The sequence below is a fragment of the Panthera uncia genome (genome assembly GCF_023721935.1).
Source record: "Panthera uncia isolate 11264 chromosome B3 unlocalized genomic scaffold, Puncia_PCG_1.0 HiC_scaffold_1, whole genome shotgun sequence".
NCBI classification, from domain to species: domain Eukaryota; kingdom Metazoa; phylum Chordata; class Mammalia; order Carnivora; family Felidae; genus Panthera; species Panthera uncia.
In genome coordinates, this window is record NW_026057582.1 from 9,704,232 (window position 1) to 9,775,830 (window position 71,599).

The 71,599-nt window shown below is 50.6% G+C and overlaps 1 protein-coding gene across 2 annotated transcripts; it reads left to right on the forward strand.

Moving 5' to 3' along the window:
• Positions 1-24,159: 24,159 nt before the first annotated feature.
• Positions 24,160-33,361, forward strand: SERPINA1 (serpin family A member 1). 2 transcript variants are annotated; one of them, XM_049612240.1, is made up of 5 exons: positions 24,160-24,262; positions 28,691-29,349; positions 30,731-31,001; positions 32,294-32,441; positions 33,085-33,295. In XM_049612240.1, exons 2-5 carry the CDS (start codon positions 28,695-28,697, stop codon positions 33,127-33,129), a joined length of 1,119 nt encoding a protein of 372 aa, XP_049468197.1. In that variant the 5' UTR covers positions 24,160-24,262; positions 28,691-28,694; the 3' UTR covers positions 33,130-33,295. The 2 variants fall into 2 exon arrangements, with proteins under 2 accessions (XP_049468197.1, XP_049468196.1); XM_049612239.1 differs by having other exon boundaries at positions 24,175-24,262; positions 33,108-33,361.
• The last annotated feature ends 38,238 nt before the right edge of the window (positions 33,362-71,599 follow it).

Here is a 71,599-nt window from a genome sequence, read left to right on the forward strand (position 1 = left end):
CAATTTAAAATAAAGAATAAATCAATTCAATCAAAGTTCATCAAAATTAAGAACTTTCTCTCTTTGAAAGGCACTGTTAATAGAATGAAAAGACAGGACAATGTGTGGAAGAAAATATTTGCAAATCACATATCTGTGAAAGGGCTTTCCTGAATATATAACAACGCTCAACACCGAATAATGAGAAAACCAAAAAAAAAAAAAAAAAATAATATCCCAATTTAAAAAAAAATAAGCGAAAAATATTTCAAGTCATGTCACCAAAGTAGATACACAGGTGCCAAGTGAAAGGAACCAGAGCAAAAAAGAGTAGATTACATAAAATGCCATTTGTAAAAGTCCTAGAAGGTACAAAGTGATCCATAGTGACAAAGAGCCCATCAGTTGTCACCGGACATGTGGCAGGCGGGGCTGAGAGGGAATTTCACTGGAACACTTAGGGGAGAGTGTTATGTATATATCCATTACACTGATTATTGTGATGATTTCAGAGGTGTATACATACGTCAAAACTTACCAAATTTTATGCTTTAAAACGTACAGTTACTGTATGTCAATTATACTTCCACAAAGTTGTTTAAAAAGAAACAATATGACCAGAAGCCCCCAACCACCCCACTGTGCTCCATTTAAATCACTAATGCTCCCTCAAAGGTTACCAGGATCCTGACTCTAAGAGCATAGATCATATAGGCTAGTTTTGAGCTTTACATAAACAGAATAACACAATACGTAACCTTTTGTGTCCAGCTTCTTTTATTCCCGGTTATGTGTCTGAGGTTCATCTACGTTGTTATAAATCTGATCAAGGTAGTTGCTTGCTAAAACAAACCCACCAGCACTTCTCAGAGAAATACACCAAAATCCAAACTCTTCATGCCGTAATATTCACAATGTCCGGAACACAATCCAAAGTCACTCACAACACAGAGAGCCAATGACTCTAAAACAGTGAACCTAATAATGCTCAACAAGGAAAATGATAATTTACCTACGATGAATGAAAAACAGGAAGTTTCTGGAAAAAGAGAATGCAAAAAATAACCGCATGGAAATTTTAATATTGAAAAAAATATTGCTAAAATAAAAATAGGGACACCTGGGTGGCTCAGTTGGTGAAGCATCTGACTCTTGATTTCAGCTCAGGTCATGATCTCACAGTCCATGAGTTCGAGTCCCGCGTCGGGCTCTGTGCTGACAGCTCGGAGCCCGGAGCCTGCTTTGGATTCTGCGTCTCCCTCTCTCTCTGCCCCCCCCCCACTCGCGCTCTGTTTCTCTCTCTCTCAAAAATAAATAAACATTAAAAAACTGTAATAAAAAATAAAAATTAATTAATTAATTAAAATTAAATTAAATTAAAATTAAAATTCAAGAAATGACCCTGTAGCAGAATGGAAATGATAGAGGAACAAGCCAGTGAACTTGAACATACATCAATAGAAAGTATCCAGTCTGATGACGAGAAAGAAAAGAATAGGTGGAAAAATGATCGGAATTCAGGTTTGCATAAGAGCAAAAGATTTAAGAGGTCAGCAATCGGAGTACCAAAGGTAGGGAAGAGTGGGAGAGAGAAGGAGCAAGAGAGAGCAAACACGAACAGAGCAAAAAATATGTAACGGTCAAAACTTCGTCAAAGACGTGAATGTATCGATTCAGGAAGTTCAGTAAACTTTAAATGGGATAAGTAAGAATAAAAAAGAAGTCCTTGTAGACACATGACAGTCCCACTGCTGAAAACCAAAACTCAGAGACAGCCTTGAAAATGGCCTGAGACAACACGATACACCACAGTTCCCACAGACATCTCATCGGAAGCACGAAGGCCAGAAGACTGCGGAATGGTATCTTTAAACTGCTGTCGGAAAATTTTCCACCCAGAATTGGAGTCAAAGAAAATCCCCTTCAAGAGTACAGAGGTCTTCACAGGGGGAAAAGGGAGGCATGGATGTAGTGACATTCGGAAGAATAAGGGTGGGGAGATGAGATCCATCCTGTCCCATCTATGCAAATCTGTCATGGAGGTAGCAGGCGACCCTGACTGCTAAGACCAAGCACACTGGATGAGGACAGCCTCAGGAGGGCACAGAGAGCTTGAACGAGCTGCTTCAGAGCACAGGAAAGGAAGGTCGGCTGGAAGGACTGAATGGCAGCTCGGAGGCTGGGGACTGAATGTTTGTCCTGTGAATATACAGCAGTTTTACCAGCATTTTAATGGAGGACAGGGTTTCACAGTCAATTTCTTTTTTGGGAAAAACTGCAAACCCGGCAGTTTGGGAAGACGGTCCCTATTCCTCTCTATCCCATTAATTGTCTGCGGAAGTAACCAAGGATTCTCTGGAAAAAGAAAGGGAACTGGAGACGGGGCATGGATTGCACGCTGACAAAAAAATCAGTGTGCTTGGTTTATGGCCCACAGTGTGTACCAAGTCCTAAACCATCTTTGAGATAACCAGAGCCTCAGTTTACTCAATAGCAATTGATTAAAAACATTGTTTTCATGTCAAAAGAAACATGACTTATTATAGATAAAAAGGTAAAATTTGCCAAATTTTCTTTTTTTTTTTAATTTTTTTTTAACGTTTATTTATTTTTGAGACAGAGAGAGACAGAGCATGAACGGGGGAGGGTCAGAGAGAGGGAGACACAGAATCTGAAACAGGCTCCAGGCTCCGAGCTGTCAGCACAGAACCCGATGCGGGGCTCGAACTCACGGACCGTGAGATCGTGACCTGAGCCGAAGTCGGCCGCTCAACCAACTGAGCCACCCAGGCGCCCCCAAAATTTGCCAAATTTTCAAAGGAACTCATGCTTTTGGAGCCCTCCCCCCAATCCCAGATCCCAGGGAAATATACCCACTTTCCCCTGCGGCTTGGGGGGATTTGATGACAAAGTCTAAAAAGGGCTGACCCAGGTGGCTCTGAGCAATGTCCAGCCAAGCAAACTTGGAAGAAGAGATTCTCCTGGCAGACCTAAACTGTTCCCGGCACAGCATCCATGGTTAATCTGCTGGATGAGGCAGGTGTCAGGTCAACATTTCTGTTCCTCTTTTTTAGATCTAGAGCAATCCATGGCAACCTGATGCCATTAATACTTGGTGGACCCTCATTGATGTGTTCTTCCCAGAGACCTCACTACCTCAAAGCATTAAGCGATAGACACCAAATCTGACCAGCTAGGCAGGTGGCACGATTTCCGGCCATTCTTAGCGAGGTATTAAAGACCTTTTAAACATTTATTTGAAACTTGCTACCCAAGGGAAGTCATCACCAGAGCCAAGATGATCAATATGGTGGAGACACATTAGCTCACAGACTCTTGAGTGTTTCCTCTGGACCCTTGGCTGACCATTGGGCTGCAACACCCCCCTTGGACTCACTCCACACACTGTAATCCTGTGTGACCAACTGTCTTGCACACCCCCTTCCAGTTTCTGGCACAGATTCTATTCTTTTCTCCAGAACGTTTCAATCTTCTGCTCCCAGTTATAAATCTATTCTCCCATACAACCTAGATGAGAAGAAACGGGCAGGGAACGCGTAAGCGAGCGCACTCTTAACAGAATGGGCAGAACAGATGGCCTCCAAAGGGAAGGGCTTATAATCTTGCAGAGCTGCTCCGAAGGAGACCACAGTTTCCAACGACACACAAACGAAGCCGACAGCTGCCGTGGGACGGGGTGTGGCGTGGGCTCAATACCCAACCTCCCTTTCAGCCAAACCACTAACTGAGAGACCATACGGAGGGGACCTGGGTGCCCTCCTTGAGAAAGTGGGATGATTTCCTGACTGCTTCTAGCTGCTTCACAGTGAAGCCATGAACAAACACTACCAGAAACGGGCGTCTCGGGGTTCTCTTTATAACAAAGGGACACAGCAAGAACAGAACAGCTGGATTGGTACATAATAGTTTAAATTCGGCCGACGGTGTCTTCTTTGCTCCCCGATATGCATCTTTCTCTGCGTTGCGTCCAGCTTATGAGCAGGTCGGTAAGAGTCCAAATAGACTCTTTGGAAATCTTTTAGCCTCGGCCGGGTCTTGAGCCCAGAAGGTATGAATGACGCCCAGTGTGCAGAAGCGGGGGGATGAAGCCCAACAAGGAAACTAGGCTGGTGTGAATCACCTTCGGCGGTGTCCACACCGCCCGGGGAAGCTGTGTCTCCGATAACAGAGAAGCAATAGGGCGACACCCATCTCTGTCCAGCGGGCGGGGGTCACGCTGTGCAGAATGGAGGACATCTGGGGTGAGAGCAAGCCTGCTGTGCCTGTGTGCAGGCCTGACCTTCCTGGTGCGCGACCAGCTCCTACAGCTGCCATCTGTGACCCAGGAGGGTCTTGCGAGAGGCCGGGGTGCCATGGAACATTCTTTCAGCTCAGAGGCTTGCCACCCCGCAGCAGGAAAAGGATCCACGGCCAGGTGGAGGGAGTGGGACGTTTGAGGCGCCCCACAAACTCTACCAGCAATTATTCTAGTCTCCCTACTCTCCCACATCCTAGCCCCTCGGCCACGAGGGAGATGCCCCAGGGAGAGGGTCGCCTCACTGCTGGGGATCAGATGAGGTGGTTGATGCGAGCCTGCTTCAGATCTATGAAGGGCTGGGTTTATAAACCGTGAAGGGCTGCCTGAGACGGTTGCCAAAAAGCAGACGTTCTGAAATCAAATGTCTACGGGGCTCTGGAAAGAAATGCAAAAGAATAAAAGAGTCCGGTGGGGTGCAATCGTCCAAAAGGGCCAGGGAGGCCGTACCCAGCGGTGGCAGGGAACACGGGACCCCAGCTCATCCACATCACAGCTGGGTGACTTCGAGCACTCTCCCTCATCGCGAAGTGCCTCAGCTTCCCCTTCTGTAAAAAGAGATGACCCTAGTAATCACCTAAAGACTTCTAATGAGGTGAAATGCATTAATGCATGTAAATCTCTTAGGAGAGAACTCGGCACCTAATAAGTGCTCAGTAAATGTTTGCCATAGTTATAGTTATTATCATTATTAATTTGGCTCAGACGATCGTTGTCAGATACGATACACTCGTGTTGCCCGTTCTTCTCATTTTCTTTTTCTTTTTTTTTTAACGTTTTTTATTTATTTTTGAGATGGGGGGAGGGACAGAGAGCCAGGGGAACAGAGGATCTGAAGCGGGCTCCACACGGACAGCAGAGAGCCCAAGGCGGGGCTCGAACTCATGAACCGTGAGATCACGACCCGAGCTAAAGTCAAACACTTGACCGACTGAGCTACCCAGGCGCCCCTCTTCTAATTTTCTAAACAAAAATGAAAAATCTCACGTGTTGTAAATATCGATGATTAGTTTCTTTAAAAAAACCTGTGGAAGTTGGAATAAAGTCCAGGATTTAGTTAATAGCGATACAATAATTCTGGTTGTTCAGTTTGACAAAGATACCAGGCTCATGTGAGAATTTAACCATAGAGAAGGGGGCGGGGAATATAGGAATTCAGCCTCTGTAGCTTTTTTGGTAAGTCTAAAACTATTCAAAAATTAAAAGGTTATTTAAAAATCTGCATGGAGTGAATTTATGGGCCAGGCTTTGCTTTAGGACCGGCCGGGAGCGAGCTTTGGTATAAAGCTTTTTGCTGGGTACACGGATGGGACTAAGAGATACAACAGGAGTGAGGCACCTGCTTCCACGCAGCTGGTGACTAAGGGGAAACACAAGCATTCACTGGTGAAAAGGCAACAGATAAAATAAATATCCGTTGCCAGGTGCTGGTCAGCTTGTTTATGTGAATCAACCCTGCCGTTAACGACAGCTAGGAAGCCTGGTTTTAAACGACATTCTTAAAAGTATCAAATAGGTGATAATTCTTAAAAGTATCAAATAGATGATAAATTAATTGCCAGGACAAAAGGGTAAGAAACCAAAAACCCAGAGGAATCAGCAAACCCAAAAGCTTCTTTGACTCTGAAGATGTGAGCCAACCTCCCAAAATTCAAACCTTGCTTTTGACGGCTGTCCCCAGCTCCCGAGGGACAGAAACATGCCAGCTGGCGTCTGGATCTCTCACGGGAGCTCACGCACACGTCTTTCTCTGGACAGAGGGCCAGATGTTATTGTCCATTAGATTTTCTTTAGGGTCCTCGACCACGCTGTCCACCCCATACACAAACGGTTAAGTGAAGTGAATGCAAAGGAACCAGTCAACCATTTGGGGGTGTGGGGGGGGATTAAGAAGATTTGGTCTGCGAAGACACCTACTGCTCAAAACCTTCCTCCTGTCTTGTCACTAAGGCCTGACATCCCACCACCAGGGAAGTGGGACCCAGCTCTTCGGATTTTGCAGCCTTTCCTACTGTAGGCACCGTGGTCAGATCTTCTCCAGCCAACAGCCCGTGACATGAGAAGGCAAAGAATCTCGAAGGTGTGGAGGGGGCCCAGGGGTGAGGGATGACACTGGAAAAGAAGAGCTTCCTGGTAAAGGACAGAATTCAGGAAACGGCGACCAGGGGTGGGTGCAGGCACTTTTTTTTTTTTTTTTGTCGTATTAGAATCCAGGTACCGTGGTCCTTACCCAGCCGGTTTCCTGCGATGTTTACCTTCTGCTTCCCTCATCCCTCCAGCAGGGGACGCTGTTCCATGCAAACAGACTTGGACGTAACCACTAAAGCCGCACCCAGTTCTACCTTGACGTCGGGTGTGGGGAAGCATCCCGCTTACGATTACCCGCAGAACTACCGTCAGAGCTGAACCGGGACCCTCGCCTTGTGACTCCAGGCCCGGTCCCTCACCTGCCCGGCCTGTGCAAAAGTCACGTCGATGTTGGACGATGACTCTGGACTATCGGAAACATAATCGCGCAGGTGCACAACACTGATGACATTATGCACACTGGATCCGAGGAGCAGGAAACGGCAGGTGAGATATTTCAACTTTCCTGCATGCTGGCTTATTAATTTATTTTTCCCCTCCAAAATCTCAAGTATATCGGACTTGAGGTCACTAGGTGGCTTCTGGAAAAGTCACAGAGGATCTATTTAGCAACTCTCCAGCTGAGGCCGGTTGCCATGCACCCGAACCAGCAGCAAATGTTTAGGAATCACTAATGTCGGCAGGGTGAGTGGCCAAAGTTAAGAGGGGGCTGGCTTAAATGCCGTGTTATTGATTCCTGATTTGCACTGCAGTCTGTTGACCTTACCTCTCCCTCCCTGACAACTGCTTTTCCCTATTTCTGTGAACGATGCCAGTGGGTATTCACCGGCTCGCCCCCTACACGGTTCTTACGTGCGCGTCGTAGGACGTTAATCGTGAGCCAAGTTGATTAAGTAACCCCGTAAGATGTATAGTTGATATTTCCCTATCAGTTTGCTCAATTATTTTACAAGTAACAGTTCAGGGGCTACAAGCCAACATCCCCAACTGGCCATCTGCTTAGAAGCTGGCCCTCCAGCAGTGCTAGCCTTTGGCCAAATCTGTCTTCAGGTACCAGCCACCCAGTTGCAGTCTGAACCATGGGGGCAAAGTATCTCCATTCTTAGACGTGCACAGAAAACGCATCACGCCCGGAACCGAGTTGCCCTCATCAAAAAATAACCAAGACAGGTTTCTCAACACCCATCAGCAAAATCTACGTCTCAAACACAAGCGAGGCCCAAGGAGTGTTGCAGTGATCAGATCCCAGCGTGCGGGGACCCTAAACAATGACTCTGGATAGTAAATGGAAGTAAAGGTATGAGGCCTTTGACTCCAAGCCCCGCCTTGAGGAGAGGGGATCACGCCAGTCCCTGAAATCCCAGAGCATCTCACTCCATGCTGTTTATGTGTAACCTCAGTTCAGGGACAGGATGGGTTATGGACCCCGGGGCGCCTGGGTGGCTCAGTCAGTTAAGTGTCCGACTCTTGATTTCAGCTCAGGTCACGATCTCATGGTTCATGGGTTCGAGCCTTGCATCAGGCTCTGCACTGACAGTAAGGAGGCTGCTTTGGATTCTCTCTCTCCTCTCTTCCCCTCACTCTCTGCCCCTCCCCTGCATGGTCTCTCTCTCATAAAAAAAAAAAAAAATGGGATACCAACCCACTGGCATATTACCAACAGCAGGCACTGCCCCCCCGCCCCAGGTGTCTCTGATCTTTGCCATGTCTGCCCTCAGGGTCCCTGGGTGACCACGTCTCTCCCCAATATTGGTTCCCTGGTTAGCTGAGCAGGCCCCTTGCCTTATGAGAGGCTTCCAGTTACTGAGGGAACCACAGTCAGGAGATGCCAGAGGGATTGAAATTGCTCACATTTTCAGCCATGTCATCTGTAACTAGCACGCAGGAAAGTTGAAATATCTCACCTTCAGATATAAGAACGTTGAGTCTTATCTAAAAAGGTAAAAGCTGACTTCATATGTCCACAAACGGACCGATGAGGCTTACAATCTCATCTTACATCAAACATACGGGATTCTCGTACCCACTTTTGGTTTGCTGCAAACCAAAGTAATAACCCCACTCACTTCTGGGCGAAGAAGAGATTTACTATTTTAATGTGGCCCTTTCTATAACAGGAATTCTCTGGCCACAAGAAAAACCAGACTGTAGCATGAAGTGGCTCAGCAAAGTATCTATGTCTTACTGTATGAGTCAGGACAGATTAAGTTATGCTTCAGCAACAAACAACCTCTACAACTGTAGTGGCTTACGGACCACATTTCTCTCGGTGTAAGGAACTCTCCAGAGCGTCTGTCCTTCACGAAGTGATCCAGCCATCCAGGCTGCCGTGGCTTCCCATCTCAGCGTGAGGCCCCCACGTTGACCACTGTGAGGAGAAAACAGACTCCAGAATCACTCAGAGGCTTTGCCCTCCCCCAGTCCAGAAGGGATGCTCAGCATTTCTTCTACATTTCTTGGGCCAGAACACGGACCCACTGAACTTCAAGTTGACTGAAAAGTGTTGCCTCCCAGAAGAAAAGGAGACCAGACGTCAGAACCTCTAGTAGGGTCTCCACGCTCAACTTAGTCCTCCCTCTTCTGGAAGCTTCTATTCAGTCATCTGTGGACTGCCATTGGGATTCTGGAGCACCCCAAGGAAAAGGCGCTGGTCCTCTGTGAATAATCAATTAGCTTCTTTGTTAGGGTCGGTTTATAGTCTCTGCAGGACATAAGACTCACTGAAATGGCCTAGTCTTTCTTAAAATGTACTTTTCCAGCTTTACTGATGTGTAATTGGCGAACAAAAATGGCGTGTGTTTAAGGTGTACCACAGGACGCTGGGATGGACCCATACATTGTGAAATGATCACCACAGCCGTCACCTCACAGAGTTACAGTTATCTTTTTGTTGGGGGGTCGGAGGACGGTGAGCACGTTTGAGATCTGCTCTCTCAGCAAATTCTAAGTGCCCAATACAGTGTCATTAATTCTAGTCACCATGTGGTGCACCGCAGCCCCGAACTTACTCATCTTATAACTGGAAGTGTGTGCTCTGTGACATCTCCCCATTTCCCGCACCCCCCAGACCCTCGTAACTACAACCCTACTCTCCAGATCTAGGAGTTCGCCTTTTTAGGATTCTACGCATAAGTGACATCGTACGGTATTTGTCTTTCCCCGTCTGGATTATTTCACTTAACGTAATGCGACTGCTAATGTTCTTGACATGAAACCCAGAGGTAGGGAATTTGGGAGAACAATAAGTCACTTCTCTTCTTCTTCCATCATACCCTTCCCCACTGTCCCTACTGGGAAGCAGGCCCGTTTTCCCTGGTTACAAAGGCAGAGTGGCTGTGAATTCCGAGGCCCTCAGAATGTCAGGTGCCAACCCCACGTGCGTGTTCGTGCGGATATATGTGCGAACTCACACGCTGAGTACGTGAAACCTTCCTGAATGTCTCACATCCCATGAAAGGGTGGGATAACCCACAGAGATAAGGGTGAGCGAATATTTCAAATTGTCACGTACGCACCACAGATATAACAAAACCCATCAGTACACTTCAAAAGGGTAAAATAATTTTTGAAAAGTTTGTGCCAATCACAGGGTCAAGGGGGTGCTCCTGGCATCCGAGGGGGAAAGCCATCTGGAAAGATATGCTGAGACGCTTTCTGCACATTTCTAGACAAATGATCAAGAATATAAACTGGCTTCCTTCAGGGGCTCTTACTAACCCCAGTTTTAAGCGAAAGAAGAAAGAAATTGGGGCAAGACATAGAAAATCTTAAGTTGTAGATGGAAGGCATTTTATTCAGCACCTTCCTCAGATCAAGACCACCTAATCCCGGGGCTCCGGGAAGCCCAATCTGGTAGAGTCCTAGGGGCTCACAGACAGGTAGTTCCTTCCCAACGCGATGTTTTTTAATACCCTGTGCTTGAAGTTGCAGGGGAAAAAAAAGAAAAGCCTTTTTTTGGTGATTCATTTCCATGTTCAGACATGCAGAGGCTTATGCTTTAGTCTGGAATCATGACTTACAAAATCATGCCTGGACACTGGTTTCCAAACTGCTCTGAGCTCAGGAGAATTGAAAATGCTCAAGAATCAGGGTACCTGGGTGGCTCAGTCAATTAAGTGTCCGGCTCTTGACTTCGGCTCAGGTCATGATGTCATGGTCCGTGAGACGGAGCCTGGCAGTGGGTTCCGCACTGATAGGGCGGAGCCTGCTTGGGACTCTCTCTCTCCCTCTCTCTCTGCCCCCATCCCCACTTAGGCATGCATAGGCATGTGCACTCTCTCTCTCTCTCAAAATAAATAAGCCTTTTAAAAAAGCCATTACACAAAAGGGAAATCCTCAAGGATCACCAAACCTGTATGTTTATTGCAGCATTATTTACAATAGCCGAGACACGGAAGCAACCTGAGTGTCCATCACTAGACGGTTGGGTAAGAAAGATGTGCTATATATACGCGCTGGAATGTGATGCAGCCACAAAAAGGAGGAGATCTTGCCATTGGTGAAAACATGGATGGACCTAGAAGGTATTAGGCTAAGCGACCTAAGTCAGACTGAGAAAGATGAATTCCCTATGATTCCACTTGTAAGTGCCATCTGGAAAGATGAAGACACACACACAAAGCAGAAACAGACCTATAAACACAGAGAACAAATTGATGGTTGCCGGAGGGAAGGCGACGGAGGGATGGGCAAAATGGGTGAAGGGGAGTGGGCGGCACAGGCTTCCGGTTCTGGAACGAACAAGTCACGGGAAGGAAAGGCACAGCGCGCAGTATGTAGTCAATGGCGTCCTAGTAGCAATGTGGTGGCCACTCTCGTGGTGAACACACCATATAATGTACAAACTTGTCCAATCACCAGGTTGTACACCTGAAACTAATGTAACATTATGTGTCAACTATACTCAGAGGAAGAATAACCTGGGGCGCCCGGGCGGCTCAGTAGGTTGAGCCTCCTACTTCAGCTCAGGTCATGATCTCACAGTTTGTGAGCTCAAGCCCCGCTCTGGGTTCCTCTCTCTCTCTCTCTCTCTCTCTCTCTCTCTCTCCCTCTCTTTCTGCATCTTGTGGGATTCTCTCTCTCTCTGCCCCTTGCGCACTCGCGCTCTCTCTCAAAAATAAAAATTAATTAAGTAATTAAAAAGTTTTAAAAAAGAAAAGGATAAACTACAATTCAAAAAAGGAATTACCAAACTATTTGGTAGAAAATAAGTCATCATTTCAGAAGGGTTTAGGCATGAAATGTATGAAATTTAGAGATTTTAAATGCGCTCATCAAATATCTATTCAGTGGCTGTTATATATGTGTGTGTGCCAAGCACTGTGCCAGAAGCTGGGTGTGGCTTGGACAGTAAGCACTCACGAGTACCTACCTGCTTCCCTTCACCTCCCAGCCTCCCTTGCAGTTAGGTGAGGGTCATGTCCAGGATGGGGGCCAATGGACAGGGAGCAAGGTGAAGTGTGTGGCTTCCAGGCCAATGCTGTTAAGAACCAGTGTGTCCTCTCCAATTCTTTCTTTCCCTGCCCCCTTGGAAGCCACGTGTTCCAGAAGCTGTAGCTAAGAGATGGAGAAAGACCCCCCAGTCCTCTTGTAATACGCCCCTGGGATTTGGAGGTGGTCACAACAGCTAGTGATTTTGGCTGGAGACTCGGCATAGAACAGTCAGATGTGGCTGGGACCTCATCAAAATAAAAGGCTTCTGCACAGCAAAGGAAATAATCAGCAAAACTAAAAGGCAACCGACAGAATGGGAGGAGATATTTGCAAATGACGTCTCAGATAAAGGGTTAGTATCCAAAATCTATAAAGAACTTCTCAAACTCAACACCCAAAAAACAAATAATTCAGTGAAGAAATGGGCAAAAGACATGAATAGACACTTCTCCAAAGAAGACATCCAGATGGCCAACCGACACGTGAAAAAATGCTCAACATCACTCATCATCAGGGAAATACAAATCAAAACCACCATGAGATACAACCTCACACCTGTCAGAATGGCTTACATTAACAACTCGGGCAACAACAGATGTTGGCGAGGATGCGGAGAAGGAGGATCTCTTTTGCATTGTTGGTGGGAATGCAAGCTGGTGCAGCTGCTCTGGAAAACAGCATAGAGGTTCCTCAAAAAAGTAAAAATAGAACTACCCTACGACCCAGCAATTGCACTACGAGGCATTTATCCACGGGATACAGGTGTGCTGTTTCGAAGGGACACACGCACCCCCATGTGTATAGCAGCACTATCAACAATAGCCAAAGTATGGAAAGAGCCCACATGTCCATCGATGGATGAATGGATAAAGAAGAAGTGATATATATATATATATATATATATATATATATATATAATGGAGTATTACTCGGCAATCAAAAAGAAGGAAATCTTGCCATTTGCAACTACGTGGATGGAACTGGAGGGTATTATGCTAAGTGAAATTAGAGAAAGACAAAAACCATATGACTTCACTCATATGAGGACTTTAAGAGACAAAACAGATGAACATAAGGGAAGGGAAACAAAAATAATATAAAAACAGGGAGGGGGACAAAACAGAAGAGACTCATAAAAATGGAGAACAAACCAAGGGTTACGGGAGGGGTTGTGGGAGGGGGGATGGGCTAGATGGGGAAGGGGAATTAGGGAATCTACTCCTGAAATCATCGTCTCACTAGATGCTAACTAATTTGGATGTAACTTTTAAGAAATAAAAAATAAAATTTAAAAAAAAAGAACAATCAGACATGGTTCTTGCTCTCAGGGGGGCTACACTCTGGCAAGAAAGATGTTCTAAGTGTTTGCAACTGTCTTTAGAGTTCAGACCTCAGATTTCACCCAAATTATTAAACTCAGTTTTAAGGGGGAAACATGGTACTGAAAACAAATTATGCCTGACTTCATTCCACTCAGACAGTCATGCAAGGAGTATTTTTTGAGCTCCTACTGTATACCAGTTATTGTTCCAGGACCTGGGGATACAGCAATGGGCAAAATAATGTTCATGCCCACATAGTCTAGTGGGAGAGACAGATATAAACAAATTAGCAAGTGGACGAATAGTACAATTAACAAATAGTAATATACAATGTAACTATAGATATATAACATCATGTCGGGTAGTGATAAGTGTCATGAGGAAGAAAGCAGATCGAGGACATTGTGTCACAGTGTAGGAGGGCAGATCCATGAGATTTCCCCGGGGGGGGGGGGGGGGGGGGGGAGAATGTTCCAGGCAAAGGGGCCAACACAGGTGAGTACCAGAGCTGTCCTGATAGGCTGGGCTCTGTGCCCAAACTCTGAGAAATGGCTAGATCCTCCAACAACAAGGGAAGCTTGTGGTCAGGCTGAGGTGGGCCCTGACAAGCTCACATTTCTGGAAAATAATTTAGGCTCTCAAATCTGTTACCATTGATTTGACCAATTTTACACCCCGGATTTAAGCTGTGTCCCTGCATTTCTGAGCAAATAGAGCTTAGTAAAGTCACCTTTTGTATCTTTCATGTTAACGTCAATGTGGATTTCCAGGGAATTTCCTATACTCTGTGATGCCTTGGACATCTACAGCCTTGCACGACTTTCCCTGCCTAATCCAGGGGTGCCCGGATGGATCCAATGGGTTTATTGGCATACAGGAGAAAATAGTGTAAAATTTATTAGTATTTTTCTCTCCTTTTTAAAATGTCTATTTTTATTTGTTTTATCGAGGCCAATAATGCATCAGGACAGTTGCACATGTGTATAACTTATAAATAACTATTTATACGTTGGAAGTACTATTTTTTTAATTTTCCTAACAGGATGCATCAGCCCATTAGGGTAATTAAAGCCTTTATTACCCATGTCATTGTGAGTTATGGCTGCCCTCGATTCAAGAGAACAGCTCCAACCTGCCCTAGTTGACCAGATGGCCGACACACAATTAAGAATTTTGAGAAAAGATCTGAACGAGGGTTTTGGTGGGTGATGGCTTTGCATCTGGAAAATGTTCTTTAGATGCCAAAATAGTGGATTTTCCAGGGTCTTTCCTGGTTAATGAGGCTAACAGGAAAATCTTGAAAGCCAGCCATGGAGATGCCTATCCCCGGGGGGCCTCCAATCTCCAGTTAGAGGGTGCTCGCATAGTACAAACTGAACGAGGACACGTATGTGACAAACACAGACCTCAAAACATGTCCAGGCACCAGAGTCAAAGCCAAAATAGGACATGGCGGTAAGGTACATCACGTTCTCGTTGTCGTATCCAGGGGAGAAGGAGCACTGCTGGTTTTCCAGGGCAAACCTAGACAAGTCGCTTAAATTCTCAGAGTTTCGGTTGCTCATCTGCAGACGAGATGATAGCAGGCAGTGACTATTGCACAGGCTTGCTGTGGGATCGCCAGGGGCCATATCCATGAGGACTGTGACCTAACACATGGCACAGGAGGAAAGCTGCCATCCTCTGCCTTGAGAAGCTTCTGTGTGCTCGGACCTACACAGCCATCTCATCCAGACCTCCCCAAAGCGCGGTAAGGTAGATACGATCTCTATTTTATTGCTGGGCTCGCAGAGACATTAAGTCATCTTCACAAGGTCCCACAGCTAGTAAACAACTGACCAAGATCTGAGCCCCGTGCTGTCTGACTTCACCGCGGAAGCTTTTCCACTCTGTCAGGCTGACATCCGGAGGCAAGGGCATTGGGAGGAAAGCCAAAGAGGGAAAAGAGAAATTCTGGGGAAGTCACATGAAAAAAAAAAAAAAAAAGACTCTGCCAGAAACTGTCACGTATATAAAGATAGCATCTTTCTGTGTGGCTGTTAAGTCAAAAGGCATTTTTAACTGTTTCATGAATGCAAACCATTCTCGCGAAAACATGAATACAGAAGAATATACAGAAGGAAGCAAAAGTCACGCCAGCTGGGAAGTGTGTGATCCCAAATAATCATTGGTTTCCCTCCTTCCAGAACCTTCTATGCATATACTTTAGTTTCTACATATGTAATCTCTTACTCTATCCGGTACACTCTGAATGACTTTGTTCTCTTACTTCTTTGTGATCAAAACAAACCAAAGACCAAGACAGAAGAGGGAAAGACGAAGACAGGAGGAATCTCTTTTTACTGAGTGTTCACTATTTGCCTATCTTTTCCAATTATTCACTTATTTGACCCTAACAACCACCCTGAGACCCTGGAGTCCCAATCTCCATTTACAGATAAGGTCAGCGAAGCCTCGAGGGGTTGAGGAACTTGTTTGCGGTGAGTGGAGCCTGGCTCCAACTGTCCCCAAATCCCATGGGCCTTTCCTACCAAAGTCCACACTGTCCCAGACTCTGTCGGGGCCATCCTCTTTTCCAAGGGCCTGCATACTAGAAAGGGGAGCCCCAGCGTCTCCTGGGGTGGTGGTAATGTGTGTGTGTGCGTGCGTGTGCAAAAACATGAGCCTAGGCTCCAGCCACGACAGGAGGGCGCTGGTCCCTTAATCCCATCTCCCCGCCTTCCAGCACCTGAGCCAAGTGGCTTAGCAGACCCTTCCCCACCTGCTTCCCCCTTTAGCCCAGTGAAGGCCACAGGTGGAGGGAAGAGGGCAGAGCAAGGCTGAAAATACATGTCCTCATTGTTTGCTCTGCACAGACCTTCTTCACGGAAGGCAGTGTTGACCTAGCTTTGTTTATCTTAATTGCCCAACGCTCTGCAAAGTGGAAAGTTGAATACAGGGCCCTGAGAACCCGGGTAAGTGGGATGGCAGTCATTGACTTCTCACTGCGTTTCTGGAGCCGGTTTGTAGAGAATGAATTTAAAATTTTGTATGTCTTGCCTATTGTTCGATGTGAGCACCGTTAAATTTTTCTGGACTTAGTTTGCTATACCCTAAGATTACGGAAATACTTACTAACCAGCATTTTCTCGCTTCTGTAATCTTGCTTGCTTAACACATTCTTCCCCTTCTCCCTTCCCCCTTTCTCTCCCGCCACAAGTAACGGACAAAGCCTTCCCGCCAAAGGACAGACAAAGGATGCCCAATCAGAGAACAACAAATGTCTTTACTTTAAAATCAACCAATCAGGCCCCTCATAACCTGAAACCTCCCCGATGCTAATTGTCTCTGTCTATAAAAACGCTGTACCAACCCTGATCGGGGCCTCTTAGCGTCACTGGCAACGAGTGCACGGAGGTCCAGGTTCGAACCTGCAATAAACGACCCTTGCCGCTTGGCTTTGACTTACGACTCTGGTGGTCTCTTGTGGGGGGGTTTTGCAACCTCGGGCATTACAGGTTTGTTTTTTGTTCCCAGCCGTCTCATTGAATTATTTCATTTCTCTTTGCCTGCCATTAAAACAAGCATTGCATTGCCAGGAGCGGGAAAGGAAAGGGAAATAATATTTACGGAGCCTGGGCTTCCATGGCCCATGTCTCCCGTAACCTTCCCTGGAACCGGGGGAGGTCCAGATTATCATCCCCAGTCCACACAGTGGGCGAAGTGACTGGCCTCAGGTTCTCAGCGCTGGAGGCAGATCTGGGATCTGAGCCCCGGCCCCACTGCAGGCCTGGAAACCCTCATGGACATCGGGAGGGAGAAGGGAGACAGGAGGGAGCCGTTCCTTATAGAGTCGAGCATGCACTACCCTATAACTAGCTTGTCCGCCCAAGAGAAATGAAAACAGGTATCTGAGTGCTCACTGACGCTTTATTCATAATTGTCAAAGCTGGAGACACCCAGACATCTGTCAACAAAACCTAATTGTGGTACACCCATACAGTGGAACTCTACTCAGCCAGAGACATGATGAATTTCAAAAACATGATGTGGAACGAAAGAAGCCAGACGCGAAAAAAGGACACAGTGTGTCCTCCCAGTCTCTCCGCATCCTAGAAGCCAAACGGACCCGTAGAAACAGAAGTCGGAGGAGAAGTGACATTCGGTGGGAGACCAGAAGGCTGATGGAGGGAGCTTCCGGGGCTGATGGACCTGTTCTCTTATCTCCGTCAGAGCGGCAGTTACCCAGATATACACAAATGGAAACACACGTTGAGCTGTCCGCTGAGGGTTTATGGTTTTACTGCATGTAAATAACACCTCAGCAAAAGCAAACACATACAATGTAAGACAGAGAGGCAGCGACCACGCAGGTCAGGCGGTAGCAGTGGAGAGGGGGAGGGAAGGGAGGGTTCAGGAGAGGTTTCGTGGAATCATCCTATTTATCCTCTCTGAGCCTCGCCTGCAAAGTGGATATAACGAAACGATCTTTGCAGAGCTGTCGGGAAGAGCACGGTTTGTGCACACGGTACCGGGCACCCGGCAGCCAGGGAAAGAATGAGCTGCTTTTACTGGGATTAAACTGTGAGCAGCTGGGGATGGGGGTGTGGCAGGGTCAGCTCCCGGGCAGTGGGACCGAGGAGAGAGGCCCCTGCACCTGCCAGGCCGAGTCATGGGGGGAGGCAGAGCAGACGTGATACAATCCCCGTCCCTCGGTGGCTCAGTCCCCGAGCTGCCGTCTTCCCATGAGCCCTTCCCCTTTTCTCGTGGGGCAGACAGGGGTGGCAGATGGGGGCCGCCGCTTTTGGCGGGGGGCAGGACAGCCTCGCTCCAGGTCCTGGCTGTGAGCCCACGGCCCCTCTCCTGGGGCTGGGCCAGGGGCCCAGGGGAGGCTTCCCCACAGGATGATTTCCAGCTCAATAGACGAGCAAGTGGTTTTCAATCTAGGAAGCCGCATGCCCCCCACGCACATCTATAGCATTTTATGGGCTTTCACCCTCTCACCCTGGCAAGACCCCTCGGCCATCTGATGAAAGACATACTCAGTTTCTGCTTCTTCCTTCTCTCCACCTCGGTTCCCCAAGCAGACTTCGAGCTCCTGTTGTGGCTCAGCACAGAGCCAGAGTCAGAAAACAGGCGGTCCTGCCCTCAGGTGACTGCAGTCCGGCGTCAGGGCTGAGCTCTGGGTTCTGTGCCCTTGCCCCGCAGGCACACGGCCTGGTTCCATCTATCCCCCTTCGCCACTCGCCAGCTCTGTGACCTAGGGCTAGCTGGCTTTTCTATGAGCCTCAGTTTCCTCATCTATAAAATGGGAGTAACAAAAGCACCCACGTCCTAGGCCTATGGGTGGGTGAGCTAGTTCTGGGGCAGCACACGCTCAGCTATAAGGAACGGCTCCCTCCCGTCGTGAGGATGAGAGAATTCATCTCCCTGAAATGCTTTAGAATGGCTCCTGGCATGCACGAGATGCTTATTAATTATCAGCTCTCACCATAAATACTCCAAAGCTTGCTGTGGAAGCAGCAAGGAGGGAGACGTCCCCGGGCACGGCCACGTTGTGGGGGTGGGAGGTCAGGAAGGCTCCTCGGTGACTTCATCCGGGCCCCGGACGTGATGACTCAGGGTGTCCCTCCCGGGACAGAGCGGCCTGTCCCAAAGCCTGTCCCAAGGCGGCCTGTCCCAAAGAGGCACTGCTGAGAGGGACCAGGGGAGGCGGTGTGGTCTTTGGTCACGGGCACGGATCAGCAAACTTGTTCTGGAAAAACCAGGTAGTACAGAAGCCTAATTTTAGGCACGGCAGGCCCCACGGTTTCTGTCACAACCATTCTATTCTGTCACCGCAGCATGACAGCAGCCGGGAACGGTAAATGAACGGTGTGACTGTGTTCCCATGAAGCGTTCTACGTGGACGCTGATTTTCGTGTTACAAACCCCTTCCTCACACCACTTTGACCTCTGCTTCTGTTGCCACACCCCCCTCCCTGGCTGTGACCCTGCTGTCCCTCTTTTATGAGGACCCCATATGATGATCAGGGACAGAGGAAGAAAGGGAAGGATGGGGGAGGGAGAAGGAGGCAGACTGGCCACACTGTCAGCATCAGGGTAACGCTCTGTGCCTCAGTTTCCTCATCTGTACTAAGGGGATATATGCCACCCACCGTCCAGGATTAAAACAGAGCCCAGCAGGGGCACTTGGGTGGCTCAGTCAGGTAAGCATCCCACCCTTGGTTTCTGCTCAAGTCGTGATCTCACGGTTCGTGAGCTTGAGCCCCGAATCGAGCTCTGCTCTCCCCTCTATTTCTCTCTCTGCCCCTCCCCCCACTCTTGCTCAAAATGAATAAACTTTAAAATATAGATAAGTAAAGAAAACAGAGCCCAGCAGACAGTAAGGGCTTGAGAAGTATCAGCCACACCACACGTGGTGACAAGCCCACTGGAGTCAGTCTGGGTCTCTGTCTCCCAAAACGAGAGCAGCGAAAGACTCCTTAAAACCAAGCAAACAGAAACTCTTAATGTCAACAGGAATGAAGACAACAAGGTAAATCGTACCATTTCCACCCAAGGTCAGAGCTGGGTAAGTTCAAAGATCCCTAATTGCCCTCTTTATCTGAGCCACCCACGCAGGGCTCGAATTTCTGGAAAACAAGTCCCAAAGTCCTTCAGGGTCTCCCTTGGCCCCCGTGCAGGAGCGGGTCCTGCACGTCCGGGGCTCACCAGGGTCCCTAGGAAGACCCTTGCCACACCTGCTCCCTTCCTCCCCCAGAGAGGGCTGCTGGCACCGTGTCTAGGGACAAGAGAAGAGAATGGGCCTGGATCACCGCGTCGTTGCTGGAATACAAGTGCATGCTTTCCGAAGGTGGGCTAGCATTGCTAAGAGGAGAAAAGAGGAGCCCGTTGGCCAACGTGTGGCAATTGACCGTCCTAAAGGAAATAGCGCCATAGTTGAACGGGATAAGTTGAGCCTCCCAAAAGCTGAGAGGCCATGATGGCCATAATGGCCCATAAATTCAAGAGAGTAAAGTTAAAGTGCAGGAAGGGTTAGTTATACCAAAAACGCTAGCTCTCTTAACTTCAACACGTAGGGGTTAAAGCTACAGATGTGTGCTCTATGCCTTCTACCGACTCTGTTAATAGAACGCACTTACAACGCATGCGTTGGCCTCCTTTTTCTCTGAGTAAGGACGAGCCGAGAAGGCTCTGGATAAGCCAGACATTTCCAGAAAAAGCAAGAACCGAACCACACACAGGAAGCAGGCCCAGAGGTGCCGTCCAGGAGGGAAGAGGGCCCAGTAGGGGGTTGCAAGTTGGATGATTTGCAAGGTGCCAACCGGCCGCAAATTCACGGCGCAAACTGAACTCGGGTCCTGGGAGAGAAAGCCAGGAGCATCTGACCAACCCTACTAAAGTGAACGGGCTGGGAGAAGGCAGACACACACGGGTGTCCGTGACATTCAAGAGCAGGCCTGGTGTCAAACACCCCACGAGCATCAGTTCCCTTGAGCCTCTCTGAGAAAAAGACCCATTATCCCCATTTCGCATTGATTCCTCACAATCCTGGGACAAGTGATACCTCTTCGGGGCACCTGGGTGGTTCAGTCGGTTAAGCAACTGACTTCGGCTCGGGTCACGATCTCAGGGCTCGAGGGTTCGAGCCCCGCGTCGGGCTCTGTGCTGACAGCTCAGAGCCTGGAGCCTGCTTCCGATTCTGTGTCTCCCTCTCCCTCTCTTCCTCCCTTGCTCGTTCTCTGTCTCTCTCTGTCTCTCAAAAATAAATAAACGTTAAAAAAATTTAAAAAGCAACGAGGGATACCTCTTATCGCGTGTATTACGGATGAGGGAACCGAGGCAAGCGGTGAAGCTTTCGCAAAGGACAGCCGGTGGTGTAGTTCAGGCTTGGACTCAGGTGTTTAGCTCCTGAGCCCGTGCCCTAACCACCACCCCACGCTGCCCCCTGAGGAAGAGAGCCGGTGCCGGGGGACCAGAGAGCACGTGAGAGCTCCAGCGTTGCAAGGGGCCGTCGGCACAGTCCAGGGAGCTCTCCCAATGGCCCCGAAATGCCCCTGAAGTACACCCCACTCTCCTGACCCGCCTGGTCACCCTCCCCCTCATGCCTTTTCCACTGCAGACACAACAGCTCACCGCTCAGGCTTCTCCCACCTCTAGGCAGGGCCTGGGGACGGGAAGGGGGACCCCAGAAGCTTCATATTTAAACCAACCCACGGGCTCTTCCGAGGATGCGTTCACTCCCAGCGCATCAGCTCAGAGGCTGCAATCAACAATTCCAGCAGTAACCAAGCGGACCAGACCTGCCTCACCACGGTTTTTGGTTCGTGGAACGCTGTCCTCGAGAAAGGTCACTGGGTGCCCCCTCCCAACCAGGATTCTATCCCAGCTCAGTTTCCCCAGATCATCCCACCCCTTCTTCCTGGATCAGGAGCCCTCTGCCACCAGCCTGCCCGCCCGCGCTGAGGCTGCAGAAAATCCTAAGACAGTGGGGATGGGGGAGTAGGAGGGCGGGGAGGTAAGGAAGAGTTGAGCGTGGAGTCCTGATTCGAACGGGACAGGGTCCCTGAGCCCCTCACGTGGCCCAGCCCCTGCGGGGACGTCTGGCATCCCTTCTGCACCCAGCCAGAGTCCGGGACATACACCTCTGCCATACACGCAGACCCTTCTCAGCTTCTGTGGGGGTCTCATTGGGCATTTGTCAGGTGGCTCAGTCCTCCCCTCCACGGCTGGCCCTGGAAACCCGCCGAGATGCTGGCGCCAGGCCGTGGGCTAGGAGGGGGACTGACACCTGTTGTCTCCTTTAACCCTCTGAGCCCAGGGCCACCCTCCCTCTGACAGAGGCTTATGGACACAGCCAGAAGAGCAGGTGACAAGCAGGACTGCCTGGGCCAGGAAGGGCTGACTGGCACCCGCCCGGCTACCCACAGCTTTGTGCTGGGCGGCTTCCTGTCCCAGTTCCCCGCCCCTCCCAGACCTGCTGCCTCGGACACCCAGAGTCTCCTTCCTCCGAGGCTGGTAGAGACCGTGCACTCCTCCGGGCGCACACAGAGTCTCAGAGGAGGCAGAGGAGGCCAGACTGTCACAGGAGGTGTGGAGGCCAGCACAGCACAAGGATCACAGGTAGAGGGGGCATGGGGCGGTCCCTCCCACCAGCCCCGAGGCCACCGGGCCGGGGGAGCCAAGCTTGGCAAGAGCATGGACGGGGGGGCACTTGGTGTTGTCCATCCACTCTCTGCAGAGGTGGGGGGCGGGCAGCTGGGGTTGGAAGTAGGCCATTGTACAGATGGAGAAACTGAGGCACGGGGAGAGGAGGAGATGCTCGGGAGGTATGGAGGTCAAGCCTCGCCTCAATCACAGCCCAGCTCTCTGAGCCATGGGGGGGGGGGTGTAGAGCCCCAGGGGGGAGGTGCCCAGCCAGCCAGCTGAGGGGAAGGAGCCCGAAGCCATATCATGGAAGTAGGGGGGCAGGATGGGAGTGGGGCTTCTTCCCCTCTCTGAGCTTGTTCTGCTCTGTATGGGGGCTGGCAGGTGCTCCCCTCACAGGGTCACTGAGAGCACTGGATGGGAGAGCCTGGGGGGGGATAGTCCTGGAATGCCTCCCTCCCCCACAATGACACCAAGGAAAGCCACTGGCACGAGGTAGGGCCCCCATCACAAGGGCTTACTGAGCACCCCCGACGTTGGGCTCTGAGCTAACCTTGAACTACTGCGTTGAATCCTCACAGCGGCCCATCGAGGCGGGTACTGTTGCGATCTTCGTTTCACAGGTGGGGAAACTGAGGCACGGGGAGGTTAAACAGCTGCTCTGAGATCTCACAGTCAATGAATGGGGGAGCTGGGTTCCCGGGCCTGAACCCGTGTCCCAGAGGAAACTACAGGTCGTCCGCCTGGCAGAGTCCCACACTTGGGACCAGGGGAACGAGAGGAGGGACAGAAACGCACTCACCCCCTCATCTGCCCCTTCGACAAATGCCCGTAGAGCGCCTATCCTGCGCCAGGGACCGTCAGGGTGCACAGAGAGGGGGTGAGGTCTGCCTTAGGTTTCTAAAGGGATCACGGTCAAGTGAGGCCCTGCCAAGCCTCTGCCCTGTCCCACCGTCTCCGCCCCCAGCGGCGCTCCAGGGGGCTGTAATAGCCCCAGAACAGGGCCACATGCCCAGGAAAATCCAAGCAGCTTGTGAACCACATTCCTCTGCCGGGAGCCACACCCAGTGGAAACAGTAACAGGCTGAGGCTGGCCAAGAACTAAGCCTCCTCCTGCCCGGAGAAGCCTGGAGAGCAGGGCTGAGCAGAGGGCTGTGCGGGCCAAACAGAAGAGCCCTCTGTGCACCGGGCACTTTATAGAAGTGGTCGCGTACGTCCCCCGAAACCCCCGCTCGGGAGCCGGACTTCCAAACCCCTACGATGCAGACAAAAGCCCCTCCTGGTTCAGAGAGGTGAAGCAGCTTGCCTGAGGCAGCACAGCCCTTCTTTATCGATTTGCCATCTGCCCCCTGGCCTGTGCCTGTGGCCGCCCGTGCCAGCCCAGAGCGGCTGTGTCAGCATTGGTCAGGGCCCGTTTACCCCTCAGGAAAATCGAGAGGGTTTTCGCATCTGGGGCTAGCTGGCTGACTATGGACGAGCAACCTCTCCGCTCCGGACCTCAGTTTCCCTGTCCGCCAAATGTGCTTTTAACTTCCCCGCCCGCGCCCAAGGCAGCAGCGCGTCTCCAGCAGGAGGCGTCTCAAGGCGGCTCCTTGCCACCAGTGGGGCAGCCACTGAGAACTCCCCAGGGGGAGGGTAAGCCACCAAAGTGATGCTGTCCCAAAGAGTGCCTGAGTCATGCCCCCGCCCCCACCCCCACCCCCGTGGATGCAGGACGCTGTGGTTTATGAGCTGGGCACAATGACTCCCTTTCGTGTAGGGAACAGAGGGCTGCGTGCCGTCCAGACAGAGCACACAGGGGCCGTGCGAGTGGGCAGCTCAGAACTGGCCTATGGACTTAGTCCCTATTTGCTCCTCTGATAACTGGGGTGACCTTAGTTAATATTCACCAGCAGCCTCCCCCATCGTCCCTCTGGGTCCACTGCTTAAATACGAGCCACAACTAGGCTCTGTCTCCTCAGCCTCGGTCACCAGCCCCGGCCTGGGACAGTAAACCGTAAGTATGCCTTCCACTGGGGGAGCCTCCGGAGAGGCCTCGGGGCCCCTGCACTGCCAGGCAGGCCGCGGGAATGCGGAGAGGGTGGCACAGGCCGGGGCCGGACCCCCTGTCGTCACAGCAAGAGCAGCCCTGGAGCTCCTTTTCTGCTCCCAAGCCTGCCCAGGGCCTCCCGAGGTCCTACTGGAGAAAACACTGGCCCTCTGTGAGTGGTGTGGACGTGGGACCCCGGGAGGGAGGTTGGCAGAGCTCTTGTGTCCTTCCCATGGGCTGCCTCCTGCAGGGCTCACCGCCTTCCCTATGCCTGGGGGCGTATCTTCTCCCCGCTTCTAAGGATGAGAAAGATAAGGCCCAGAGAGGGACAGTGGGGAGCCCGGACTCATATAGGGACCTTGGGGAGGCAGGTGACACCGGAGCCCAGAGTTCCAGCCGTGCACTCCATCCTCCGCGGATATGCCCAGATCAGAACCACGCTGGGCTTCCCTGTCCGTGGGCTTCTGGGCGCCCTCGCTCGTGGTGCAAGATCCAAAACCCTGGGAGGGCACCGTCCTCGGGGCTCGGAGCTGTGCTCCTGACCCTTTGCTGTAGCCAGGCGGCTGCTGATCTCCTTACGTGCGGTCAGGACTTTAGACCTCACAGCAGCCTTTTGCGGTGGTTACTGAGGTTATTCCCATTTTACAGATAAGGAAGTCAGGAACAGAGAAGTTTAGAACTTGCCCCAAATCACACACTCTCCGGGATTCAAACTGAGGCTGCCTAACTCCAGAGCTCACGTTCCCAAACCTCCTCCCCCTGCCAACATAACTGTCTCGGGTCTTGGGTGCCAGCTGGGGAATGGGAAGCCTGGGCTGGCCTCGAGGCCTCTTTGATGCTGGGGGACCCTGGACCACTGCTCAACCTCTCTGTCCCCTTGGACAAACCGTAGACCGCTTTTGCCCTCTTTCCCCTCACCCCACCCCTCCAGCCTTGATCTCCAGAGCACGGGAAGGATAAAATGTCTCTGTCATCGGTTTTTGGAGACAGAGGCTACAAAAATGGCCAAGGCCACCAGACTCCCACGTGGTGCTCCAAAAGGTCCATAACAATATCAGTAACGGCTGAGGCCCCCTGACAGCTGACAGTGTGTGAAGCGTTTCTTGGCACTTTGCACATATTTAATTTGCACCGTCGCTCCATGAGGAAATGCATGTGGTCATCTCCCGGAAACGGAGATTCAGAGAGGTTAAGTAACTTGCCCAAGGTCACACAGCTGATATCGAACTGAACACAAGCCTTCTGGCCTCATAACCTCTGAGCTTAGCCACAAGCGATGCTTCCCCCCTTCCCTGAGCCAGACCACTCCACCCATTTCCTGTTTCAAGGTGTCTGGCTTCAGCTTTGTACACAGAGAAGGACTGACGGCCAAGTTCCGGAATCAAAATGCTTAGTTAAGATGAAATCCCAGATTCATAAGCAACCAGGTCTATGGCTTTCAGTAAGTTACTTAACCTCTGTGACCCGTTTCTCCATTTCTAAAACAGGGCTGATAGTAATTCCCACTTCGTAGGGTAAGCTTTGTCAGGGACATTAGATGACACAGAGACAGTGAAACACCTGGTATTTACTGGACCCGATGACAGTGACGGTGACGCTGAGGCACAGGTTTGGGCACAGAATTGAATTTAAAACTCTCCGAAACTCAGAGGCCGTTCATCGCTGAGCACGGACCCTCTTCTCTGGTCCTGGGCAATATGGCAACCGGCCAGGAAGAGACCTGCCAGTTTTTCCACTTGAACCCTACCTGTGCGTAGGTACGAGGGCGTCCACACCTGGCAGGTGCCCACCCACCCGTCACCTTGTCTGCACCTCACATCTGCCACGCACAGGCATCTTCCCTCCGCTTTACAGACAGGAAGCCAGGGGTCAACGGAGTGAAGTCACCTGCCCAAGGCTATCGCCCACAGGTGGTTGAGCTGAATCACACCTGGGCTTATTCAGGGCCAGGTTTTAGCAGGTGGTTGATGCCCCAGTGGCTTGCCTGGACCCCACTGGGTCACCCGGGATCATTCATTTTATGCTTGTGGGTGGAAATGGTATTTGACTAGGCAAAGAGATGGCTCACTTCACGGGCCCCCTCCCTGGCAGACTGCTCCCACCTGCCCTGGATGCCGGAAATGTCGCCATGACGTCCTCATTCTTGGGGTTTAAAGCTCGGTCTCTACACGTCCGAGTGCCTCCCCGTCCAGGACACCATCTTCCCCAGCATCAGGCTCTGGGGGCGCCGGGTGCCGCCTTTGACAGAAGGGCGTGGAGAAAGCAGAAGGCTGGGGGCCCTGAGTTGGAAGGAGCAACTGAGAGGCAAAGGGAAGCCAAGAGGAGGCTCAAGCCCCACGTCAGCGTCCCCCGGGGCCCGGTTCTGACGCCCACAGAGTCTGAGACCCGAGGACACGGCTGTCTCAATCTGCCGTTCAAGTGGTAGGGAAACCAAGGCTCATTCCAGCTCTGCCACTGATTCGCTGTGTGGCCTTGGCAAGGCCCTGACCCTCTCTGAGCCTCAGACTTTTTACCAGAGTAGGCGATGTTACACGCACCGAGACGGCTGTGCCCACGACGGCGGCGGCCCCTCCCCAGCCAAGCCCCCCAGCCAGCAGCTCCCTCCTCCGAGGGAGCCTCTCCCACCCCCCACCTCCCCTCGCCCCACCCCTCACTCCATTTCGCATCAGCAAACCCAGACCACTGCTAACCGAGAATCCAACGTCAGTGCAGGGGAAACTCATTCAGATGTCCCCCCCACCTGGATTTCTACAGCTGCATGTGGTCGGTCATATTTGCATTATTTAGAGCCACGAAGGCCAGGAAAGGGGTGGTGGAGAGAAGCCAGTGTTGTGCTGGGTCTTGCTGTTTTGTCCCAAAGACACCCGTAAACGTCGGGGAGGCTACACAAGACCCAACGTTTCTTATTCCCAGCTTTTTCCCCTCCGGGTTTCAAATTCCAACTTTAAGGATTCCTCTGCCTTTTTGTGCTTGATGGTTTTCGTTACATGAGAAACAGCTACCTGATGTGCCGTGGGCACGTCCTCCTCTGCTCGGGCCTCAGTTTCCCCACCCGTGAAGACAGAAGGTTGTGCTGAGGGGGTGCAGGCTGGCGGCCCGTGGCGGGGCCACATCTGGGGCAGGGGGAGCTCAGAGGGGCAGGGCGGGCTCTGGGTCGCTGTGAGTGATGTGGACTGTGACCAGCGCCAGGCAGAGCCTGCTCTAGCTGGTTCAGCCATGAGCCTTGCTGCTTCCTCTTGTGTCCCCAGAACCAGGGGACCCATGTCCGTCCCCGGCCTGCCCTCTGAAGGCCTCTGGTTGGCAGCCCCTGCCAGCCGCCAGAACCCGTCAGGGTTCAGTCTGGTGTCCGACTTACTTCACCGGATTCTCCCAACAAGCTCACTCTCTATAGGAGGCAACAGGAAAACCAGAGAGACTGAGTGGCTTGTCCTGGTCACCCAGCTGGTAGTGACAAAGCCCACCTTAGAACTCAGGTCCGTCGGAAAAAGAAATGCTTTTTCAACGCCTACCCCCCTGCCCCACGTACGCGCACAAACCCCTAATCTACTGGGGAAATCAATATGTCGACCGTCCACGTCACCGCCGACCCCAGCTTTGGGACGGAGGTGTGGCGAGGATGTGCGGGTAAGCTGGCTGCAGGGACTGGACCCCTTTCACGTGGCCGAGGCCCCAGACCCCTGTGGGGTTGGCTGTCCTTCAGCTCCGGCAAAAGTGCTAGGGGCTGAGGCTCACCCTGCGTGCTGAGTGGGGTCGGCCCCCCGGCCCCTTGTGACCTGGCTGTGTGTCACTGGGCGAGATCTCACCCCCTCTGGGCAGCAGCCTCGTGTCCGGTAAATAAAAAGAGTTCATGAAAGTGTTCCCGTTCCCATCCAGTCGTACCTGAGCCTGATCCGGCCCATTTCCCGGGTAAGTGTGCACAAATCTCCCGTGCTCATTATTGCCTTAGTTTCCCCTTTTGTGGAGCAGGGACTGTGGCACACAGGCCACTGCGGGTGTTAGTGCCACTGCCAAGACCCAGCCTGCCCGGGTCTGTGATTCCGGACCTGCTACTTTCCTGCCCTGTGGCCTCGGGCAGGTGACTTAAACCTCTCTGGGCCTTTGGTCTCCTCATCTGTAAATGGACGATTGTCATATGCCCTGGGTCACAGGCCATTACAAGAGGGCCAGAGAGGGGACGGCAAGGGGCTTACAAGGGGGCCTGGCAGGTGGGGAGCCCTGTAGAGCCTCTGCTGCTGTTCTGTCCTCCACGATGAGGGCGAAGGGAAGTCCTCGGCACTGGGCCGGCACACGGTAGGGGTTCGGTAAGCTCTGGATGCTTCCCGGGATGTCAGTCAGTGGCGGGGGCACTCAGCGTGCGGCCTGACGTGGGCGTGGTGCCCCCTCTCTGTCTCGCAGGACGATGTCATCCTCCACCACGTGGGGCCTCCTCCTGCTGGCGGGTCTGTGCTGCCTGGTCCCCTGCTCCCTGGCTGAGGGTCTCCAGGGAGACGCTGTCCAGGAGACGGTTGCATCCCAACACGACCATGAGCACCACGAGGCGCCAGCCCGCCACAAGATCACCCCGAACCTGGCTGACTTCGCCTTCAGCATGTACCGCCAGGTGGCCCATGAGTCCAACCGCACCAACATCTTCTTCTCCCCCGTGAGCATCGCCGCGGCCTTTGCGATGCTGTCTCTGGGGAGCAAGGGTGACACTCGCACCCAGATCCTGGAGGGCCTCGGTTTCAACCTCACCGAGAGAGCAGAGGGTGAAGTCCACGAGGGCTTCCAGCAGCTTCTCCACACCCTCAACCGGCCAGACAGCCAGCTGCAGCTGACCACCGGCAGCGGCCTGTTCATCAACGAGAGCGTGAAGCTTCTGAACAAGTTTCTGGAGGACGTCAAGAACCTGTACCACTCAGAAGCCTTCTCCATCAACTTCGGAGACAACCAAGAGGCCAAGAAACGGATCAACGATTACGTAGAGAAGGGAACCCAAGGAAAAATTGTGGATTTGGTCCAAGAGCTTGACAAAGACACAGTTTTTGCTCTGGTGAATTACATTTTCTTTAAAGGTAAGGTTGTAACAGCCACCTGAGCTGACTCCCACGAGAACGTCCAAAAATAGTCTCAAACACACAGTTCTTAAACTTGCCGTGGCAGGGCAGGGTGACTAAATCAGTGCACCTCTGCATATGTTATTCAACTAAGGTCAGGGGACGATGGGTGGGACAGTCAAATCGTCCTCTTCTCTGCAGGACTTTTCAGAGCCTTTAACGTCCTAGTGCACGTTGTCAATCCCCAGCAGGGAGGGAGGTGAAACAGGCAGGCTTAGCAGAGCGTATGAAGGGAAGGGGCGTTCTGGGAACACACTTCTGACAACTCCAGTGCGGTGGAGGGAGGGACGGCTCTGGAGACAGAAACACCAGGGTGCAAACCTTTCCTCTATCGCTTGTTAGCTATTTGACTCTAAGCTATTTGACTCTAACCTCTTTGAGGCTCTGGTTTCTTCTCTGTAACGGACACATAATCATGCCCTTGTTGGCGGGTTTCTGTGAGGACTGAACAAGTTACAAAGAACATGGGGCTGCCTGCTCGCGCAGCAGGTGCCCAGCTGAACTTGAACCTCAGCCTGGCCTCCTCCCTGAGGGATGGCAACGTGGAGGGGGGGCGGTGGAGGGTGCCTGCAGGCCCCAGAGGGCACTCCAAGGCAGTGGAAATGGCCTGGGGCAGGGAGGTAAGAGCAAGGCCAGGGATGCCTCCTCCCCGCTGCGGGCTCCTCGCTCTGGAGGCAAGAGTGTGATGGAGAGCACGGGGCCAGAGCGGGCAGATGTTAGGTCCCAGCTCTGCTGTGTGATTTCAGGTGGGTCTGGCCCTTCTCCGGCCTCAGTCTCCATCCCTGTGCAATGGGGAAGTTGGGCACAGGGGTTCCCGGGGCGCCCTCCCTCTGGGCCTGGCCCGGACAGTGCTGCTGTCTCGGTGCAGTGGAGGGGAGCTACCCAGGCATCGCCATTCTGCCCAGTGGTCCAGGGAAAGGCTTGGGGTGGGGGCGAGAGCGATTTCCTGAATGATAAGAACCACCCGTTAACAAGGGGCAGGGAGACTCCCACAGGGACGTGCCGAGTATGACTGATGTCAGTAATTTTCATTTAGCATCCCCCAAGCCACCCTCAAATACGTGAGCAAGAAATGCAAGTGAAAATGCTCGCTTTACATATCCAGACTGGCAGGCCTTAGCCTCGATATCAGAGACCTTCTGGATCCTCCTCCGGGCTTGCATTCTTCTCTCCAACGTCCTTTCGGTAGACTGTTCATGGCAGCCCCCATTTTACAGGTGGTGACACTGAGGCTCAGAGAGAGGTTGTCTCACCAAGGAGACTCGGGGCTTTTTTATCCCACCCTATTGTCCAAACCTTCCGCCACCGCCGGCTGAAGCCCACCTTCCCTTCCCTCCAGGCAAATGGGAGAAGCCCTTCGAGCCCGAGCATACCGCAGAGGAGGACTTCCACGTGGACGAGGACACCACGGTCAGGGTGCCCATGATGAGCCGCCTGGGCATGTTCGACGTCCACTACTGCGACACGCTCTCCAGCTGGTTGCTGCTCATGGACTACGTGGGCAACGCCACCGCCTTCTTCGTCCTGCCCGACCAGGGCAAAATGCAGCATCTGGAGGAAATGCTGAACAGGGACATCCTGGCCAAGGCCCTGGAAAAGAGACATTCCAGGTGATTCCCAAACCAGAGAACAACCCGGGAGCCGCCGCGTCCGGCCGGGCCCCAGGGAGGGAGGGCGGCCCCACGCCCCGTGCGCCCCACAGCGGGGCAGGACCTGGTGTCCCAGACCCAGGCTGGCATCGTTCAAACCGCACCGGCCGGGCTCCGTGACAGGACGGTGCCCGCGGTGAGGAGGCCAGAGTCCTGTCCTTGGGGACTCGCTTCCCCACCGGGGACACCGTCCCTTCCCGGTGCCAGCACACGCCCTGGGAGGACCACGGAGGGAGAGGTGGGCTTCTGGCGAGGGGGGCAGCGGATGTGGAGTCAGAGCATACAACGCCCGGGGCCGGACAGGGACAGCCTGCCTGGGGTCGGCCGGGAAGGCAGAGTCCCCGGGGAGGGACGCTCGGGCGCACCTTGGAGCAAAGTTTGGGCTCCTCTGTCACTAGACCGGTGTGGACTGATTGGGTCCCCGTAGTGAGGTAACGCATGAGCGTGCACCCCAAATTAGTGCATAAAACGCCCAAGCCCTCGTGACCTATTTTATCCTCCACACGATAAGATACACGCACGTATAAATGTAGCAATGGGAACGTATATAAATAATCAAGTCAAGTACAATTCATACATGAAACTGACACCCAGAAGAATACATAATAAGCATATCCGTGCTTAAGTGAATATAAAGACACGAAAGAGCATAAGGGTACAATTAAAATAGTAGGTTTTAATACCTCCTCACCCCACCCCCCACCCCCCACTCCTGGGCTGCCTGCGCCAGAGGCTGAAAGAAGAATCAGGCGGTGCAGAATCCGGATCGGGTCGAGCGGAGCCTCAGGGCCAGTCAGCTCGCTCTGGCAGACCCTGCTCGGGGCCACACGCCGGCCCCACGGAAAAGCAGAGCGGGGCATTCGGCCCGTGGGCTCACGCATGACTTGCCGAGCAGATGTCCCTCCACACTCACCCCACGTTCCCCTGGGATTCGGGCTCTGGGGAGGTCCCCGTCTGGGGGACACCTGACCCTGCAGGGCAGTGCGCTAAGCGCTCCCCAGGGGACTTCCTGGAGGGCCGCTCGGAGGAGGCAGGAGGGGGCATCTGACACTTTGCAGGACAAGCCATCCCTGTGATTCTACATCCTCTGACCCGGGGGGGGGGGGGAGGGTGAAGGAGCTAGAAATGGAATAACCCGTGCACACCTCCAGCCCTCCCGTGGGGGCAGGGCGAGGGCCACTGACAGGGAGAAACAACCAGAAATGAAACGCTCAATGCTGTGAAACGCCTTTGTTTCCGAACCGTCGTCACAGGTCTGCCAATTTACATTTGCCCAAACTGTCCATTTCTGGAACCTACGATCTGCAAACCGTCCTGAGAAAAATGGGCATCACCAAGGTCTTCAGCAACGAGGCGGACCTCTCAGGGATCACTGAGCAAGGTCCCCTGAAGCTGTCCAAGGTGAGTGTGTCCCTGGTGGCCATTGGCCACTGGTGCGTGTGGGGACAAAGGGACACAAACACCTCTGCAGACTGAGGTCCCTGACGAGCGCCCTGGATCCACTGAGACTGGAATGTGGGCAGGTGACAATGGAGGAGGTGGCCTCACGTGCTTCTGGCACTTTAGGGACCTCCTCCGCACTTGTGGCACTGACACTCTGGGTCATTTTTGGCCAGGGCCTTCCCTTCTTTGGGCCTCGATGGACCCATAGTTACAAAGACAGGCTGGGGCTCAGGGATGTCAGAGGACTTTTGCCCCTGCGTGTGTGACACTGGGAGCCATTGGCCAATCACTGAGTCGAGCTGAATGAGTGATTTTGCCTGAAGATACCATTTATTCAGAAAATTAAAGGTGACTAAAGCCACAACCGCAGCTCGAAGGCTGGCTGGGAACTGAGTGCCTGGTGTGGACCAGATGCAACGAAGGTCCCCGTCAGAGTCCTGGGCCCCAGGGCGCTTGATATCAGGGAGGGAGGCCATGGATGGGGAAGGACAGGCCAGGTGGAGAAAGGCCCACGTAAGCCCCTCCCTGGGCAACACCCCCCTCCTTGGGCCTCGCTCCCAGGGCTGGGTTGGGGACGGCAGCCCATCCCCACTCAGGACAGGCCGCCGTGCTCTCGCCCTGTAGGCGCTGCATAAGGCCGTGCTGACCATCGACGAGAAAGGGACAGAAGCCGCTGGGGCCACATTTATGGAAGCCATCCCCATGTCGATGCCCCCAACTATCCAGTTCAACAGGCCCTTTGTGATCATCCTCTACTACAGAAACACCAAGAACATCCTCTTCGTGGGAAAGGTGGTGAACCCCACCCACACAATACCTGGCTTTCTGGATTCAGCCCCCTCCCCAGACGACAGACATTAAAGAATGATCCGGCCCAAGCTTGTGTGTGACCTCCTTCATCCTTCACCCGAGTCTCCCCTTCCATCCCCCGGCAGTGTGTGGAATGTGGGTCACAGCAACCTTTGGTGTCCACTGTTTACTCTCTGTCAGGCCTTCCCACTGTCTGGGAGGGGTGCTGGGCCGGGGCGAAATGTTTGCCCCGGTCACTCTGGAAAAGCTCTAGGCTTTCAGTCTTATCTGAGGGTCCCCGAGGGGACATCGCAAGGGCTCAGATTCCAGCCCCCAGCCCCCGGCTCCCACTGGGCTCCCCCTGCCCCGCTGGTGCTCGCAGCGCCCCCCACGACAGCCCCTCCCCCTGCTGCCCCTCAACCTCGAGGCTGCCTCCCTGTTGCTTCCAGAACCTTCCACTCACACAGGGGCACTGAGCTGCCGCATCTCCAGCTGCAGAGAGAGAATACTTGGTTCCTTTCCCTCATCCCGCCTTCCCACCCGAGCCAGGCTCGGGCTCCTACCAGTCAGAGCTCTTTCCTGCAAAAATCTATGGCCGATCTCTCCTGGCAACTTTTTCAGTGGGGCCGGACTGGGAACACGCACTTCTGCCCTCGTTCTTCCTTCTCTGCTCCTGGAGAACACACTACTCCTAGAAGCAGGTGGGATTTCTACCTGCTCTGCTCCCCACATGGGCCTCTGGGTCTTGGTCCGTGTCACCTGCTCAGACTAGTCCCGGGCTGCCAGCAACACCCCCCCCCCGCCCCCCTCAAGACACTTAACCTGTGTCCTCTTCTACCTAATCATGTGGCCAAGTTGTGAACGGCTCTGGAAAGTCATCACAGTGGTCTGGCAGGACCCCCAGCCTGAGGGAGCCAGCGCCCTGGGCTCGCGGGAACGTGCTCGTCCTGTGGCCGGTCTGCCCCACCCCGTACAAATCTAGCGATGCCCCCCTGAGCCACTCGCTGGGGCGCACGTGTATCTAAACAACTACGTTGTCATAGGAGATGCACCTCTTTTAGGTCAAAATGGCCACGTAGGTGCAATTCCACGTGGCTCAATATAATCACGATCCTCCTGCCTCCCAGATAAGTTCTGATTTTTCTACCGTTCTGATTTTTCTCAGCCTGGAGACCTCCAACCTCCCCAGATTCCATTCACGATACAACCATTGTCCAACACCCGGGGCGATGCCAGAGTGAGATTAAGTTCAAACTCTGCAGCGTCCCAGCTGTGTGACGTCAGAGAAGTCACCGAACCTCTCTGGGTCTCAGCAGCCTCACCATGGTCGTGACACCTATTTCTGAGTTGGTGTGCACTTCGGACCAGGTACTCAAAAAAGGCTTTGAAAGGAGAGCTGAGGGGGCTGATTTCGACTCAGGTCATGATCCCAGGGTCGTGGGATTGAGCCCCATTTCGGGCTCCGCACTGCCCCTCTCCTCTGCTCACGTACTCTCTCTCTCTCAAATGAATAAATAAATAAATACATACATACAGGAGAGCCGATCCGGGTGCCGATGTAAGGGACTACATTTGTGACATTCATGAGCTCTTTCTTTTTTTTTTTTTTTTATTTAATTTTAATTTTTTTTAACGTTTATTTATTTTTGAGACAGAGAGAGACAGAGCATGAACGGGGGAGGGGCAGAGAGAGAGGGAGACACAGAATCCGAAACAAGCTCCAGGCTCTGAGCCATCAGCACAGAGCCTGACGCAGGGCTTGAACTCACGAACCGTGAGATCATGACCTGAGCCAAAGTCGGACGCTTAAGCGACCGGGCCACCCAGGGGCCCCACATGAGCTCTTTTTATAAGCCCGGCACCCCTTGGGGGGCCAGTCAAGCATTTTCCTATATAATCCTCGTGGCAGCCACTGGTGAAGCTGCTCTGCTCTCATACGCCCATTCTCCAGAGGAGGAAACTGAGGCTCAGAGACGCTGGCTGTCTTGCTCAGGGTCACGGAGCTAGTCAGTGGCAGAGCCGGCTTCAGGAACTCTACTTGTTCTTGCAAACCTCAGCACCTCACCCACACTCCCTCCCCCAGACACCCACAAGCTGAACTGCTGCCTGAGGCGTGGGAAATGCTGGGGCCTGCAGCCACGTGCCTGAGACGCCTGCGTGAGAAAACACCGTGCAGCCCAGAGGAAGAGCGGCGGATCGGTTGGAGCTCTCCCAGCCCTCTTGACAACTGACGGCAAGCCTCCTGCGTGCCACTGCGTGCCCCCCCCCTCCGCCCCCCAGTATTGAGGAGGTCAGGGGACAGATGCAAAGGCCCGTTGGAACGCTGGAGTCCAGGAAAAGAGCAGGAAGGGAGGGAGCTAAGGGCACTCACCTAAGACACACCATCCTCCCACTTCTCAGAATGGCCTGTCGTCACATTAGTCTGGGCTCTGGTGGCCCAAACCCGATTCGAATTAGCTGCGGGTCCCCAGGCGGGGGATTCATCGGCCCGTGAGAACCACGGGCCCGCTCGCGGGTGGGAGAAACATCAAGGCAACCTCGTCCTTAAGGACGGGAGCGTGGCGCCAATCGTGCAGCTCAGACATACGCGGCCGTTTGGCCTGTTCTTTAAAACGTATTCACTGTCGGGGCACCTGGGTGGCTCAGCCGGTTAAGCGTCAACTCTCGATTTCTGCTCAGGTCGGGATCTCACGCTTGTCAGACGGAGCTCCGGGAGGAGCCCTGAGTCGGGCTCTGAGATGAGCGAGTAGCCTGCTCGGGATTCTCTCTCTCTCTCCCTCTGCCCCTCCTCTGCTCCTGTGCACTGACGCTCTCTCTCTCTCTCTCTCTCTCTCTCTCAAAATAATAGACATTTTTTTAAAAATCTTTTATGTTTATTTATTTTTGAGAGACAGAGAGAGACACCACAAGCAGGAGGGGCAGAGAGAGGGAGACACTGAACTCAAAGCAGGCTCCAGGCTCTGAGCTGTCAGCACAGAGCCCGACGCGGAGTTCAAACCCACGAACAGCGAGATCATGACCTGAAGTCGGACTCTTAACCGATTGAGCCACCCAGGCCCCCTGATAATAGATGTTTTTTTAAATATTTATTTATTTTTGAGAGAGAAAGCAGAGGAGGGGCAGAGAGAGAGGGAGAGAGAGAATCCCAAGCAGGCTCCCAATGTCAACACACAGCCTGACACAGGGCTTGAGCCCGTGAACTGTGGGATCATGACCTGAGCCAAATTCAAGAGTGGGACACTTAACTAACTGAGCCACCCAGGCGCCCCAAAATAATAAGCATTTTTAAAATAATAAAATAAAATAAAATAAATGTATTTGCTCTCTAGTCTGACCTTTGGAACCAGTCCCTGAAGGGCGCAGGCTAAGAATCATTATCCCTAATTTATAGATGAGGAAATGGAGGTCCAGCAGGTTAGAAGACCTAGATATCAGGTGCCTGTCAGAGTGGCTAAAATGAGCAAATCAGGAGACTACAGATGCTGGCGAGGAAGTGGAGACACGAGAACCTTCTTGCACTGTTGGTGGGAATGCAAACTGGTGCAGCCACTCTGGAAAACAGTGTGGAGGTTCCTCAAAAAATTAAAAATAGACCTACCCTATGACCCAGCAATAGCACTGCTAGGAATTTACCCAAAGGGTAAAGGAGTGCTGATTCATAGGGGTACTTGTACCCCAATGTTCATAACAGTGCTTTCAGTAATAGCCAAATCGTGGAAAGAGCCCAAATGTCCATCAACTGACGAATGGATAAAGAAGATGCGGTTTATATATACCATGGAATACTACTTGGCAATGAGAAAGAATGAAATCTGCCCATTTGCAGCAACACGGATGGAACTGGAGGGTATTACGCTGAGTGAAATAAGGCAGGGAGAGAAAAACAGATATCATCTGTTTTCACTCATATGTGGAATTTGAGAAACTTAACAGAAGGCCATGGGGGAGGGGAAGGAGAAAACATAGTTTCAAACAGAGAGGGAGGCAAACCCAAAAGAGACTCTTAAATACAGAGAACAAACTGAGGGTTGACAGGGGGGGCGGGGGAGAGGTGAAAATGGGCGACGGGCATCGAGGAAGGCACTTGTTGCGATGGGCACTAGGTTGTTGTATGAATCACTGGCATCTACCCCCGAAACCAAGAGCACACTGTATACATTATATGCTAGCTAACTTGATGGTAAATCATATTTAAAATTTTGTTTTAAATATTCACTAGTTAAAATAAAATAAAACAATAAAATAATAAAAAGTAAATAAGGGGGGGTGTGGAAAGAAAGTAACTAATACTAAAAAAAAAGAAAAAGAAAAAGAAATCAGGTGCCTCACTCAGAAATCAGGTGCAGCACAGGCCTAGAAATCAGGTGCCGCCCTCAGGCCCCGGCGGGAGTGAGGAATTTGTATAAGTAAACAGTGATGTCTTTGGTGGACCATCATCACTAGTCTCGAAGTACGTCCTGAGTCCTAGAGCTCTGAGGTGACTTTCGGCATTAAAATGCTAGGATAAAAATGTCCAAGGCAGGGTGAAAAGCACACAGAATTCTGGAGCCTTCTAACTAGCATGGAGCCACGAACAGGGCTTTCGATGGCACCTCCGAGTGGGCCTCAGTGCCCGTCCCTGCAAAATGGGGACAGTGAGACCTAACTCGCTCAAAGTTTCTCCTATGGCTGACGGCCGTCTTCGGCCGTGGCGCCGGCTCTTGCCCGATATCAGACATCCGACTGCCGATTCTGAAAATAGCGGTCTGTGGGGGCTGGCTTCCCCTGTCTCTTCATCTGCTGGCAGGAAAGTAAGAGGGACGAATTACAGATATTTGCACATTTTGTTACGGAGGACCTTGGCTTGGGAGTCAGGTGGCCCGGGATCTTGCCGCAGCTCTCCTGTGAACGAATGTGCTCCCTGGGAGCTGGGGAAGTCACCGCCTCTCTGTGAGCCTCACTTTTCTCATCAGTAAAATGGGAGCACTAAGGCCCCTTGGGTCTTGATACTCTGCAAGACGCTAACTACCTCCGGGCAGCCCCATCTTGTTCTTTCCCATGATTCCCCGGGGCCTGGGCGCTTGATAGGTGCCTGTTTATCTTCTTTCTGTGCCTAGACAAATGGACTTTGGGGTTCCAAGGACATGATTCAGCTCCCAAGGTGAAGATTCCAAGGGCTGGGACCTTGGCAGTAGTAATAAGCCCGGTGACGTCAGGTGGCTGAAGTTTCTGAAGGTCAACCACGTATGAGGCACAGCCCTAGGCTCTACGAGAGTTGTAATCCCCTTTTTCCTCTCGACAGCTCTGTGAGAAGAGTATCAAGGCAAAATGAACTCTTGGTCTCGTGTGACCGGGGGGCCCCCATCATCCACCCTTCAGACGGCCTCGTGCCTGCCGTTCGCTGGACGAGGCCACTTCAAAGAACAGCAAGGCCCTTTGATGGTATCGGGCACTCACCGGCTGCGCTCCGGAGGCTCTCGGCCTTATTTCCTGCAGCGGGGGTGGCTGTGGGCCCCTAAGACTGAGTGTCCCAGCCCCCGAGGCTGCCCTGTGAGTAGACGAGGCCCCTCAGGTGCGCGTCCAGCCTATCTAGCCTCTCTGGGGAATCGGCGCCTCCTCCTGAGCTGACACTGGTTAGAGGCTGGGCCACTGGGCCAGGATTGTTATCTCCCCTCGGCAGAAGGGAAAACTGAGGCACAGACAGGTTCAGCTCCGACTTGCCAGGGTCAGGATTTGCAGGCGGGCACAGCCAGTGGGGAGGCTGGAATCACGCCCTTCAAACGCTCTCAGCGTCTCCTAGGCCCGCTTTGATGATGCGTCATGGTGCATCATGCATGGGCGGGTGGGGCTGCTCAGGGGTTACTTTCCCCTCTCCCCCACTTCCCAGGCTTGGAAAGGACCCTGTAGCCCTGATGGTCTTCACCTGTGTCTCTCCCACCTACAGGTGGCAGGGACAAGTCCCCTTGGAGGGCCCCCTTCCGTGTTCTCTAACACGCTTCTCTAACGTGCTTCAGGCTCCTTCTCTTACCTGGTTCCTTCTAAAGCCCAGCCAGAGCCAGAGTCCTTGGCCTTGCCCTGCAGACTCCATGCCACCCACTTAATTATCTTACTGGAGAAAGCACATGCCCTTTCAGCTTTTCCCCATGGTAGCCTGCTCAACCAGATTTCCAAAGGATGGCCCATGGTCCCCCCACCCCTGCTCCCTGGCCCCCGCCCTCCTGCACAGTGGACCCCGGCCTTGGTCTTGTCCTTGGACCTCCTCCTCTGAAAGATTGAGGTGTATTCATTAACTCCTCAGATAACCCTGCTATCTTGTCCGTCACCTCGTCCCCTTTCTTATCTGGGTTCATGGCCCCGTCTCCCACTCGTTGGCCCCTCGCTGGTTGTAAAAGCTTTCGTTTGCGAAACCTACCACCCTCACCCCTCTAAGAATTATCTCTCGGGTTCCTCTGGCCATGCGTTTCTTTTGTTGGTTTTTTTTTTCCATTTTGTACTTGTTATTTCATTTATTAATATATTGCAACGATTTCCTATATATTTCACTATTTTTTTAACGTATGGCTTAAAAAACTTATATCTTAGTCCATCACTTATGGTACCGTAATCCGTTTAACTAGTTTTATATATCTGGTCATTTGGATGTTTCCAGGGTTCACCTATTATAAATAATGCCATGATAAACATGTGGATGCTCAGATTTTGTGCATCTAGTTGATATTTGATTATTTTCTTAGGATAGATTTTTTTAAAGTGCCTTCATTATTGATTTCCGAACTTTTCGTTAATCCTTTGATCTTTTCTTTTAATAGAATGTATTGTCAAGTTAGCTAACATACAGTATACACAATGTGCTCTTGGTTTTGAGGATAGATTCCTGTGATTCAACCCAATGTTTAGAGCAGCGTTATCAACAACAGTCGAATTGTAGAAAGAGCCCAAATGTCCATCAACTGATGAATGGATAAAGAAGATGTGGTTTATATATACCATGCAATGAATACTACTTGGCAATGAGAAAGAATGAAATCTTGCCATTTGCAACAACGTGGATGGAACTGGAGAGTATTATGCTAAGTGAAATAAGTCAGGCAGAAAAAGACAGATACCATATGTTTTCACTCGTATGTGGATCCTGAGAAACTTAGCAGAAGACTATGGGGGAGGGGAAGGGAAAAAAAAAACTTACAGAGAGGGAGGAAGGCAAACCGTAAGAGACTCTTAAATACAGAGAACAAACTGAGGGTTGATAGCGGGGTGGGGGAGAGGGGACAGTGCTGTATGTAAGCGATGGCCATGAGTTTTGATGGCTAGCCTGGCTTCGCTTGCTTCTCCAACAATCTCATTTCAAAGACTGGGCTCAGAGAGATTAAAAGCGTTTGTGCTGGGTCCATTGCTAGTGAGTGATCGAGGCAGGTTAGAACCAGGTCTGCCCGAAGCTAAAAAGTATGATTTTCACTACCTCCTTTCCCCATCACCCCTCTGTCACTGGAGGGACCAGCGTCTCCGAGACCCCTGCCATCCAGGCATAGGGCTGGGACTCAGGTGGTGTCTGGGGAGGAGGGGGGGCGGGGCCAGGGGAGTTGACTGCAGGAACCAAAGACAATTTGGGGGCTGGGACCTGGGACTCACCATGGGCCCAGCTCAAGAAAGGCTTCTTGGGGTGCCTGGGTGACTTTGTCGGTTAGGTGCACAACTCTTGATTTCGGTTCAAGTCGTGGTCTCATGGTTTGTGGGATGGAGCCCCGTGTAGGGCTCTGCACTCACAATGCAGAGCCTACTTGAGAGTCTCTCTCTCTCTCTCTCTCTCTCTCCCTGTCCCTCACCTGTTTATGTTCTATCTCTCAATATAAATAAACTTGAAAGAAAGAAAGAAAGAGAGAGAGAGAAAGAAAGAAAGAAAGAAAGAGAGAGAGAAAGAAAGAAAGAAGGAAAGAAAGAAAGAAGGAAAGAAAGAAAGGAGGAAGGGAGGAAGGGGGAGGGAAATAAGGAGGACTGAAGGAAGGAAAGAAAGAGAGAGAGAAAAGCTTCTAGGGGCTGCCGCCGTGTGTGAGTGTATGTCGGGCACAGCCCCCACACTCAGAGGAGCTTGTCATTAAGCTCCCAATGGCAGAAGGACCCCATGAGCATCTGGGTTCCCAAAGTGACAGGTGAGGAGATCTGCTGTGGTCTCCTGAAGGCCCGACATGACATGTCAGAGCAGAATCCTGGTACCCTCAGACAGGGCCCCTACCCAAGAAGCATGAACACCCCAAACCAACTGGATCCAGTGAATACTTTGGCCCCAGTGAGCAAGTTGGGACTCCCTTGACCCGAACCTGCTCTGAAATGAGAAGTCTGTCCAACTAGGGAAAAGGAGGCCTCCTAAGTGGGCCACGTGCTCTGAAGCCCTCCTCCCCCTTGCACAAGGGCACTTTGACCCCAGGGGGCGCCGGGCAACGTCTGGAGAATTTTTGATCGTCACACCTGGGAGTTGGGAGGTTGCTATGGGCAGCAAATTTTGTCTAGGATGCGTCTAAACGTCCTACAATGCACGGGACAGCCCCCCACAGCATAGAGTTTTCCAGCCCAGAAGGTCCATGGTACTGAGCTTGAGACCCCTGACGCCCTGTGGGCTCAGCCCTCAGATGCAGCCAAGTTCCCGCTTCAGGGAGAAAGTTACCAGGTGAGCACCCCCGTGTGCGGAGCACCAGCCCAGGGGCATGGAGACCTGTCTGGTGCCAGCTCTGCCTGACCAGCTGTGTGGCCTTGAACATGTTCCTGAACTGCTCTCCCAGCCTCAAGCCGCTGAAATAAGTCAACGTCTGTGAGTGCCTTGAGGGGTGAGGGCCCTCAGTGCTTTTGTGAGCCCCTAGAAGCTTTTCTCTCTCTCTTTCTTTCCTTCCTTCAGTCCTCCTTATTTCCCTCCCCCTTCCTCTCTTCCTCCTTTCTTTCTTTCCTTCTTTCTTTCTTTCCTTCTTTCTTTCTTTCTCTCTCTTTCTTTCTTTCTTTCTCTCTCTCTCTCTCTTTCTTTCTTTCTTTCAAGTTTATTTATATTGAGAGATAGAACATAAACAGGTGAGGGACAGGGAGAGAGAGAGAGAGAGAGAGAGAGACTCTCAAGTAGGCTCCGTCCACTTCAGAGACAACAAAGAGGCCAAGAAATGGACCAACCAATATATAGAAAAGGAAACACAAGGTAAAATTGTGGATTTCATCAAAGATCTTGACAAAGACACGGCTTTTGTTCTGGTGAATTACATTTTCTTTCATGGTAGGTTTTACCCCCAGCTTGCGTTGGTTCAAAAGGAAACATGCAAAAATGTTCTTAAACGTTTAGTTAGTAAACTTTCCTTGACGGTCAGGGACGGGATAGGGCAGGTGCAGCTAAGCATGTGTTATTCAATTTCCCAAACACAACAGGTGACATACTTTCCACCATCAACTAAGGTCAGGGGATGACGGGCGGGACAGTCAAATCATCAGTCACAGACAGTCATGGACTGGCCAGGTGATGGGAGAGGCTGAGGCCTGAGTATATTAGGCACAGAGAAGGGGCCAGCCCCTGGGGAGAAAAGGATTAAGGAGTTGTGTTCTCAAGATGGTTGGGTAAGTAACATGGCCAGCTGATGGAGCCCAGAATTACCAGATAAAGAAATTTCACTTACTAGTCTCCATCCACACCCACACATGCACACCATTCACACATGGAAACACACACACACACACACACACACACACACTTCTAATGAGCACCTACACTGAATGAAACTCCCAGCATGAAGCACCTTTGTGGCCCCGGGACATCATATTGGATAGCTCTGATTTTCCCTTTTAGAAAACCAAGGTTTCAAGGATACCAGTCATCTCTTTGAGGTGACACAGTTAGCTAGTGGGGAAAATGGGATGGAACCCAGATCCTTGTGATGGAAATTCGTATCTTTTCCACTACACCATGATAAATCCGTTGTGAGTCCTGTGGTCCTTTAGTAAAAACGCCCAAATAGTAGACACCCAGCCAGCAATACTGCCTATTTGCCATTGTTTTCGTTTTTATTTCAAGGAAATGCTAGAAAGACCCGGGTCCTTGATGGGCCTTCGGAAACATCCCTCCCTGGAACCCCCAAGACAGCTCTCATCCCATCCCATAGGGCCCTGTTCCCAACTCCAGGTGGGGGAAGGTGTAGCCCGTCTCTGCCTCAAATAGCCCCCTGTGTCTCTCCCCTCCATGCCATAAGGCCTAAAGCTGTGCTGAGCATCGATGAGAATGTGACAGACTATTCTGGAGCCACGCCTTCGGAAGGGAGCACCTGGTCTAAGCATCTGTCCGTCAAGTTCAACAGGTCCTTCCTAGTCGTCATCAGGGATGAGAGTACCAACATTCCCCTCTTTGTGGGAACGATGGTGAACCCCGTGCGAAAATAACTGCCTGAGTTCAACCCCGCTTTTTCAGGCCGGGCCCCCTCCCTAGACGACATTAAAGAATGGTGGGCCTGGCCCAAGAGTGAGTGTGATGAGCCCATTCCTAATCTTCTTGTCTCGGGGTCTCCCTTTCCATGTGTAGAATCCAGATCACTGCAAGTGTTCACATATCCACTTAATTCATACGCACTGGGCACGCACACTGTCCAGGCCCTGTGCTAGGCAAGATGAAATGTTGGCTGAAACCCACAATTTATTATTTTGTCTTATTTTATTTTTATTTGAGAGAGAGAGAGCATGAACAGGGAAGAGGGGCAGAGGGGGAGAGAGAGAGAGAGAGACAGAGAGAGAGAGAATCCGAAGTAGACTCCAGACTCAGCATGGAGCCCAACATGGGGCTCGATCTCATGATCGTGGGATCATGACTTGAGCCGAAATCAAGAGTCCGACGCTTAACCGACTCAGCCACCCAGGAGCCCTTGAAACCCACAATTTAATAACAGAGATGGAAAGCCAGAAATGACAGGAGATGGGCTTCTCTAGGAGTGGGACAGGACACCTAATTAATAGCCTAGGTTTCAGTAGAAGAGTGACAAAGAGAGAAAGAGGCAAGGCCAAGCCAGGCAGATCACTCAACAGGGAGGAAGCTAAGGGGTCTGCGCTCATGTGGGGATCAAAATTAGTCAGAGTGTTAAAGGCTCACACCCACCTTAAACACTGGTGTTTGGACTTCTGGTCAGATCACACAATTAAACATAAAAATCATCAATTGTCCTGGGGGCACCTGGGTGGCTCAGTCAGTTAAACGTCCGACTGTCACTCAGGTCACGGTCTCACAGTTTGTGGGTTCGAACCCCCACATCGGGCTCTGTGCTGACAGCTCAGAGCCCGGAGCCTGCTTCGGATTCTGTGTCTCCCTCTCTCTCTGCCCCTCCCCCGGTTGTGCTCTGTCTCTCTCTCTGCCTCAAAAATAAATAAACATTTAAAAAATTTTTTAAAAGAAGCAATGTCCTTGAAGAAAGCATTGGTTAATGCATCTCATATTTATGCAGCCAACCTCAGTGCCCCTAAATACGTGAAGCAAACATTAACCGAGTTGAAGGGAGAGGTAGCAACACAGTAACTGGAGAATCAATGGTCCACTTTGAATAACTGACAGGAAACCACACAGAAGATCAATAAGGAAAAGAAGGACTTGAACCACACTATAGACCAGCTGGGCTAACACACATACACAGAACACTCCACCAACAGCAGCAGAATACATTTTTTTCTCCAGGGCACGGGGAGCATTCTCCAGAACAGACCATGTGTTAGGCCACAAAACAAGCTGTAACAAATTTTTAAAGACTAGAATCATACAAAGTACCTTTACTAACCACAACAGAAGAAAACTAGAAATCAGTAGCAGAAGAAAAACTGGAAAATCCAAAACTGTATGGAAATTAACAATTCTTATACAACCAATGGGTTAAAGGAGATGTCACAAGAGAAATTAGAAAATATCTTAACACAAGTGAAAATAAAAACACATCAGGCCAAGACTTACGAGACGCAGAGAAAGCAGTCCTAAGGAGGGAAGTTTGTAGCTGTAAGCATTTACGTTACAAAGAAGAAAAATCTCAGATCAGCAACCAACTTCATATTTTAAGGAACTAGAAAAAGAAAAAAAGGAACAAACTAACCCAAGCCAGCACAGGAATAAAATGATAAAGATCGGAGGAGAGATAAACAAAATAGAGAATTTCAAAAAATAAAACGAGAGTGAAAATCAACAAAACCAAGAGTTGGTTCTTTGAAAAGATTGTCAACAACATTGACAAATCTTTAGCTAGGCTAGCTAAGAGAAAAAGAGAAGGATCAAATAATTAAAATCAGAAATGAAAGAGGGGACATTCTTTTACACAAATAAAAAGGATCATAATAAGGAAATACTATGAAAAACTTGAATGCCCACAAATTGCATAATCTCAATACAGTAGATCAATTCCTAGAAACACACAACCTACCAAGAATGAATCATGAAGAAATAGAAGATTGACACATGGTACTAGCTACATCTGATGTATAACTAGTAAAATGATTGAATCAATAGTTAACTCCCAACAAAAAAGCCCCCAGGACCACATGGCTTCACTGGTGAATTCTATCAGACATTGAAAGATGAATTCACACAAAGTGGACCACTTTCTTACACCATACACAAAAATAAAATGGATTAAAGACATAATGCGAGACCCGAAACCATAAAACTCCTAAAAGAAAACATACGCAGTAGTTTCTTCGACATCATCTTTAGCAACATAGGCAAGAAAAACAAAAGCAAACATAAACTATTGGGACCACACCAAAACAAAAAGCTTTTGCACAGCGAAGGAAACCATTGACAAGACAAAAAGGCAGCCTACTTAGTGGGAGAAGATATTTGCAAATGATGTATCCAATAAGGGGTTCATATCCACGAGGTATAAAGAACTTACACAACTCAACACCAAAAAAAAAAAAAAAAAACAATGTATTAAATTTTAAAATGGGCAGTGGACCTGAGCAGACATGTTTCCGAAAAAGACAATCGGATGGCCAACAGACACATGAAACCATGCTCAACATCACTCATCAGGAAAATGCACATCAAAACCACGATGAAATACCACCTCACACCTGTCAGAATGGCTAATGTCAGAAAGACAAGTAATAACAAAGGTTGGTGAGGATGCAGAGAAAAAGGAACCCTCGTGCACCGTTGGTGAGAATGTAAATTGGTGCAGCCAACTGTGGCAAGACAGTATGGAGATTCCTCAGAAAATTAAAAATAGAAATATCATATGATCCAATAAATCTACTATTGGATATTTACACAAAGAAAATGAAAACCCTGATTGGAGAAGATATATACACTCCTACGTTTAGTGCAGCATTATTTACAATCGCCGAAATATGGAAGCAACCCAAATGTGTCCATCAATAGCTGAATAGATAAAGAAGATGTGGTGTTTATGTATGTGTATATATATACATGTATATGTGTATATATATGTATGTATATATAATATATATGTATGTATATATATTATGTTATATAATGTATATATATATGTATGTATATATATTATGTTATATAATGTATATATATATATATAATGTGTGTGTGTGTGTATGTGTGTGTGTGTGTATATATATATATAATGGAATATTACTCAGCCATAAAAAGAATGGGATTGTACCATTTGCAACAACATAGACAAACCTGGAGGGTATTGTGCTCAGTGAAATAAGGCTTCCAGAGAAACACTAAGAGATATAATTTCACTTATATGTGGAACCCAAACACAAAACACACAAACAAACAAAAGCAAACAGAGCCTTAAACACAGAAAACAAACTGGTTGTTGCCGGAGGGGAAGGGGAGAAGGGGATGATGAAAAAGATCAAGGAGTTTAAAGGCACAAAGTTCCAGTTATAAAATAGATAAGTCAAGGGGATGAAAAGTACAACATAGGGAATATTGTCAGTAATATTGTAATAATTGATGAGGGAGCATAAGGCAAGCAGACAGGCCACAAACACCCCTGGGGCACTCCTGGCTGCCCAAGAACAAAGGAAAGGGGAAAAACAAATGAGTAACTGATAGAGATCACAAGTCCTGCTGGACCTGAGTCACCTTCCATTTACAAATATCTTAGTAAATTACAAGAAAAAGGCAGTCTTATCGATAGCCTAATCTCCAGAAACCTATAGACTCAGCTTCCTGGAGCCCCAACATCACCCCTCCATAGTGGTGTGGGGAACAAAGGCAAGAAAGAAATGGCAGGTAAAATTACATTTCCTCCTAACCCGTAGCCCATTGACAAATACTTGAGGCAAATACAGAGTGTAACATTTCTCCAGGAACCCCCTACTGTCTTAATGCTAATGCTTTGCTAGAGGGGAAAACCACCTTAGCTTGACAATAGCTAGGCCTCCAGGATCTTGGAGTCTTCTTTAGCATTTGAAAATCTCCTTGAAAACTTCCCTTTAACTTACCTCCCCCAACTCCCAAGTATATGACCAGCCTCTCCTCAGGGTCCCCTGGCAGCTCTTCTGCCCACAGGTCCTGTTTCTGTGCTTTAATAAAATCACCTTTTTGCACCAAAGATGTCTTCAGGAATTCTTTCTTGACCCACAAATGTATGGCCAACTCATCTTTGACAAAGCAGGAAGGAATATCCAATAGAAAAAGGCAGTCTCTTCAGCAAGCGGTGCTGGGAAAACTGGACAGTGACGTGCAGAAGAATGAACCTGGACCACTTTCTTACCCCAGACACAAAAATAAACTCAAGATGGATGAAAGACCTCAATGTAAGACAGGAAGCCATCAAAATCCTCGAGGAGAAAGCAGGCAAAAACCTCTCGATCTTGCCCACAGCAACTTCTTACTCAACACGTCTCCGGAGGCAAGGGAAACAAAAGCCAAAATTAACTACTGGGACCTCATCAAAATAAAAAGCTTCTGCACAACGAAGGAAATAATCATCAAAACTAAAAGGCAACCGACAGAATGGGAGAAGAAATTTGCAAACGACATATCAGATAAAGGGTTAGTATCCAAAATCTACAAAGAACTTCTCAAACTCAACACCCAAAAAACAAATAATTCAGTGAAGAAATGGGCAAAAGACATGAATAGACACTTCTCCAAGGAAGACATCCAGATGGCCAACCGACACATGAAGCAATGCTCAACATCACTCATCATCAGGGAAATATCAAAACCACAATGAGATACCACCTTACGCCTGTCAGAATGGCTAACGATAACAACTCAGGCAACAACAGATGTTGGTGAGGATGCGTAGAGAGAGGATCTCTTTTGCATTGTTGGTGGGAATGCAAGCTGGTGCAGCCACTCTGGAAAACAGTATGGAGGTTCTTCAAAAAATTAAAAATAGAACTACCCTACGACCCAGCAATTGCATACTAGGCATTTATCCACGGGATACAGGTGTGCTGTTTCGAAGGGACACATGCACCCCCATGTTTATAGCAACACTATCAACAATAGCCAAAGTATGGAAAGAGCCCGATGTCCCTCAATGGATGAGTGGATAAAGAAGATGTGGTATATCTATACAATGGAGTATTACTCGGCAATCAAAAAGAAGGAAATCTTGCCATTTGCAACAACGTGGATGGAACTGGAGGGTATTATGCTAAGTGAAATTAGTCAGAGAAAGACAAAAATCATATGACTTCACTCATATGAAGACTTTAAGATACAAAACACATGAACATAAGGGAAGGGAAGCAACAATAATAAAGAAACAAGGAGGGGGACAAAACAAAAGAGACTCTTAAATATGGAGAACAAACTGAGGGTTGCTGGAGGGGTTGTGGGAGGGGGGATGGGCTAAATGGGTAAGAGGCACTAAGGAATCTAGTCCTGAAATCATTGTTGCACTAGATGCTAACTAACTTGGATGTAAATAAATTAAATTTAAAAAAAAAGAAAGAATTATTTCTTGGCCATCAGCTCCAGACCCCACGAATGCCCCATCACCACAAAGACTTCATCAATAATGTTGTATAAGGACACACGGTGACTACATTTATCATGATGAACATTGATTAATGGATAGAATTGTCAAGGGACAGATCATCTAGGCAGAAAATCAATAAAGAAACAATGGCTCTGAATGATACTATGGGCCAGATGGACTTGACAGATACACTCAGAACTTTTCATCCCAAAGCAGCAGAATACACACTCTTCTTAAGAGCACACAGAACATTATCCAAAATAGATCACATACTGGTCACAAAACAACCCTCAATAAATATAAAAGGATTGAGATCATACCATGCATATTTTCAGATCACAGTGCTATGAAACTTGAAATCAACCGCAACGAAGAATTTGGGAAGCCTCCAAATGCATGGAGGTTAAAGAACATCCTGCTAAAGAATGGATAGAATTATCACCATATTAGAAAAAAAAAAAAAAAGAATTCACAGATGCCTTCCTCAAACTCTTCCAAAAAAATCGAAGAGGAGGGACCACTTCCTAACTCGTTTTACGAGGCCAGCATTACTCCAATACCAAAGCCAGAACAAAGACGCTACAAGAAAAGAAAAGCACAGACCAACATCTCTGATGAATATGGATGACACACCCAACCGAACACTAGCAAGGGGAATTCAGCAGTACAGTAGGAGGATCATACGCCCCGACCAAGCGGGAGTTAGTCCTGGAATGTAAACATGGGTCACATATGGAAATCAATCAATACAATACATCGCATCCACGGAATGAAGAGAAAAAAACCAAAACACGTGACTGTCTCAGTTGATGCAGAGGAAATATTTGACAACATTTTTCACACCCTTTCATGATAAAAAACACTCCAAGAAAAGAGGAATAGGAAGAAGCTCCCTCAACAGCATCAAGGCCACGTATGGAAAGCCCACAGCTAACATCATCCTCAATGGGGAAAGACTGAAAGTTTTCTTCCAAGATCAGGAACAAGCCCAGGACGCCTGCTTTGGCCTCTTCTACTTCACGAAGTTGAGGCAGTGAAATTAGCCAGTCGCGCAAGAGCAAATACCGTGAGACTGCAATTCTGCGAGGTACTTAGAGTATGGAAGTCACAGAGACAGAAAGCAGGGTGCCGGGGGTGAGGGGCAGAGGAGACGAGAAGGCAGCGTTTGGCAGGGACAGGGTTTCAGTTTTGCAAGACGGAAAGGGCTCTGGGCTGGCAGGTGGTAATGGTTGCCCAACTGTGGGAAAGTCTTGGTACTACCCAGATGTATACTTACACGTGATAAGATCGTGAATGTTGTATGTTTTACCACAATGAAAGACAACATAATACAAATTAGCTTTAAATGTACTAGTAACGATAACTGTATGACCAATGGTCTCCAAAGAAGCCAGTGAAATTCCTGACATTTTAAGCTATTATTCCTAATCCAATGGCTTTCATGATAATTTTACATCAAGTTGTTTAAAAAAAAAAAATACATATGCAAACGCCATGCCATAAATGCCATAAACAAAGCCTAAGGACAAGCTGGGAAATCTTGTAGCTGATATGACAGAGAATCATTTTAATTTTAAAGAACTCTCTCAAATCTATAAGGAGACAGTAAGTAACCGAGGAGAGTAATGGGCAAAGGACTTAAACAGGCAGAGTACAGAAAAATAAATACAGGGGCGCTGGGTAAGCGCCCGACTCTTGGTTTCAGCTCACGTCGTGATCTCCCGGTTCGTGAGTTCGAGCCCCGCGTCGGGGTCTGTGCCGAGGGTGCGGATCCTGCTCAGGATTCTCTCTCTCCCTCCCTCTGCCCCTTCCCTGCTCGCTCTCTGTCTCAAAATAGATTTTAAAAAATTAAGTAAATAAATACAAACGTCCAATGGGAATATAAGAGATTTCTCAACCCCATTCCTAATTTTAAAAACACAAACCAGAGTGTCATATGCCACCTGTCAGATTGGCATAAATGTGCCAGGTTGACGATACTCACTGCTGTTTACATGTGAAGAAACAGATCTTCTCAATAATAGAGGCGGGGGGAGGATGGAAGTAGGTGCAATCTTGCGGAAAGATAGTTTTGTGACATCTGTTAAAGTTAAAAGTAGAAAAAAAAATACCCTAGTTTTTGATTCAGGAATTTCACCACTAGGAATTTACCCCATGGAAATATTTACAAACAACAAACGTAAGGAAAAAAGTTCTTTCTAATTGCAGCATTGAAGAGAAAAAAAAAAAAAAAAAACCTAGATGTCCTTCGACAGGGAATCGATTACATAAAATTAGGGACATCTCTCTAATAGAATGTCATGCAGGCTTTTGAATGTCATACATAGGCTAACTCTATATAGGCTGATAGGGCAAGATCTCTAAACAAAATATGGTAGGGGCGCCTGGGTGGCTCAGTCTGTTAAGCGGCCAACTCCGGCTCAGGTCACGATCTCGCGGTCCGTGAGTTCGAGCCCCGCGTCGGGCTCTGTGCTGACAGCTCAGAGCCTGGAGCCTGTTTCAGATTCTGTGTCTCCCTCTCTCTGACCCTCCCCCGTTCATGCTCTGTCTCTCTCTGTCTCAAAAATAAACGTTAAAAAAAAAATTTCTTTTTAATATGGTAAAAAGCAAAAGACAAAACAATGTACAAAGTGTGATTTCTCGTGTGGACACACGCATTCACTTATTTAGTAAGCATCTACTATGCACAGCTGTGAACAAAACAGACAAGATCCCTGCACACAGGAGCTCCATGGGGGATAAGCAACAGTCCTGGTAAGTCAATACCGTGCGTAGAATAGGGGTAAGTGATGAGTCTTACAGCAAAAAATAATGCAGGGACAGGAGATGGGAAGTGTTGGGGTATGAGAGACATGCTCAGACAGAGTGGTGAGGGAAGGCCTCACTGAGAAACCCAAGGCAGATGAGAAAGTAAGCTATCTGGAAGAAGAGTAGCCAAGGCATAGGGAATGTGGTGATGCAAAGGCCCTGGGGCAGGAGTGTCTGGCATGGTCAAGGGAAGCAAGAAGGCAGGGTGCCTAGAGAAGGGGAGAGTATGAAAGACAGAGAAGCAGAAGAGGCCAGAGATGCCGAGACATTTCCCATGTTAGTTTGTGTTATGGGAGGAAAAGGGACCTTGGTGAAATGGCTTTGGAAAACTCTAGACCGAGTGTGATTTCTTAGCCTCTCCCAAGTATTACCATCCAAGTGGGAAAGAGAAGATGTGGCGTTTCTCAAGTTTTATTTGACCCTGAAGCCCCTGTTTTTCTTTTTACAAATCATCTCTAGGCTTCCGTGGAATGCACTTTGCTGAATGTTGCCGTGGGTGAGGAGGCTGTTAAGCGAGGAGGATTGGTTGGCGAGGCAAGATGAGGTATAAGGAGGTCTGAGAGCGTACTCCCCTGTCACAGACACGTCTGGGCTAACACGCCCTTCTGCTGAAAGACAGTGATTTGAATACCAGTGCTCCTGCCCCCGGACACTCCGTGGCCCCCACTGAAGGCATACTGATGGGGCAGAGTCGCGCTGGACATTCTTGGTTCAGAGTGACAGCATCATCAGCCGCTGCCCCGAGACCCAGCCTACAACCTCCTCGCTGGGCATTAACCGAAGGGCGGCTGAGGGGCAAGAGGCAGAGTGGACAAACAGGATTGTCAGCCGGGGAGGAGGTGGCCAGGCTCAGGATTGCACAAGCCCACATCACCTTGGGCCCGTTAATATTAACTCAGTCTCCAGCCTGGGGGGATGCCAGCTATCTCCAAAGTCACTGCCCTGACAAATATTGTTTTGCTCTTCTTGTTGGCTAGACCTTCAATGATTCTCTCCTGGCCTTAGACGGTGATCCTGCTGAGTCCCCCACAAACATGCAGCTCTAATCCCCTATAGTTGCGTGTTGGTGAACATTCCCCCCACGGGACCAAGTGGTACCTGGTAAAGGACTAAATGTGAGCAGAAACCCAGTAGAAGCAACACGCGTGGTCAACCAAAGGGCTTCAGGATAATTGTCATCTTGAGGCATTTCAATAATTGTGCCACGAAAGCCACTTCTAGGAACACATTTCTTCCTGGTGGGCACCCCCTGACTTTGGTGTCTGGACACTTTTTCGACTCCTAGTTATTGTTCATATAAACTGAATTCATACAGAAGTAGATTCAGTGAACGAATCGTTCTCTCGCTCAACCATCTTATACTAAGTAAATCGTCCATTGGTCCAACTGTCTGTGCTAAATGCCAACCACATGCCAGCCCAGGACTATACATTGTGCTGTGTGTAAGTTCTGTGTAAATTCGGTGAATAACTTCATTACAAACTTCCTTGAAAAAGGAGCAAGGGCTCTGTAGACGTTCTATCGCCCTGCTGCTTCTTTGGAGGATTGTCTTCGGGGTCAAAAAGGACAGGTCGTGGTACAGGTCGTGCACTGCCCAAGGATGCCTGACAGAGGGAGCGTGGGGCATGAAATCCAGGCCATGCTACACTTGCCAAGTGGTGCGCCCTGGCATGAAGTGGCTTCCATCTGGTATAGCAGGTGTTCTTTTTAATTTACATAAAGATGTTATTACTTCAGCGGGTACGTGATAAAATGAGTGTAGTAAAATGTTAACGATTGAATCTCGGTGGTAGATTTAACGTGTCCACTGTGAAAGTCTTTCTACTTGACTCTGCATTTTGAAACTGACCGAATAACATGTTGAGGCGGGGAAAAGTGGAATGTCATTCCTTGTCACGTTATGCAGGGGCCAGAGAGACGCTGTTATGGGTTGAATTGTGTCCCCTGTCAAAAATGCCTGTGTTGAAGGTCTAACTCTCAGTACCCCCAGAATGTGACTTCATTTGGAGACAGAGTCTTCATAGAGGTCATCAACTTAAAAGGAGGGCATTAGAGGGGCGCCTGGGTGGCTCAGTCGGTTAAGCGTCCGACTTCGGCTCAGGTCATGATCTCACGGTCCGTGGGTTCGAGCCCCACGTCGGGCTCTGTGCTGACCGCTCAGAGCCTGGAGCCCATTTCAGATTCTGTGTCTCCCTCTCTCTCTGCCCCTCCCCTGTTCATGCTCTGTCTCTCTCTGTCTCAAAAATAAATAAATGTTAAAAAAAAAAAAAGGAGGGTATTAGAGTGGACCCTAATCCAATATGGCGGGTATCTTTATAAAAAAGGGAAATTTGGTCCCGGAGACGTGAGCATAGGGGGAAACAATACGAAGCTACAGCAAGAAGTGAGCGAGAAGATGGTCAGTCTACAAGCCAAGGAGAATAGCCTGGAACAGAGCCTTCCCTCATAGCCCTCAGAAGGAACCAACATTGCCAACAGCGTGACTTCAGACCTCTGGCCTCCAGAAATGGAAGACAATACATTTCAGCCACTTAAGGAAGCCAATCTGTGGTACTTAGTTTTGACAGCCCTAGCCGACTAATGCAGGTGCCTTTTCTAGTCTGCACTGAGGGAGGCACCCTGAAGGCTAGCAGAGACCGATCTCCATCTTGAACTCCTCGAGTAGATACAAATGTGGGGTTTGGGTTGCCGGGAACTGACCATGAGCTAATGTTTGCCTTCAAAGGAGGTGATGAGGAAGGGAAGTCACTGCCCACTGGCATCTAAAGAACAGTAATGCCCAATAATGGGGCTATAAGCAAAGAGTTTTGCCACTATTGACTTTTGACATCCAACACTATTCCACAAATAAAGACGCAAGACAGGGCTGTTTAAAAACCAACGAAACAAACAAACCACAGGAACCCAAGGCAACCAGCCATGGCAACCAGGCAAAAGAGTTGTTGGAGCCTGGGTCTGTTCCTGGCACTAACCACTCACAAACTTACATCATCTTGGATAAGCCACTCAAATTCAATTTTCTCATTCACAAAGACACAGGTTGCAGCAAAGATTAAATAAGGGATTACATGGAAAGCTTTAAGCACACAGTAAGTGCTTAAGAAATGGGGGCAAAACTTCAGAGATAAGATTGAGATAAGCCCCATGAGGGCTAACAAACAGGCTCAAAGGCTTGTTTGTACAATAAACAAATGGCTGCAGGCGAAGGTCGGCAAGACTGTGGATGTCAAAATCAATACTCGGCTGACATCAGCTGTTTTTCCATATTAGACACTGTGAGAACTGACTATGGTTTATTGTCAGTCCTGACAGAATGTCCACTGGCGTAGAAAGAATGCTTGCTCATGAGGCAAGAGAAGGGATTCTAATTCTCACTTTGCTCCCGACTGTGTAACCCCTGGTAAGTTCCCGTTACCTCCCCCAACCTCTACTTCCTTGCCTATAAAATGAGGGCGTTGGCCTAGACTAAAAATGACAAACACATAGTCATGGGCAAGTCCTTCAGCCCTCACATCCACACAGACTTCACCAATCAACCGCGGCCCTATTTTCATCTTCATTCAGACAGAGCCTCCAGAATCCTTCTCAAGATAAGATTCTGGGAATCACTATAAGAGATCCAAGATGGCAGCATGGACGGACACCATTTATCTTCCTGTCCCAGATGATCTCTAAAATGCCTTCTCCGGATCCTCTGTTTTCTGAGCTTGATTCCCTTCTAAGTGAGAGATGACTTTGTTTTGCATCTTTCAAGACTTCCATGTGGAAATTATTTGGGACACTTCACTGTCTGGGCTCTTACGTTTTGAGTTGTCCTTCTCCTTCAGCTCCCCTTCTCCCGGACCAAATGTCCAACGCTCCCCTAGATTTGGGGGACCCGAGATCCAGGGTCCTAGATTTTGGTAACTCCATTATTTTAAGTAACTGACTTCCTCTGCCCATGCCCAAGACAGACCTGGTGAATGGATTAAGGCACTCTCACAAGAAAGATGGAGCCTCTAATGCCTTCTCAACTCAGTCTTTTTGGCAGCCCTTACCAATGGCTTCCCATTGATGTGTCAGGTAAAAACCACTGGCCACTTCATTGCAAGAAAATACGTCCAAAGATACTCTAGATACTCTAGAAGATACTTCAGAAGAAATTATTAAACCAAGATTAGCTCTGTGTGTGTGTGTGTGTTGATGGATACGAGATACCAGCTCCAAACCAATATCATATGAATAGCTTTCTTTTCCATCTCTAATTAAGCCTTCACACCACCTTTCCAATTCTCTTCTTACCACTGCAGCCACCTCAGAATGTGCCTGTGCTCAGGAAGCAATCTATTACAGTAGAAGGCAGATCAGGGTGTCACACACTTTTGCATGCCAAGCCTGCCTCAGTCTCAACGAGCAGCTGATTTTGAAGAGGTTACTCAACCTTTCCAGGGTTCACCTGCAAAAAAAAAAAAAAAAAAAAAAGACTAACACCTCCTCGTAGGGTCATTTTAGCACCTAGTCTACCACCTGGAACACGTTACACAATAAATAAGATTGGCAGACATCCCTGCATGGGTTGCTATCATTATTAGTACCTATACCTATATTGATCTGCTGGTCCTTGGGCTTCTGCTTGGGAAATAAAGTACTGCTCACACTCTGGAGAAGTGCAAAAGGGAGAAAAGGCACGTGAACAAATTGGAGGAATACAGTGTGACGACGGTGGAATCTGAGCCCATCTGGGGCACGGCTCACAGTTTGCTTACTCCCCATCTCTTCTTCCTCCGGTGTGGTTGCCCAGATTCTGTCCATCCTTCGGGGTCCAGCTCAGGTACACCTTCTTCCAGGAGCGTCCGCTGAGTACTCAAGACTCTGTCTGGTGGAGGAAGCTGAATCTTAGTCAACTCGGGTTACATTCTGTCAGTTTAACGTGACTTTTGTCAACCCGGTGTTCTGTCAGTCACCTCAGGGTTTCCCCAGCCCAGGGTTGCATACACCCCAATACCCATCCCTGAGGTATCTGAGTATGGAGGCAACAGATATCCATGGTCTCAAATGAGACAATCCTCTTGACGGCAGAAATAAGATCACTCTGAATCCCCCCTCAATGCCCACCCGGGGTTAAGCATAGGGCTTCAGAAGCAGATGGATGGATGCATGGATGGGTGCATGGATGGATGCATGGATGAATGCATGGATGGGTGCATGGATGGATGCATGGATGGATGCATGGATGGGTGCATGGATGGATGCATGGATGGATGCATGGATGGATGCATGGATGGGTGCATGGATGGGTGCATGGATGGGTGCATGGATGGGTGCATGGATGGATGCATGGATGGGTGCATGGATGGATGCATGGATGGGGGCATGGATGGGGGCATCATAAATGAATGTAAATGGATGGGAAGATGGAAAAACACTTTGCCAACAGAATGTGGCATCTGTCCTTCCTCCTTAGCCTCTCTGACGATGTAGCAAAGCCACCTTCCATGGCCAAGTCAGTTCGGCATCTCCTGTCCCTCTAGTGAGCACTGCACGTCACGTACCCCAAAGATGTAGGTGCCGTGGGCTAAGGGCTGGAACATTGGCCTAACGAGGCTACACCCTGACCTTCCTGTGCGTTTCTGCCTCCCTGACCGCCAGAATTGGCTACTAATATTGACTATCCTCTCTTCTCAACCAAGGACAGCTGCCCACAGAGGCCAGCCTTGAGGGTGCTGTGGATGCATCAGACTCCTAGTACCTGGCCTGTAAGTAAAACTTACCTTCCCTGAGCCTCATTCCTGGCCCCCATGGCTCCCAGTTAGTACCTGAGGAATAGTCCTCTCTGCATGGCTGTGGGCTGGGATATGGGGTAGGGTATGGGAAGAGAACACAGCAGCAACCATAGGATCTGGGGCTTACCTGCAGGTGGGTCTTCTTGTAGGGTCACCTCGTTCAGAAATAGGGAGGCAGTGAAGGATAAAAATCAAGCCTTTGGGGGCAGCAGACCTGAACCCGAATGCTGGTTCAGTCACTGGCTGAATAAGCCACTTATTGAATAAGCCACTTCACCTCCCCTGGACTCCAAATGTTGCAAGGGTTGGTTGTGAGAATTAAGTAGAGTATTGCTCAGAGTATTTGGTTCAAAGGATGAGACTTTTATGAAGAGACTACATGGAAAAGTTGGAGGGGAAAACAGAAGGGTCTCTGGTGAGGACCCCAGAAGTTAGCAAAGCGAGGGGGCTCTTGCCTGCCCAGAGCTGACGCTGTAAAGGGAAGAAATGGTGAGAGCAGGGGCCATGAAGGAGGCACTGTCTGGAAGCATCCAAAATGGTAGAAGGATACAGCTGCTCCAGAGGCTTGGAGCTGAAGTAGGGAGGAATGGGGACAAATCCTCCAACCCCTCTCTCCTCCTGCCCAGCACACCCACCCACTCTGACACCCAAGAAGAAGTCAGCGGACAGGCGCGCCTGGCAGTACAGGGCAGAGGGGTCAGCCTCCCGGGACGCGGCAGAAAAGGACAGACAGTAGATCAAAGAAAAATGTGCAAGAAAAGATAGCCGCTAACGGAAAGAGGAACAGCCAGCTTGTGCCGAGCACTTACTGTGTGCCATGAGCACGCACACTGTTTCGTGTAACTTCGACTCAACGAAGAGTTGAGCCCTGAGCATACAATCACTCCCTACAGTAGAATACTCCACGTTGGTTTAATGGAGTTTCCCACTGATCTAGAATTCAGATTCTGGACATTTTTAAGGGATATGGGGAGAATCAGCGACCCCCTCACCCCAACCGCCAACCCCAAGTTTTCCTTAGCAACTCTCTAGAACGAGGGTGCGTATTTTACCAAATCATAAAGCATTGTGCATGGAGGGGGGGGCTCCAAAGATGGGGAGATGTGACCATGGCAGAGGGCGATGGGGGGATGGGCTGGTGTTCACCCCTGCCCAGTCGGACACAGTGGCAGAGCACCCTGATTCCTGGTGTAGGACCTGGAATGCCTGGGGAACCCAGGAGTTCTCTGTCTCCCTCTCTCGGGGAGCCTACTAACCCTCCCCCTGCCTTCCCTTTCTCTCTAGACCAGGCCATCAGCTTCTCCCATTCCACAATGACAAACACCACCGTTCCCATGCTCACAGGACAGGAAAGTCAGCCACAGGACAGGGGCAGGCCGGCTCAGTCCCAAGTACAAATTCTGAAGGAAGAGTCTGGCAGTCCTGGATCCGGTCCCCAACTCCAGATCAATCAGCACGGTGGGAGGCGGGAAGCTGATGCCTAAGAGCTAATCTGTAATGGTAACAAAAAATGGGCATAAATATACTGCAATATGGAAATATAAGTGTAACAGGAAAGGGGAATGACCTGTATAGGAAAAAAAAAACCCTCCTTTCAAAGGCCTAAATTGTCAGAGAGCTATATTGCATCCTGGTTTAAAAGACTCACTTTTAGAAAGAGAGATGTTTTCTCTCAAGTAAATAGTTCTTATTGAAATCCCATCTGGAATTTTTCCAATTTGCAAATCGTTTCTGAAGTTCATCCGGTGGAATGAACCCGCATAAATAACTGGTAATTTTTGAAAAAGGAGACAAAAGTGATTTGCCTTGCAAAATATCTGATGTATTTTAAAAATTACAATAATCAAAACAGGATGGTACCAGCAGAAAAAAATAGGCAAGTGGATACAAGGAACAATATAAAATGTCCAGAAAAATCTGTGATAAGTGGACTTTTCTACAGAGCAATGATGGCCACGAGGAAACTTTGGTTTAGTCCATAAATGCTATCAGCTCAACCCATTGCCCATTTGACGAATGGGATACTTGGATCCTCACATCCCACCAAATGCAAATTTAATTCCAAATAGATTAAAGAGACAAGCACAGAATTATAAAATAGAAAAAAAAAAAGTCCTTGAAGAAGAAATGGGTGTGTGTGGTTTTTTATAATCTTGGGACAGGAGAGTCTTTCATTAGCATGACTGTTGGCAGATCAGAGTGCCTAAAACACTAAAACTTCTTCACGATGAAAGGCAAAGAGAGACTAGCCAAAGAAAACACTCGCAGCATCTATGACCCGCAAAGGCTCAGTATTTGTTACGTACTTAAGAATTTCCTGCAACCCAATCAGGGGGGAAAAAGACAACTGAACAACATTAAAAAGGTACAACAAACAGCTATTTCCATCTATTACATAGTCAACAATAAAATGATGCCACTATCCAATCAGAAAGAACATGGCGTAGCAGACAGCTTCACCTAGAGTTTGTAGGAACAGAACTGGTTCAGACTTTGTGGATGGCAAATTGGTATTACCTAGGAAATTTAAATGCATGCCAAAGTCATACGTGAACCCTACAAAATCGTTCACATTGTTCACGCAGCATTTTTGAAACAGCAGGAAAAAAAATCAACAGGGGCACCTGGGTGGCTAAGTCAGTTAAGCATCCGGCTCTAGATTTCAGCTCAGGTCATGATCTCAGGGTTCCTGAGTTTGAGCCCTTCCTCGGGCTCTGCCCTGGCAGTATGGAGCCTGCTTGGGATTTTCTCTCTCTCTCTCTCTCTCTCTCTCTCTCTCTCTCCGCCCCTCCCCAGCTCACTCACTCTTTCTGTCTTTCAAAGGAAGTAAATTTTTAAAAGCTTGAAAAAAATCAACACCCATCAGTAAAGATGATTTAATAACATAGCAAGTGTATCCTTTCTATGCAATATATAGAACCATCAAAATAATGGAATGATGGGCACCTACTGACAGATTAGCAAAATACATCCAGCGTGTATCAAATTAAAAAGCAAGTGATGGAACACTATGCAAGATGTAATTCACTTCATTTTGAAGTGTGCCCATATGATTATTCATACATACAGCTACGTTCTGTGTGTCAATATCACATATTCAATTCATACACGGACCTAAACAAACAAACAAAAAATTCTAGGCCAACGTACGACAAATTCTTAAAACTGATTACCTTTGGGGAGCAGGATTGAGTGAGCAGGCAGGAGCTGAATCTTGATAGTGTGACTATTACATTTTAAATAGAATTTATTATTATAACTAAAATCTAAAGAAGCCTGCAGGGTACAGCCAAGACCTTTTGTCGAACGCCTATGGTTTTACCGAACACCTACTGTGTTTCGCCCGCCACGTTCTCGCATCGAGCCAACCACAGTTCCAAAGTCAGGATTCAAACCCAGGTCTACCCGATCCCAAAGCCTGTGTCTCACCCAAGTGCTCACTGTTCCCCTTGAACTTCCTGTTAAAGCTGACCCCAGGGCGCTCCATGGAGGAGAGAGCAACGGGAAGCATTCTGGGGTCCCAAGCCCTACTGGACTGGGTGACGGTGCTCTGTGTCTCTGTTTGTCCAGGATGGTGCCCCCGACTCTGTTCTTCTGGCTACTGGCGGCCAGGCTGGGTCCCCATGCCTGTGGCCAAGGGGCTCCAGACCGAGGAAATCATCCAACCCCAGTGACCCCGTCGGCCCCCTCAACCTTCCCGAACAACTCCCACTCACTCGGTCTTCAGCCCGTACAGGCGGACGGTGGCCGCAAACCCAGGCAAGAACATCATCTCCTCCCCGCTGAGCTTCTCCACCCCCCCTCGCCTTGCTGGCTCTCCAGGCCAGGCCAGCAGCATGCACCCAGGTCCCGGAGGGTCTGGGCCTGCCCCTCGTCCAGGTCCCAGACAGCATGGTCACGAGCACTTCAGTCGGCAACTCCTTGCCCTGCTGCGGTCCCTGGAGGCGTGCCAGCCACACATGGGCAGCACGCTGTCTGTGGACCAGAGGCAGTACCTGTCACACAGGTTTGTCGACATCGCCCAGAATCTGTCCCACACGGAGGTCTTCCTCATCCCCTTCGGGAACAACCAAGTAGCCAGGGAGTAGATGCACCATTTTGCCAGCGGCAAGATCGGGAAGCTGGCCCAGGAGTGGACCCCGGACATTGTCTTGATTCTGGCCAATTATCTTTTCTTTAAAGGGAAGACATTCTCTAGGGGTTATTCGGACCCCTTTGCAGCTTGTCTCTTGCCCCACTCTCCCCTACCTCTCCGAGAATGCTACCCCTTAACTCCTGTCTCTCCCGTACCTGCAGCCCGTCTTCCGATACCTTCTCCTGAACATTCTAGTTCCCTCTCAGGCTATAGCCCCATCGCAACCAAAGTTTCAGGTAGGGGTGCCCCCACACAGACCCGCTACATAATTTGTGCGTTTCACAGTGAATGAATATGTCGGGGCCCTTGCTCAAAACTCACTTTTCAAGGTGGCGACCGCAGAGCATTAAGCTACATTTGGGGCCCTGATGACAGCTGGGTTGCACCCCCTTGAAGCCAGCCCTCCCCACGCGGCTGTCCCAGGCTGCCTTCCATGCTACCAAACACGAGCCCTGATTCTGGACCCAGGGCGCATCTCAAATGGTTTTGCAAGCTGTCTCCCACCCACCCTCAAAGAACAAACCTCCTTGTTAAGCCGGGAGCCCTGTCCTTCTGCGTCCACCCAGCTTGGCTACATTTAACTCTGTTTTGTGGACTCCCCTCCCTGACACTTTCCTCTCGTGGGCTCAGCATGCCTTTCCTGTTTCCCCTACCTCCGCCATTTTTGCGTATCTCCCTCTCACGAAGAGCCCCGTTAAATGACGGTATTTCACAGAGTTCTCCTTCAGTCATCTTCTTTGGGCAAGCTTGGCCCTCCAGTGGCCCCTACCCCTCCTGCACTCTGGACCCTCAACTCCTCTATGCCCAGCGCCAACCTCTCATGAGCTCCAGACCCATACCCCCCACCGACTGCCTGGTCACCTCCACCCAAATGTCCAAGAAGTGTCCTAAGTTCAGCATGGTCCAAGCAAGAAGAATTTCTTCCCACTGTTTCTCCCCCCTCAAAATCCTCTCTTCCATTTCCTTCCCTCTAAGTCCGAATGCGCCTGCCCAAACCAGGTCTAACCACTAGCTGGGCCGATCACCTGTCTCCTTTCCCTCCCACACCACACTTATAAACCGGAACAACAACCTGTGGATGTTTGCTCCCTAATCGTTCTCCAGTCTGTCCCATTGTCCCTCTCCACTACCACTGGCTTCATTCAGGCTACATTATCTCTTACCAAAAGTATTACAGTTGCTTCTTAACTGGCTTTCCTGTCTGCAGTTTGCCTCCCTTAATCCATTTTCCACCCTGCGGTTGGGGTAACCATGCTATCAGTCAAATTTGACCTTGTAATTCCACTGCTGAAAACCTGTAAGTCACGCCAACCCAGCTGTGGCACTTAGGGTCATGCTCGTCTTTGGGTTGGACCACTTCAGTGACCTGCTCTCAGCTGACATCTTCAACCACATCTGTTGTCACCCTCGCCACCCTTCCCCCATCGAAGAGTCCCCTAGGCTAGTCACATGAAACAACACCCCTTTCCTGAACTGTGTGACCCCTCTTGCCTGTGGGTCTCTACAGAGGTCGCTCACCCCTTTACTCCCCATCTCCCCTCCATGTCCCCCGCCATCGGGTAACCCCCCCCTTCAGGGCTCGGCTCCAAAGCCACCGCCCCCCAAGAAGCTTTCTTTAACAACTGCTAGGGTTTCCAAATTTAGAAACAAAACATAGTTATACCTCTATTAAAAAGTGTTTCTTATTTCTCTGAAATTCAGATGTAAGTGAGCATCCTATATTTTGTGGCAACCCTAACCACCGTGCCCCAAAGTAGGTGGCGGTGGGAGAAATATTTTTTGTTTTCCACCTGCTGGGTGTGAGGTGCCTCTAGAACATGTGGATGGAGGTGACCAGATGGCCGGCGGGGGATGTGGGTCTGGAGCTCATAAGAGGCACGGGTGGACTGTGCATAGAGAGTTGGGGGTCTTCGGTCAACAGGAGGGTTAGAGCCACTGGAGGGGACAAACCCATCTCTCCTCTGTGGTCTGGGGTGGTACCACTTCCTCTCTTTAATCTCAAGACTTAACGCGCGATGTTGTCGTTTTCTGATTACTCCTCTCTGTCCCCACAAGACCGGGGGCTTCTGCATGTGGGAGAGGTTTTTGCACCGTATAACACCTGCCTCACTGGAATCCAGACACCGTCCAGATGACAGCGCTCAGAAATTCGGCTTCCTGGTTCTCAGCGCTTCCTGCCCTGCGGGGTTGGCCGTGTGGCCCCTCGGAGCTGGACCCCTCAGCTTCTGGCCAGGAGCCTCGGCTGCCAGAAGAGAAGACAGAAAGTCAACTCCAAAGGAGGAGAGGGTGGGCTCAGCCCAGCCCTGACAAAGCTCCTTGGGCCCTGTAGCCTACGGTTTCCTTATAGACTGCATTCGGGCTTCTCCGCCTGGCACGGGGGAGAGTACAGCGTCGTATTTGGTAGAATGGCAGTGAGCACTGAAATAGTAGAATGAATAGCCAACAATTACCAGGAAACTACTATTTTCTAGGCATTGGGCTCAGGCTTCACTTAGAGCATCTCACTGAGTGCTCGCACATCTCCGGTGGGGTAGCTGTTATACCTCCAGTTTATACATGAAGAAACTGATGGTCCCCCTTCCGTCCCCGGCCTCCCCTCCTACCACCCTCTCCCCGACTCCTTTTGCTCCGGCTCCATAGGCTTCCCCATGCCCCTTAAACACACCAGACCCATTCCCGCCCCTGGGCCTTTGCACGTGCCATGCCCTCTCTCGGGGCTATTCTCCCTGTCGTGTCATCACACCCTCCCCCTGTCAGGTTTTTTCCTCCACGTCTCCTTCTCAGGGAGACCTTATGTGAACCGATAACTCCCCTCCCCTGACATTTCTTATCTCCCTCTCCCTTTATTTCTCTCCTCAACACCACCATCATCTGACTTATTTTTCCTTAATTTTTTTTTTTTATTCCTGGCTTCCCCCACCCCCCGCCCCGTGTAAGCTCCCCTCCAACAACGGTCTCCGGTGCGCAACCCGACTGCCCGCACCGAGAACGATGCAGTAACCCCTCCTGAACTATCTTCCAAACGAGTGAAATGTCTGGCATCCAGTGCCCCCTGCCACGAATGCTGGCACTGTCCTTCCTCTTGTCAGGAAAATGGAAAGTCCTCTGTGGCCCATAGCTCACTGAGCTCAGACCCTTCTCGGTGAGCGAGGGGGGTCACCGTCCTGGTGCCCGTGATGCAGCGGCTGGGCTGGTTCCAGCTCTGACACCACCAGCCACCTGCACAGCTACGTCCTGCAGCTGCCCTCCAGCTGCAACACCACCGCGGTCTTCGTTCTGCCCGACCCGGGCCAGGCCGGGGAGGCCCAGGAGGCTCTCGTGGAAGAGCCCTTTGACACGTGGACTCAGCCCCTCCCGCTAAGGTAAAAGCCCAACGATTTCTGCTCCCGCAGGCAGCGAGCCCTTCTCAACAGCCCCCCTCTCAGCCTCTGCAACTGGGGGTGGCAGGGCTGTGACCCCTCCGGTCTTAGGGCCCGCGATGTGAGAGAGCGGGGGACAGTTCACACCCCGATTATTAGGCAGGACTCAGCCAAACACTCCTGCAAAAGAGACGGGAGATGGGGTGCCCTCGTGTCGCAACAAAACATCCAGTCTTCCTCGGAGAGACTGACGGTGCGTGCTACGATTTCCCAGCCCTGAGACGCTGTAAAGGACTGAGCGATGTCTCACTCAGCTTTCCCCCCGCCTGTCCCGAACGGGATTTGAACACACCACGCGTTTTCACAGAAGACCTATGAACAAACTACAGTGCTGCGGAAGCCGTGGCTGGCTAGCTGTCGTCCAGCTTGTAACCGATCCATTCGCCGCGCCCCGTGAGTGACCCAGTGGGAGCCAGGACCAGACCCCGTCACACCAGGTCGTGGTATTCCAGCCCCCTGCACTTCCCTCCTCTTCGCCATGCTCTTGATTAGCTCACGGGCTCCCCGAGGTACGTGAGGCCTCGGCTACTCAAAGTGTAGCGTAGGGACCAGCATCACTGGATTCATCCGGGAGCTCGTCGGGAATGTAGGATCTCGGGCCCCCTCGCACACCTACTGACTTAGAACCTTTATTTTATTTTAAATTTTTTTTTTTTAAGATTTATTTATTTTTGAGACAGAGAGAGACAGAGCACGAGCGGGGGAGGGGCAGAGAGAGAGGGAGACACAGAATCGGAAGCAGGCTCCGGGCTCCGAGCCGTCAGCCCAGAGCCCGACGCGGGGCTCGAACTCACGGACCGCGAGATGGTGACCTGAGCCGAAGCCGGACGCCCAACCGACTGAGCCACCCAGGTGCCCCTAGAACCTTTATTTTAACAAGATCCCAGGGAATTCACATCCAGATGGGACTCTGGGAAGCCCGGACTTGGGCTCCAGGGAGGTCTCACTGCTTCCAGGCAGACCTTGGAGATCCCCACTCATTACACATCAGCCAGGGCTATCTCCCTCATACGGTCTCTACAGCCGTCATTCTGTCTCAGCACATCAGGGGCCACACCGCTCCTCACCCGCGGGGGGCCATCCTGTGTATTATGTGATTTGGCCCCATGCCCAGATGCTCTACCTACTGGATGCCAGAGGCACACCCAGCACACACACACACACACACACACACACACACCACTTGTGACCACCAAGAATGTCTCCAAACTTTGCCAGATGTCCCCTGCGAGACAAACTCTCCTCTGTTCTGCAGGATGACCCCGGGTGTGGACTGTGGGCTCCTGCACCCTGCCCGCCCCGTGTTCTCATCCCCTCCCCAGACCTGGCTGACTAGACAGGGAGCAAACCGCACTGAGCTAACGGTTGAGGTTTTCGCCCAGGCGGAACTTTCTCGGCCCCCAGCGCCGTGCCCCCAGAGAAGACGGAGGGACTCAGCTCTCCTCCCCGTGGGTTGCTTGACCCGCCTGCAAGGCGCCTGCAGCTGTTAGGAGACTGTCGGCTCAGCTCGCGGTGGAGACAGGGAAGCAAGCCCAGGGCAGACGGTCTCCCTGCGGCTGTGAACCCCGGTGTGCTTTTCCGGGGCGGACACCATAAGGTGAACCGGGAGAAGTAGGGCACAACGGGCTCCCAGCCCTGCCCCGGGGCCACACTCAGCCAAAGCCACAGGGCAAGGCTACACAGACGGACAGCCTCTTATTCCGCAGGGCCCGGTGGCAGGCCAGTCCAAGCAGCAACGGCATCAGACTTGGGTTCGATCCTTGCCCTTCAGAAACTGTGTGACTTCGGGGAAATCACTCAACCTTTTGGACTCCCCATTTTCTCACCGATGGGAGGTGGGTATTCGTGGCACCCAGCTCCCAGAGCCACCTTGAGGACAAAATGAAATTACCTTATAAAGTACCTGGCACAGGTCTGTTCATTGAAGGCGCCCAGTAAACACGGCTGACACAGAGTTCATTCTATTAACTTACGTGCGGTGAGATCGCTGGCCAGGGCCACTTACTAGGTGACATGACCTCAGCTCTGTCTTCCCCCTTCATCCCCCCTAAGTAACAGGAGGAGGCTGTGCTTTCCAAAATTCTCTCTATCTGGGAACAGTCAACTTGAGTGGCTCCTGCCCTCAGCGGGCCTGTTGGATGTATTCAATGACCGTGCAGGAATCATGGGCATTTCTCTGCAAACCATCCCCATGAAGATCTCCAGGGTAAGTAAACATCCCGGGTGTCTGGGCCATTTATAACGTGGCTCCCTTCCTCATTCATTCAACATGCACCGAGGGGCCCTGGTGATGCCCATGCCCATGCCTTGCCCTGGGGTACACAGGGCCCGGCCACCAAGAGTTCCTCATCTGGGGGTGGGGGGAGACGTCACACGTGGAAATGGTGAATTGCAACACCCCAGTGGCATCCTGGGGACAGCTGTTCCCAAGGAGAGGGCTGAGCCTCACTTGGGGGTGAGGGGTAATGCCCCCTTTCCCAAGCTCCCCGCTAAGGCAAGCACCCCTGCTCTGGGGACAGCATGAGGCCAGGTGCGTTTCTGCAATACTGACCCCTCCGGAAGGGCAGGGACATCCCCTCGTGGTTCCGTAAGAATCAGAGGTGAGCCTCCCGCTAGACTGAGTCCTGAAGTCCTAACACCACCGTGGGATCTCTGGGGAGTAGGAAGGGGAAATACCCGGAAATATTAGCCAACTTTGGGAGAAGGCACGTAGTGGAGGGGGTGTGAATGGGAGCAGGCAAGAGGGGATGGTCTGCGGTGAGTGGTGAGTGGGATCTGACTCCACAGGGGCCTTGTCTGACAGGCGAAGGCGCTGGGACAGTCACCCCGTGAACTGGGGGAGGAAGACCACCTGGGGGTGGGGGGGGGAGCGGAGCTGTAAACAAGGGCGGGATTGCATCTGAGCTTGAGGGAGCTCAAGCCGATGTCCCAGGGAAGGGGACGGCAGCAGAGGGGTCTGAGGGTGGCGGGGGGATGAGACAGCCAGTGACGACGCAGGCAGGCCTCCGAGAGAGGCGGTATGGACAGTGAGAAGGGTGGGGCAGGAGAGGCGTTTGGAGGTGGAAACGCCAGGACTCTTGGGGCTGGAATATGGGTAGGAGTCAATAGAAAGGCCAGTGCCTCTCTGAGAGGAGAGGGGAAAGCGATGCCAGCCGGGAACATCTCAGGAGCACAGACGATGGAGGGGCAGAGGGGACTGTGCCGTCGAGGAGGGATGAGTAGAGCAGGACAGCGAACCGGCCAACCGCGAGAGCCAAGCCTGAGGGCGAGAGACGCATCCTCCATCCCTTTGGATGAGGAAACTGTCCCCCCCCCCCCCCCCCGGGAGAGGCCGGCTCATGCATCTAGCCTTCACAGAGCCGGGGGGGATTACAGGCCCCAGGAAGTCAATCAGAGGGTCTGCGCCCAGACCCAGGGGCAGGGTGGCCACCCCCGCAGGAGGGGCAGCGCGTGCTGAGATCAGCACCCAGAACGTCGGTCCCCGCAGGCAGTGCACCGAGCAGAGCTGACCATGGGTGAGAGAGAAGAAGGGAGGATGCCTCAAGCCTCCGGTCCCTCCCCAGGTCCCATCTGTCACCCCCTTTCATTTCAACAGACCTTTCCTGCTGTTAATGTTTAAGGAAGGCGGTCACAGCCTTCTCTCCATGGGGAGAGTGACGAATCGCATAGCAAAAGCATAGTCAGGTGGCCAGAGGACGCGCTGGCCTCCACCTCCACCGTCCTGGGCTCCTGAAGAAAAAGGAAAATGAAGCGGGAGCACGCTGAGCCCACAGCTCGTGGGTCTGTCTTCTGGTCTTTGCACAAAACCCCTCTGAGTCATTATCCCCGTGGCCCAGATGAGCACACCAACGTCCAGAACAGTGGAACGTTCACAAGCCAAGCCCACTGCCCTGACACCAACATTCCCAGGAGGATCTGCAGACCCGTGTCACTCTCGTGACCTCCTGGCAGCTTCACATCCCCTGCTGGTTTCTGGACTTTTCCCTCTGCTTTTAGTTCTCTCATGCCCTTGCTCCTGGACCGTGGCAGACCTGTGTTCCTTTGAGCAATCAACTCTAAAGCAGCAAGTGACAGCCTTGTGTGAAATCGCTTTGGTGCCACTGGGCCAGCGCCCCCCCCCCCGCATGACTTGGGGAACCCACCGAGAGCGGTCTAGGTGCATTTGTGTGACACAGAGGGCAGGACTGCCTTATCGTCACTATCCGCGGGCGTCCGACAGGCCCGGAGGCGAACGAGGGGCCAGCTGGGTTTCTGGTCTCTCCACAAGTGGCTGAGAAGGAAAACGTGCAGGGAACTTCTTGAGTTCTCTTTGCTCAGAAAAGCTACTTAATATGACTTTGTGTTTGGGAGCACTGGCCTGGCCCAGCCTTGCTCCTGCAAAGCCCGACCCAGCACAGCGCTGCCTTTCAAACCCTGTCCGCGAAACTCTGCGTGGGGGACTCCTTCTCTGAAAGCAGCTCACAGAGCAGGCACTGAGCTCTTCATAGAAGTTTCCATCAGACAGTCAGTCCAATGCAAATCCTCTGAGCTAGCCTCCGTCGGGTACCTGATGTGTGCGAGGCACGGTCCTGAGGCTGCAAGAGACAGAGGAGGCGGGTCCCAACCTCAAAGGGCTCGTCATGGAGGTGCCCACGGCCCACGGCCCACTGCACCACTCCTGGTCTGGGGGCAAAATGTAAGCGGTGTAATATACTCTCGTTTGCTACCAAGTGGGTACCTGTCCTAACTGGGAGGCGTGTCAGGTGGAAGTTTAAGCCGAACGGTCAAGGAGCCCAGTACTGATGGAGTGTGAGTCACTGCGACAGGTGCTGAAGGTGTCGCCTGACGGCAAACGAGTCAAAGAACCGCTCCACGCTGGTGGGAATCCCTGGGGACTTCGCTCCCTAGTCATTGCACAGACCCCGTCACGGCCCAGCGACCCTGCCGCAAGCTCAAGTGTCCTCTCTGACCACCCCCTCCTTTCTTTCCAGCTCCTTCCTTTAGGCATCCAACCCCAACCATCGTTGCACCCACTGGGATGTGCAATCCCCTGATCCTGCCAGTTTCCACCTCTCTTCCCCGGGCCCTCGCTTCCTCCTTGCCCTGCTTAAATTCCACGACCAGCTGGGGCGCCTGGGTGGCTCGGTCGGTTAAGCGTCCAACTTCGGCTCAGGTCATGATCTCACGGTCCGTGAGTTCGAGCCCCGAGTCGGGCTCTGTGCTGACAGCTCGGAGCCTGGAGCCTGTTTCAGATTCTGTGTCTCCCTCTCTCTCTGCCCCTCCCCCGTTCATGCTCTGTCTCTCTCTGTCTCAAAAATAAATAAACGTTAAAAAAAATTAAAAAAATAAATAAATAAATAAATAAATAAATTCCACGACCAGCTGTACCCTCAGCTCCTCTGTCTTGTCTGCCCTTATCATGCCTGCTTGGCAAAACCCTCCGATCCTCCCCGCCCCACCCCCGTTCCAAGCCTGCACTCCACCTGCTGAATACAGCTAGAAGAAAATACATGACGCACTGATGGGGCTCATTGTTAATTCATGATCACTAAACCATAAAAGAGGACTTGATCCTGGGAGCAGTCTCCCTCTACGCGAGCACTTTTATGCTCTCACTGCCTTAAGTACATACTCCATAACTTGGCTTTCATACCTTCACCTCTTATCTAACCTCTGAGACCTCCTGCCCCAAGTCACTCTCGGCTGATGACGTTACTTCTTGTTCACTGGCAAAACAGGTGATAATCATCTGCCCACCCACCTGCAGTTCTGCTCATATCTCCACCTTCCCTCCTGTCACAATGGAACATCTGGTCACACTCCTAGCTAGGGCCACCCCCCCCCCCCGATGTCATTGATAGTATTTTATCTCACCCACTCAAGGACACCACACCAACAACCCTGCCCCTTACCTCCTCAATCACAAACCCTCCCTATCTACTAAACTTTTTCTATCAGGATGTAAACATGCTCCTATTTCTTCTATAAGATGGATGAATGGATGGACGGATGGTTGGACAGACAGATGTATGGATGGATGAATGGATGGATGGATGGATGATTGGAAGGTTGGATGGATGGACAAATGGATGGACGGATGGGTGGATGGACAGATGGTTGGATGGATGGACAGATGGGTGGGTGGATGGATGAATGGGTGGATGGATGGGTGGACGGATGGATGGTTGGATGGATGGATGGATGGATGGATGGACGGATGGGTGGATGGATGGATGGTTGGATGGATGGTTGGACGGACGGATGGATGGATGGATGAATGGATGGACAGATGGGTGGATGGATGGATGGTTGGACGGATGGATGATTGGAC

Excerpts from the sequence above, each read along its gene's own strand:
- SERPINA1 (XM_049612239.1), top strand. The coding sequence starts at position 28,695 with ATGTCATCCTCCACCACGTGGGGCCTCCTCCTGCTGGCGGGTCTGTGC. Across the intron at positions 29,350-30,730 it reads GAATTACATTTTCTTTAAAG|GCAAATGGGAGAAGCCCTTC; the intron begins GTAAGGTTGTAA and ends CCTTCCCTCCAG. Across the intron at positions 31,002-32,293 it reads CTGGAAAAGAGACATTCCAG|GTCTGCCAATTTACATTTGC; the intron begins GTGATTCCCAAA and ends CCGTCGTCACAG.